General features: G+C 42.3%; 2 protein-coding genes and 1 pseudogene across 3 annotated transcripts; all 3 read left to right on the top strand.

Moving 5' to 3' along the window:
* Nucleotides 1-37,187: 37,187 nt before the first annotated feature.
* Nucleotides 37,188-70,227, top strand: LOC147458375 (serine/threonine-protein kinase CTR1-like). 2 transcript variants are annotated; one of them, XM_086513029.1, is made up of 16 exons: nt 37,188-38,102; nt 38,178-38,614; nt 38,777-39,078; nt 39,188-39,332; nt 39,566-39,669; nt 39,794-39,981; nt 40,150-40,647; nt 40,750-40,790; nt 40,887-40,955; nt 68,497-68,597; nt 68,716-68,800; nt 68,886-68,984; nt 69,070-69,138; nt 69,257-69,388; nt 69,464-69,558; nt 69,652-70,227. In XM_086513029.1, exons 1-16 carry the CDS (start codon nt 37,688-37,690, stop codon nt 69,755-69,757), a joined length of 2,886 nt encoding a protein of 961 aa, XP_086369155.1. In that variant the 5' UTR covers nt 37,188-37,687; the 3' UTR covers nt 69,758-70,227. The 2 variants fall into 2 exon arrangements, with proteins under 2 accessions (XP_086369155.1, XP_086369153.1); XM_086513027.1 differs by having other exon boundaries at nt 37,189-38,102; nt 40,141-40,647.
* LOC147458377 (uncharacterized) lies at nt 46,377-47,732 on the top strand. Its single transcript, XM_086513030.1, has one exon. It carries the CDS (start codon nt 46,989-46,991, stop codon nt 47,535-47,537), a length of 549 nt encoding a protein of 182 aa, XP_086369156.1. The 5' UTR covers nt 46,377-46,988; the 3' UTR covers nt 47,538-47,732.
* LOC147458376 (calmodulin-2/4-like) lies at nt 47,877-48,790 on the top strand (annotated as a pseudogene).
* Nucleotides 70,228-72,089: the final 1,862 nt, after the last annotated feature.

The raw sequence follows: 72,089 nt of genomic DNA, 5'->3' as shown, positions 1-72,089 counted from the left end.
CGGCTCAACAAAGGTCTGCGCAGGCCATTTTCGACTACGTGGTCTCGACGGGTGCAGATTCGACTCTGCAAATTTGGGGTTTTCGGCCTATGACTGTAGGTACTGAGGATATCGACACTCCCAGAGTGTTGATTTGTGGCTGTCTACACATCGAAGGACGGCTCATAGTTCTTGGAGGCGTGTCACATACGACACGGGCGCATCTACACACAGACTGTAGGCAACATCCACTAGTTCATCAGGTAGCTTGTGTTTGCTGCTTGATATTCCAGATTTCATCCTGACATTGCAGGTACTTCCACATGGGATGTATTGTCAGAGATGATGTATGTCTGTTGAGGGTTTGCTGGCTGTGAGTCACGCAGCAAACAACCGCCGCAACGGTTACAGCATACAGTGGGAAATTTGTGGATGTATGACTTTGTGGGAAGTCTATGTACTGTCAGATTTACTGCAGCCTTTGTTGAGGGTCGAGTGAGGTTTTATTGAGCTGGGGGATTCTCGAATGTTGAGATCCTTTCGGTGATACAGGTCTTGGAGCGATCCCTCGAGCACCCTTAGATAGGCAGCTAGGATGTATTGACTGTGAGTTAGACAGTTCGGATTGCATCTTTGCTTTACTGCCGTTGAGGCATTGTCGCAGTCTTTGCTTATAGGACAGTGATAGGACAGTGAGAGACAGTATAGGTGCAGGACAGGTTTACCCGCAGCTTACAGTGTCAGAGAGATAGTGTTTTTTGAGCTGTTTTTTGGTCTGTTTTTAGTACACCAGAGCCATTTTACAAAGGAGACCAGAGAGGGTTGAGGAGATTAGAAGAGTTTTCTTTAATGAATCCAAATATCATTCTAAACCAGAGAGGGTTGAGGAGATTAGAAGAGTTTTCTTCCAAGAAGATGGACCTGCACGTGCAAGACAAAATGTCAGGGCTCAAAAAGAGCAAGGACAGGATAGAGTGGAATCACAGGTTGTGGCTGAGCCTGAGCCACCTATTGTGCGTAGATCTGCATGTGTCACGCGACCACCTGATAGGTTTGTTCCATCTATGAATTATGTCATGTTGATTGATTGCAATGAGCCTTCATGTTACAAGGAAGCAGTGCAAATGAAGGACTCCGGGAATTGGCAATTGGCCATGCAGTCAGAGATGACAGCTCTGTATAAAAACCAGACATGGAAGCTAGTTAAATTACCGCGGGGCAAAAAGGCTCTACCCTGTAAATGGGTTTACAGGTATAAGATCACCGCTCATGATAGTCAGCCAAAGTACAAAGCAAGGCTTGTTGCCAAGGGCTTTAAGCAAGAACAAGGCATTGACTTTGATGAAGTCTTCTCTCCGGTGGTCAAGATGACTACATTGAGATGCTTTCTTGCATTGGTTGCCATATTAGATTTGGTGTTGCACCAAATGGATGTCAAGACAGCGTTCTTGCATGGTGATTTAGATGTGGAAATTTACATGCAGCAGCCAGAAGGGTTTGTTGAGAAAGGCAAGGAAGATTGGGTATGCCAGTTGTTAAAGAGTCTTTATGGCTTAAAACAATCACCGAGGGCATGGTACCATAAATTCCACAATTTTATGCTTTCTCAAGGCTACAAACGTAGTGAGTTCGATCACTGTCTATATACAAAGAAGGCTAAGGATGGCAGTTGGCTGATCCTTATTTTGTATGTGGATGACATGTTGATTGCTGGCAAGCACTTGGAAGAAATTTCAGCTTTGAAGCCAAAGATGGCAAAATCGTTTGACATGAAAGACATGGGTGAGGCAAGTCATATACTTGGTATGCGCATTGAGAGAGACAGATCAAAGAAGTTGATTTGGTTATCTCAAACAGAGTATATTGACAAGGTTTTGCAACGTTTCAATATGGAGAAGGGAAAGGCATTGAGTGTTCCATTGCCACCATATGTGAAACTTAGCAAACAAGATTGTCCTGTGTCTGAGGAAGAACAGGCTGAAATGGATAAGATTCCATATGCGTCTGCAGTGGGTAGTTTGATGTATGCAATGATTGCTACTCGCCCAGACATTGCATTTGTAGTGGGAGTAGTAAGTTGATACATGTCAAACCCAGGCAAGAAACATTGAGAGGCAGTGAAAGGAATATTGAGATACCTGAAAGCTACAAAGAGTATGCGTATATGCTATGGGAGTCAGGAGCTAAGTGTAAAGGGTTTTACAGACTCAGATTATGCACGTGACTTAGACAACTGAAGGTCTACGTAAGGGTATGTCTTTACATTGGCTGGTGGAGCAGTATCATGGCATTCTAGATTACAAGATTGTGTTACTCAGTCTACTACAGAGGCTGAATATGTTGCAGCATCAGAGGCATGTTAAGAATCAATTTGGCTTAATCGACTAGTAACAGATTTGGGAATCAAAGAAGAGATGCCTGTGTTATATTGTGATAGTCAAAGTGCTATACAATTGGCTCGCAATCCAGTTTATCACTCAAAGACAAAGCATGTGGATGTGAAGTATCACTTCATCAGGGAAATGCTCGAGGATAAGCAACTTCAGCTTGTCAAAGTTCACACCACAGAAAATCCTGCTGATCTACTTACAAAAGGACTTCCCTCAGAGAGCTTTGCGCATTTTCGCAAGCAGTTAGGTGTAGGGTAGTACATCACTTCTCTACATCTCTTGTATAGTAGCTTCTCTCACACTTAAAGTACCACATTGGACTTTAAGTGGGAGGTTGTTGGGGTATAAAGCCCAATGTGGTCGCCCAGGTAAGTGGGCGGGCCGCCAGGTATGTACACATATTCTTTTGTAAAAACCTAATAAGAACTCACTATGCTCTACACATTACAGTAGAGCGAGTTCACCATATCGTCGTGCTCTTCTTCTCGCACTCTCTCTCGTGTTGCACTTCCGCTCGTACTCCTTCAGACCTGACATGTGTCCTTGCTGCCTCTTCAAGTTGGGGCTTCCCTTGTGTGTGTGAGTGTGTGTTCTCTATCTAATCCCTAGGAAAAGGGCTCGCCCCCCCCTCTTGTAGGGATGCTTTTGACTTTAGGTGTTCAAGAACCTTACTCACCAAGCATGACAAAGCACTTGAACTAGGGGGTATTCCCACAAGCATCTCAGGCAAGCATGTCAGGGCACCTTAAGCACCTTAATCAAGCGGCAAGTCAAGCACCTCAAGCATGGAGTAAGTCAAGCACCTCAAGCACCTCAAGCAGGACAAGCACCTCGAGCTTGGGCCGGGTTCCCACCTCAAGCTCAGCCCTAACTTACCTAAGGTCAAAGGACTTTTACACACATTATTGGAGGTCTTCAATGAAGCTAACCCTAAGGTCTTATGCTTCATTGGTTAGCCTTGCTCTTTGATAGACCATCTCCCATTTGGGCCCCTTTACCATTGGCCCCGTGTTGAGATAAATCTATAAGCACATATCTATATCTTAACACTTGTTCCCGTTTATTCTCCCACATTAAGTGGTCAATTTAATATGAGAAAATCATTTGGGTTGGTTAGATATTAGATTTTATGACAGAAGGCAATTTGGGAGAACATTGGCATGCGGTTGCAGTTCTCGTGATCGTTCCACCCGCAGACTGATGGGCAATCTGAGATTGCAAATTCAGTGGTTCTAGATTTATTGAAGTCTTATATCTTGGATCAGAAGACGCAATGGGAAAAGTATCTACCTTTGGTGGAATTTGCCTACAATAACACGATACACTCTTCGACTAGGAAGGCGCCATTTGAGATTGTTGAAGGTGCTGCGAAGGTTCCACCCTTCCTAAGCACGAAAGATAAGATCTTTTAAGCGGATGAATATACGCGAGATTTGGATACGGCTTTTGCCAAGGTTCACGAGACTTTGCAGAAGTCTCAAGAACGACAGAAAAAGGCAGCGGATCACCATCGTCGTGATTTAAAATTGAAGGAGGTTGATTGGGTGCTCTTACGTTTTGAGAAGGCACGCCTGAGAAAGAAAAAGGGAAAGGAGAGGATTTTTCCAAATCTTAGTATGCGATACTACGGACCTTTCTAGCTCATTAAAAAGATAAATGATATCTCCTTCCGATTGAAACTACCAGATACTTGGAGGATTCACAGTGCATTCCATGTGAGTCTCTTGAAACCTTTTAAGGGTGATGTTGCTGATGATGGAGAGCCTGATGAGCAACCCGAAGTGGAAGAAAACGAGGAGATCCTTGTTCCTGAACAGATTTTGGCACATAAGGATACAAAGAATAAAGGTAAAGTCCGAAGGCGATTCTTGGTTAAGTTCAATAACTATCCTGCATTGGATGTGAAGTGGATGGAGGAGGAGGACCTAGCAGATACTCCTCAGATTGTGAAACTTTACCTCGATGCTTTTGGTTTAGCATAGTCTACTCCATACAGAACCCAGAATTTAGCTTGGCCGCAGATCTGGAGGGGAGTCACTCCGCTCCTTTGTCAACAGATGCCTTGATTTAGATACTAGAGTCATTGATGTCTCTTTGAGCTTCAGGGATACTGAAATCTGACAATATTTCGTTGTATGACTTTAATGAAAGGAATTTCTAATTATGATACTGATTTTTTCTTGACTTCTTTTAAGTGCAGGAACTGATAGAGAAATGACTGCAACATTTTGGTCTGATTGATCTCGAATAGACATGGTTGCAATAGGGGTTAGTCAATCGGACATCGATGAGGTCCCGATTGGATCTAGATGCGATTGCTAGCTACATTGCCCATAAATCATGGTCTAAGATCCGAATGAATGTTGAATGTCATGTGATGTCCTGTAATGTCTAGTGATGCCCTGTGATGTCGTGTGATGTGACTGTCGATTTGGTACATGTGCTAGATGTGTGTTCCTAGTACGTAGGTACTAACAGTCAGTGTCTGCTAAGACGGTTTATGGCTTTTGTCGGTTTTGTAGGCGTAATCGCGGTCGATTACAATGCTTTCAAGAGGGGGGTATGTCACAAAGTGATGACGTGGCTACCGATAGTTGAAACCCTAATTTCTGCCAAAAACCCTAATTTCTGGAAACCCTAACCTTAACTGCTGGCTGAAACCCTAAGTGGCTGGAAACCCTAAAAGCAGGCGGCCGTGGCACGTGGCAGCAATGTACGAATTTTTTGGGATTTGCGGAGGTGAAAAGCATCAGCATGGGCGATGCAATTTCTTGCTTTTTCTCTACACCTTGGCGAGAGAGAGAGAGAGAGAGAGAGAGAGAGAGAGAGAGAGAGAGAGAGAGAGAGAGAGAGAGAGAGAGAGAGAGAAAGATTAATTGCTTTATTTTTGAAAGCCATATAGGGGTTTGAGAGAGAGAGAATTTTGGCTTTTGTTATGAAGCTTTTGGGGCTCTGCTTTTGGGCATCCCTTGTAACCTTTAAATTAGTGGTTTAGGGCTTACTTCTCAGAGCATTTGGACGCAGAGTCTGAGAGTGAAACCCTAATCGCTCTTTGTACTTTGACATTGATTTAATACATAAAGAAATACCGAAAGGGGCGCCAGTCTTTGGGGCCAATATCTCTAGGCACAGAACTCCGTTGGGCCAGTGCAAATCTATTATGATCTGTGAATTGTTTTGAAGTGGTTATTTTGTGCTGTCGCAATTGATTCTTGACTTGGAGTGTCCAAGTCTATTACAGTAAAGCTTCCGCTTTCCTGCACTCATCTGTCCTTTCAACTTACGTCTCGTCCTAAGAGGGGAATCAATGGCCTCACGCCATCTCGAGTGAATCTCGTCAATGAGGTAATCTTCAGGTGTTTCGTAAATCTCGGGTCTCCGTAGTACTTGATCAATCTTTGCATACCCATGTCAACCTGTTGTAGATGCTCAAATTCTGCTATGGCAAACTTCTCCACCAAAAAAAAAAAATTTGCCCAAATCTTCATTATTTTCTTAAGTTCTTGTGCCGGATTTTCAACGTTTCTTTACCTTCTCGTTGAGAAGTGTTATCTCCATCAAATTTTTAATGAGAACCCATATAAAAATATGGGATTCTTAATGGCTTTATGCCCTGTAAGACAGAGCGATGAAGACGGGAGTGTGCCCGATGCACGATGTATGAAGGGTGAGAGTGGCTAATAAGTCCGGGTTGGGACACGAAGATTCTTTTATAGAAAACTGTGTGTGCTGCAAAAAGGATCGGATCTCCAAACTAGAGAGCGAACCCTCATTAGTTTTATCTCTTTCACGTGCGAAAATCAAGTAAGCAGACACACTTCTATATTTCCTTCTTAATGGAGATATGACTTACAATAGGGAATAGCCAATCCCCTGCATCAGCAAAAATTTTAATGTTCTTGCCCTCATGCTCAAAAGCAAGGGTCTTTTATACATAATCTGGGACCGGTTGCATATGGTAGTGCCATGGCATACCCAAGATGATATCAAATCCGTCGATGGGTGCCATCAAAAAGCATTCGCGGTCCTTGTATTCACCAATCCGAAGATTGAGTTTTCCTTGCACAGGAGTTGCTTTGGTGGTCAACCCCTCGAATGCCGATCCGAAGTGACCGGAGCTCCAAGCTGAGCCGATGTGAGGCCCAAGCGTTTGGCACTTCCAGTGAGATGAAGTTGTCCCGTCGATCCAAGGTCGTAGAGGATCAACACCCACTTTTTTTTCATAGATCCCCAACCTTCAAGAAACCGATGCTTTCCTTTCTCGGTTTTTGTATTCCCTTACACATCAGGAATGGAATTCAAGCTCAGTGGAGCGGGTTCCTTCTTCGATTGTTCCTTCTTCAAAGATGCTTGTTCCTGCCGTACTGCCGACCAGGGTAGTCGGGCTTCGTATGTCCTTTCTCACCACAATAGAAGCACCTTCCTTGTCCTTTGAAGATCTATACTTGGTTTGGCATGAGATACTTAAGCCGTTTTCCGGTACCCTTTGGCTTCTTAGACTGATCCGGGTCCTCTGGCGGACGCTTTTTGCCTTGATCATCATAAACCGCTCTTTGCCTTGCATGGTATGTGCTATGTTCCATCTGTCTGGGGGGTACCAATGGAATGTAAATTCTCGACAATGATTACCAACCCCATCATCCGTTGAAGAGTGTCATGTGGGTACACCTTCATGCTCTTCCGAAGCGGTGGTTGAAGACCTGCTTCAAACTTTCGCATCTTTTCCTCGTCGAAAATCTTCATAAAAGGTGTAACTTTCAGAAGAACGGACAAAAACTTGTCAACATAAGCCGTGACTTTCTCTTGTTCCTTCTAGGCGAGCTAGTTCCATTCCTTCCGAATGTCCTTCTCGAAATCAGGTGGAAAAATTTGTTCATAGAATTCAGCTTTGAATTGAGCCCACGTTCTGGCTTGAGTACCTTCCAAAATTTTGGCTAGCCACCAGTTGCTTGCAGTCTCCTTGAGATGCATCCCAACATGATGCAACTTGGATTTTTCAATGAAGTTTTCGTTGGCAAAAGCAACCTCAAATTGCTTGATGAAAGATAGTGCCTTGGAGATATCTCTCCGTCCTGTATAGTTATCAATTTTCACATCCTTGTCACTGGATTTGAAAATCTGCATCTTGCTGTGATGTATGCGGTTAACCCTCTTGAACTGGGGCTTCTCTTTAGCAGTATGTAGGGAAGTAGTAGGAGTTTTCTTCTTGGGAGATGATTTAGATATTGTATAAGAAGTAGATGTAGTAGTATAATCAGGACAGTATGATGGAGAAGAGAGGATTCCTCTCTTTCTCTGCAAAAGGAGGACAATTCCGGGAAGGAATGGGAAGAACCATGACAAGCCATGGAAGAACCGCTGAAGAAGAACTTCAGCAAGTGCGAGCCCATCGCGGAATTTCAACACATTATTTCGTTGCCGGCTATCCAAAAGGCTTTGGACAAAATCAAGAAGCCGTAAGGAACGGATGCCGATAGGCATCAGGAAAATTCTGCTAATGGAAGTAACCTGCAGGGGGATGGTGCGGAAAGAGGTGCCCAGATGCACAAGGGATCTCCGAATCAGCACAAACAACGTTCCAAAAGCAAGGGCCAAGAAAAAGAACTTTCTTTGCTTAACAAAAGCAAGGATGTCTCTCGAGCTGTGATACCACTGTCACAAACGGGAGCGCACAAGAACCGGAGAAAACCCCTCCGTTCTATTCTCAGACTTGATGGTCGTTCCTTCCCATAAGGGAATTTCCGAGAGACGAGCTCTCAATCCTTTTTCCATCTATACTCGAAGTCGAGACTCCGCAGACAATTTTTGAATTCTCTTCCCAAAATTCCCAAGCGTAGGCCGAGGCCTTCTTGCTTCTCCTTCGCGATGAAGTACCTGCAAACACACACAAACACGGGACAATAATTCGTATGGTGAATCCACAATTGATACCTGTTGCTCTTTGTATGGAAAAGCGACCTCCGTGCTCCGTAGTCTCGCGATCACTTGCGTCTTCTTCCCTGCAGAGTCCCCTTCTCCACTAGTGCTAGCAAGATTCTTTGTGCCAGAGAGGAGGTGAGTGTTGCTTTTATAGGTTCCGAGGACCGGCAAGAATAGCCGGTCCGAACCCGGCCAAAGATAACTGAGAAAGAGAGAGAGAGAGAGAGAAAGAGAGAGAGAAAAAAAAAATTGGCGCTGGCTATTTTTGCAGCTAGAGAGAGGAGAGAGAAACAGTGCTGGCTGATTTTGCAGCCAGAGAGAGGAGAGAGAAACAACGATGGTTGATTTTGGTTCCCGTGTAGAGCATTCGCTGAGTTTTTTTTATAAGTCCTTGCTTTATTTTAATGGGTTGTCCACTTATTGAGTGGGCAGCCGACCACTTTTTTTAAAAAACGTGTGAACCTGGACAAAACTCAGTAAAACTTAGTGCGCTGAAAATTGATGCTACACACGTACATTGCGGGACGTCCCCGGGTGCAGTTCTCAAGCACAGATGCAATGCAAACACAGATTCCTCGTGGGAAAGTATTTGCTTTTCCCAAAAAATACATTAAGATATTCTGCTTTTTAGAAAAAGCTTCTCAGAACCATTTTTATTATTGTGCTTGCCTCTTTACGCGTATTCCTCTTTCCAGTTCGGGTTTCCTGTCAGACCCACAAATTATTCCCTTTTCGGTGCCCCTCCGTCACCACCCATCACTTGACGCATCACGAATATCGGTTCCCCAGTCTCTCCTACCAAACTAACGGGACAACCCCTTCGCGATGCTTAATGTCACCCATCATATGACGCATCAGTGATTTCCATTTCTGATGGGTTTTAATAATTCCAGTAGATCTACAGTTTCTAAACTTACGGTTCAAGTGCACATATTTAAATATTCTAATTTCAATAAAATGAAATTACTCAGAAAATAAGAAAATAGTCCATTCAGCAAGAATTCTTTGCACATTTCAATCAAACAAACCATGCCCATGACTATCCTCACAAGACAATACATCCATAGCATGCAGTTCACAAATCACACACTTGGTTCACACTAAACACGCGTTTGATTTATTCAATCTAGTCATCTTATTCCGTTCAGAACTCTTGATGCACTCACACCAGTATCTAGTCATCTCATCCAGATAGACATCTTGTTGCACTAGAATCTCATTTAGTTCACATTCACTTAGATATCAAATCAAGATCTCACCGATCTCTAACAAATGTCTCGATGCACTAAGTTCAAATCATTCATAAGACAAAATGCTGCAGACATTTCATCTTTCTCTACATGTCTCTAACAATACACACATGAAAGAGCACATGTTTTTAGTTCAATGAAGGAAAATTCCAATTCAATGCACACAGTTTATAAAGTCAGTCCGCAAATACTATTAGCCCGTTAGTATCCTAAAATCTCAAAGAGAACTTAGTGACTTTATTCAATTTAGGCAATCTGTGACAAAGGAGTGGAGTGGCTCCCCTCTTGTGCAATCCACACCTATGGGTAGCCCCACTAGCTGCCCCTGTCTGTTGGCATGCCGGTCTCAATCGTCGGGATCCTGAAACGCACTATCATTTGATCTTTTCACTTTCTTGTGAGCCAGGACCTATTTTGGAATGAGAATTTCCTCTATATCTTCCACTTTGGGCTGCTCCTCTGGCTCCATGTCCATTGGCACCTCACCTTTGAAAGCTTTCGACAAACTCACATGAAATGCATCGTGAATCTTCCAAGTATTTGGCAACTTCAGTTTGAAGAATACATCATTTATCTTTTCTTGAATCTCGAAAGGGCCATAATATTGCGTACTCAAATTTTTGGAAAAGTCACTCCTTACCCTTTCATTTTCATAGGCGTGCCTACTCAAACTATAGAAGCACCCAATCATCTTCCTTCAACTGCAAGTCACATCGATGCTTGCCTATTGCCTTCTTATGCCTTGCTGGAGACTTCTCAAGAGCCTCGCGCACCTTGGCAAAAGCAGTCTCTAGATCCTGTACATACGGATCTACTTCAAAAATCTTATCCTTGGTGCTTAGAATAGGAGCAACATTCTCAGCACCCTCAATGATCTCAAATGGCACCTTCCCCGTAGACGTACTTGTGTTGTTGGAGGCAAACTCCACCAAAGGCAAATACTTCTCTCCCTATGAGCTTTCTGATCAAAGATATATGACTTCAACAAGGCCAGAACCACTCCATTCTCTATCTCCAATTGCCCATCTGTCTGTGGATGGAAAGAGGACGAGAATTGTAACCATGTACAAGTATTCTCCGAGATTGCCCTCCAAATAGACTAGTAAAACAGAGATCTCTATCTAAAACTATAGACTGAGGAATGCCATGTAGTTGAAATATCTGTGAGAAACAATTTAGCCAAATGATTGGGCTTAATTTCTTATTGACTGGAATAGAGTGAGCCTGTTTACCAATCCCATCGACTGTCCAAATGTCACCATACCCACTTTGAGTCTTGGGAAGATAAAAAATGAAATCCATTGTTTTACTTTCCCATGGTTGGCTAGGTACAGATAAGGTTGCAAAAGGCCTGGTGCCTTATGCTTAAACATTGATAACTTTGTTTTTGCACATCAAGGTGCTAATGATGATGCCCCCATGTTTATCAATTATCTTGTTACTAGGTTACATCAAGCTATGGGAAACCCTACTTTGCAAGCTGAAGTTACTCAACAACTTCGTGCTTATGGGATTTTCCTTCCTCTCCAAGAGGAGAGAGAGCTTAGGAGGCCTCTTGATGAGACCCCCAAAAGAATACTCTCTCCCATATGAGAGGAGGAATCCAAAGAACAAGAAAGTAATGAATCCCTAAGTTCCTCTGAAGATGTGGCTCCACGAAGACGTCTAGACGATCGCCAACTCCTCCCATGAGGAAACAGTCAACACACAGTCCTTCTCCTCGTCACTCCGAAAGGGAAGAGAGGAAACAAAGGAAGAAAAGGTCAATAAAGAGGTCACTCTCTTCTCCTTCTTCTTCACCTTCCTCCTCTCTCGACAAAATCTATGGCTATTCTCCTAGAAAATACAAGAGGGGAGGACATCACAAATCATACCCTGCATGGCGAAGATCACAAAAGCTCAAGAAGTTCAAAGAGGGAGGAAAGAGTATGAAGCCCGAAAGACATGGAAAACTCTATGAGTTTCCATCGTGAAGCAATTCCTTGCAAGCGATGCAAAGGACAAAGTACTTACCGAATGGTGCAGTTTGAAGCTTCTCTCACATGAGTCTATTCACAAATATGTGGACAAGTTTTGGGATTTACCTCTCAAGGCTACTGTCTTCCAAAAGATAGACTTTGTCGAGAAAAAGCAACAGCTTTGTGCGGGATTACTTGAAGAACTGGTCGAGTATGTCAACTCCCAACGGCCTGGTTCTATCATCGAAGTAATCCCGCACACCATGGTTGCTTCCCGCATCAATTGCCAACAAGGGGCTAGATGAAATGTCAAACCCATGGAAAACAAAGACAAAAAATGATGCAAAGGGGAAAACCAATGCCCAAAATTCTTCTCAAGGCACTTCCTACAACAACAACAATAGGTCCAAGGAGAAGGGAGTTTACAAAGGTAAAAACAAACTCTCTCATGAAGAGCTTGAAGCTTTTCGCAAGGACCATAAGTGTTTTAAGTGTGGGGAGCAAGGACATGGCTATCGTTCTTGCCCCAAGAAAAATGCTCGCAATGAGACTCCTAGGGCTTCCACCATCGAAGCTCCAAAAGAGGATGCTCATTGCAAAGGATCATCTCTCTCCTATGCTTGGGGAAAGGTAAGGGAGCATGACGCCTTCATCTTGTTTGACCCTGGCTCTACTCACAACTTCATATCAATGGAGCTGGCCACCAAGTTGGGCATTCAAGCTTTCGAGATGGGAGATATTGTAATGGCTGACACAGCTTCGAGGAATAGCAAGCCTCCGTTACTCCCTTGATTGGGAAGTTGATAAAGAAGACTTTTTCATCTCTCCTCTCCAACATGAGGATGATATCCTAGGGGCGCCATGGTTTGATCGCGTGGCTGCCAACATGAAGTTCCCTGAAAGGAGAATCTATTTCACCTACAAGGGAAAGAACATGTATATAGATGCTAATGAGTCTGGTCGTACTATGCCACTTGTAAATTCACTAGCTTTTGATAAGTCAGTGAAAAGCTCAGTTTTTGCGTACATGATTTTCAAAGAATTCACTAATAATGCTAATGGTTTATCAAATGAAAATGGTAGGAATCAAGAAGAGTTATATTTGTCTAACTTTCTAAAAGGATTCCAAGATGTGTTCATCAATGATATCCCTATGGACTTACCTCCAAGACGAGGGGATGAAGACCATCGAATTGAGCTCCTACCAGAAAGCTCACAGCCTAACAAACCTCCTTATCGAGTTTCCCAAGCTCAACAAGAGGAGATTATGAGGTAAGTACAATAATTGGTAGACAAAGGGATGGTGAGGCCTAGCTCGTCTCCCTTTTTTCCTCCAATCTTTTTAGTGCAAAAGAAAGATGGTACATACCACATGTGTGTGGACTATCGCGCACTAAACCATATCACTATCAAAAACAGATTTCCCGTACCAAGGGTAGAAGATATGTTTCATAACCTACAAGGCTCTACCTACTTCAGTAGGATTGACCTTAAAAGTGGCTATCGTCAAATAAGGATAGTGGAGGAAGATATCCTAAAGACCGCGTTTCGTATAAAGTTTGGTCTTTATGAATATCTAGTCATGCCTTTTGGCTTAACCAATGCACCTGCCCACATTCGATTATTTGATGGAGAAAATATTTAGACCCTACTGCAAGTTCACTGGAGTGCTCTTTGATGATATCATCATCTACTCCAAGCCCTTGGAGGAACACAAGCAACATCTCCAAGTGATTTTTCAAGCATTGAGGGAGAACAAGCTTTTTCTCAACCAAAAGAAAAGCGAATTTTTCCTTCAAGAGATCAATACTTAGGTCATATTATCTCTCAATATGGTATCTGTATGTATCCATCAAAGTTAGAGGTAATAAAAAAATGGCCTAATCCAAGGAATCTACATGAGCTAAGAAGCTTTATTGGTATGTGTGCATACTATAGACGCTTTATAGCAAAATTTTCTCAAATAGCAGGACCATTACATGACTTAACAAAGAAGAACATTAAGTATTCATGGACTACTAAGGAGAAAAAAGCTTTTGACAAGCTCAAAGAGAAGCTTATCTCTCAACCATTCCTCATACTTCCGGGTCTCTCAAAGCTATTTGAGGTCCAATGTGATTCTTGTGGTGATTGCCCTAGAGCAGTCTTGCTTCAAGAAGGATATGCCATAGCATATGAGAGCCGAAGGCTCAATACAGATGAGCAAGTCTTGGGCATTTATGAGAAAGAACTTTAGTTGTTCTACATGCCCTAGGCACATAGAAGCACTATTTATTGGGGACTCCATTCATTTTACGAACATACCATCAAAGTCTCAAGTACTTCAAGACGCAAATAAAGCTTTTCGACCAACAAATGAGGTGGGCAAATTTTCTTTTGCAATTTAATCGTCATATTGCTCACGTTGCTAGTAAGCACAATCAAGTGGCCGATGCACTATCACGATGACCAAAAGTTAATGCTGTGCAACTCGCAATGATCTATCTCCTATGATAGATGAGTATGCTATTGATCCTAACTTTAAAGACATAATGTCAGCCCTTACTTTGGGAAAGAAAGAGGAACCATTCACCTGGCAGGATGGTTATCTTATCCATGGCAATAGGCTATGTGTTACTCACTCTCTTCGTGAGAAAGTCATGTATGAATCCCATACTCCTCCCTATGCGGGGCATAGAGGCATTCAATCTACTCTTTGAGGAGTAGAGACGTATTTCTATTGGCCTACCATGAAAGTGGACATACAAGAGTATGTTTCAAAATGTGTGGTATGCCAAAAGACTAAATATGATAGAGGGAGGAAACCTGAATTACTCCATCCATTGTCCATCCCTAATTCACCATGGGAGAGTATATCCATGGATTTTATCTTATTGGATTACCCAAGTCTATCCATGGGAATACGGGAATATGGACAATAGTCGACAGGTTTAGCAAGCAAGCACACTTTATTCCTGTCAAAAAGACTATTAAGGCACACCAAATGGCAACCATCTTCATATCTCATATTTTCAAACACCATAAATTACCAACATCCATCGTGTCAGATAGAGATCCTAGAATGACCACTAATTTTTGGAAAGGTCTATTTGAAAATCTAGGTACAAGATTGAATTTCTCTTCGGTCTACCACCCACAAACGAATGGCTAAAGTGAGATAGCCAATCTTATGATGCTCGATCTACTAAAGACTTATGTTACAGAAGTAGATCAACGATCATAATGGGAGAAGTACTTACCCCTTGTAGAGTATGCGTACAATAATATTGTCCATACTACTACAGGAAAAACACCTTTTGAGATCATAGAGGAAAGACCTAAAAGTTCCTTGCTACTTAAAGTACATGGGAAGATCTTCGCTACTGATGAGTATAGCTATGACCTACAAGAATCTTTTCAAAAGGTTAAGGAGGCTATATCCATCTCTCAACAAAGGCAAAAAGCTGCTTTGCTGACAAGCACAGAAGGGCCTTAACATTCAAAGAAAATGATTGGGTCTTACTTAAGTTTCCCAAGGCTCGATTGAGGCTAACGATGGGCAAAAATCCTACGGGCCATCAAAAGTATTATGCTAAATTAGCAAAAAGATACTATGGTCCTTTTCAAATCTTGAAGCCAATCAATGACATGGTTTATCAACTCAAGTTGCCCAACCATTGGCTCATACACAATGCTTTTCATGTGAGCCTACTTAAGCCCTACAAAGGAGAGCCACCAATAGAACCAATTATTGAAGATCCTCCAGAAATCGAAGACCAAGAAGAGGTGTTACAACCCGAAGCTATCCTTCGAAGACAAGGTACTATGGCATGGTAAGATTATCCGGCGGTATCTTATTAAGTTCAAAAATTATCCATTTGAAGATGCTAGATGGATGCAAGGAATACAGCTTAAGGATAGTATGAACCTTGTCAATGCTTACAATGTTACACTAGAGTAAGCAAATGTAAATGCTTTCTTAATGAGCAATTTTTTTGTCTTATAAGACTAATCCTCTTTCGTGCACAAATTTAAATAGTATGCATGCTAAGAAGCATGTTTGTGATGACGACGTCACTCAAACACCAAGTAGAATTTGTCACTCTACGTTGGGAGTATGATATGGACTAAAGTGCAGACATGCTTGCGGCAGCTACATCTCCCAAGCACCAAATGGACTGGTCATCCATTCTGGAATGATTTTGTAGGGTAAAAAGGGATCCTCTACCCGCTAAGGAACGTAAACTAATGACAAAGACTTTATCTCTTCTACCTCATAGTCGAGGATGACTATGATTTCAAGAGACAGGTAATATCATAAACTCTAATATCTAACCAACCCAAATGATTATCTCATATTAAACTGATCATTTAATGTGGGAGAACAAACGGGAACAAGGGTTAGAATATAGACACGTGCTTATAGATCTATCTCAACACGGGACCAAGGTTAAAAGGGGTCCAAATGAGAGATGGTATGTTAAAGAGCAATGCTCCCTAGTGGAGCTTATAGACCGTAGGGTTAGCTTCATTAAAGACCTCCAAAAGTTAGTGTTCAAAAGTCCTTTGACCTTAGGCAAGCTAGGGCTGACCTTGAGGTGGGAATCCTACCCAAGCACGAGGTGTTTGTTGGCTTAATAAGTGTTAGTGGGAACCTTACCCAAAAAGCTTGAGGTGTTTCTCACATGCTTAAATGACTAAAGTTCTTGAAGTATTCAATCAAAGATAACTCTCAAGAGGCATGAACGTCCATGCTTGATTGACTAAGTCTTTGAAGTATTCCATTCAACCAAATGACTTAATAAGCATAAAAGACACATGTTCAAATGATCCTCCACATGTGGCCCTCATGATGTGTTTGAATGCTATTGGATAGGTTTTAAAGGGGTCCAATGAGAATTAAGATACATAAAAATAAATAACTAAGTTCTTTCTCTCAAAGAGGAAAAAGAGGACACGTGTCCAAATGAAATAATAAAATAATACGAGAGAGAGAGAGAGAGGGAGGTGTGGACCAAGCATGAGAGGGGGGGTATACTCTCTCTCTCACACACACACACACATTCTCTCATTGTGTGGAGTGCAAAATGCAAGAGCTCCATCTCCTTCTCCAAGCTTATTGAGAAGTGGAGAGCCTACACCAACACTCATGGCTATGGAATGCAAATCCAACCAAGAGCCATGCTTCAATGATTAAGCTTGCCATCTTCTTCATCTTCATTACTATGCTATTATACTATGCTAAAAGCGAGAAGAGTGATGATAAGTGAGGAACTATTTCTTTCTCCTATGAAATGTTTCTTCTTCCTCTTCCCTACCCTCATTCCCCACTAGCTCTCTCCACCTTCGAAGGTGTTTAAGGCCTTGGGACTGAGGCTTGGCATAGCTAATACTTTTTGCAAAGTTTATGTTAAGCTTGTGATGCATGAAGCTTTCCATCTTCATAGCACCGCCAAGGTCACAATGTATAAAGAATAATGAGATAAGCACGATGAGGCACACCGCCTTTACCTAACAACTTTCCATATTCATAGAATCACCAAGGTCACGAGGAACACAAAGATTGTATTATACCAAGTCTCTCTTTATGGGAGAATCTATAATACATAAGCCTATTGGAGGGGGGACCGGCTCCACATAAATCTGGTCCTCAACTATTGTCATGTTCTCTAAACTCTCTCTCTTGCAAAAGTATTTTTCATGCCAAGTTAACTAAGTATCATGTTTATGTTTCTACCATCAATTAAGTTCACCCGCTATGCTCACAAAGTTCTTTATCTAATTTCCTAATTCTGCTACTCTCAAAGTTCATAGGCCATTTCCATTACACTGGTATCAGAGCATTTGGTTTCTCTTTTCTTGCTTAAGAAGAGAGGTCCTTAAGTATTCTATTAATGATTGATTTTGTTAATTATATTAGGGTAAGTGGGACTGGGATCTATTATCGGTTTTGTTGAACCCACTTTAATAATAGAGTCTTTTTAGACTTGCCTACGGCTTTACCATTATTGAGCCATAAGAAGTCCAAAAGGAGCTATCCCTCGACAACTCTGCTATGTTAGACCCACTCCACTACTCTCTATAATTAACCAATTCGAGCCGTGGGTGTCGATGCTTAAGTATTGATTTTCAAAGGCTAAGAGGAGTAGCAACTAAGGTTTTGAATTGCCAAATAATACACTAAGTAAACACACAAATTTTGTTAACATGACTGACAATAACCAAGAGAGTAGAATGAACATTGATAACTTTGATTTTGCACATGAAGGTGCTAATGATGATGCCCCCATGTTTGCTAATTATCTTGTTACTAGGTTGCAACAAGCTATGGGCAACCCCTCTTTGCAAGCCGAATTTACTCAACAACTTCGTGCTTATGGAATTTCTTTTCCTCTCCAAGAGGAGAGAGAGCTTAGTAGGTCTCTCAATGAGACTCCCAAAAAGACTCTCTCCCATACGAGAGGAGGAATCCAAAGAATGGGAAAGTAATGAATCCCTAAGTTCCTTTGAAGATGTGGCTCCACCAAGAGGGCAGTTTAAACGATCATCAACTCCTCCCAAGAGGAAACGATCAACCCACATTCCTTCTCCTAGTCACTCCAAAACGGAAGAGAGGAAACAAAGGAAGAAAAGGGTAAGAAAGAGGTCACCCTCTTCTCCTTCTTCTTCACCTTCCTCCTCTTTCAATGAAAGATATGGCTATTCTCCTAGAGAATACAAGAGGGGAGGACATTGTAAATCTTACACTGCACGGCGAAGGTCACAAAAGCTCAAGAAGTTCAAAGAGGGAGGAAGAGTATCTCTTTTCTCACCTATGATGGCACCTTTGGTGCTACGGACCAAGTATTGGCCTTCAACCAACAATTTGATGCCGCCTTTGGAGACGAGGGCTTCACGGAGTCCTCCAAGCTACACCATGTAGCTATGCACTTCCAAAAATTGGTTCGTCAATGGTGGGCTAGCCTTCGTGGCAACGACAAAGCCTCAAAGACATGGAAAACTCATGAAGAAATTCCTTGTAAGCGATGCAAAGGACAAAGTGCTTACCGAATGGAGGAGTTTGAAGGTTCTCTCACATGAGTGTATCCACAAATACGTGGACAAGTTTTGGGATTTACATCTCAAGGCTACTATCTTTCAAAAGATAGACTTCGTCGAGCAAAAGCAACAATTTCGTGAGGGATTACATGAAGAGATGACCGAGTACATCAACTCCCAACGGCCCAGTTCTATCAGCGAAGTAATCCACCACACTGTGGTTGCTTTGCACATCAATTTCCAACAAGGGGCTAAAAGGAATGCCAACCCCATGGAAAACAAAGATCAAAATGAAGCAAAGGGGAAGAACAATGCTCAAAATTCTTCCCAAGGCAACTCTATCAACAATAATAAGCTAAGGAGAAAGGAGTCCACAAGGCAAGAATCGACTTTCTCCCGAGGAGCTAGAGAGTTATCACAAAGATAACCGGTGCTTCAAGTACGGGGAGCAAGGACATGCCTATCGTGCTTGCCCCAAAAGAAATGTGAGCAATGAGCCGCCTAGAGCCTCTATGGTTGACGCTCCAAAAGAGGATGCTGATTGCCAAGGATTTCTCATTTCCTGTGCTTGGGGAATGATGCAAGATCATGATGCCTTTGTTTTGTTTGACCCTGGTTCAACTGACACCTTCATATCCATGGAGTTGACCACCAAGCTAGGCATACAAGCCCACGAGATGGAAGATGCATTGAAAGCCGATGGAGCTATCAAGGGACAAGACATCTCAGTTACTTCCTTTATTGGAAAATTGAGGCTTCATGTCCAAATTTATATGGACAAAGAGAATTTCTTCATCTCCCCTCTCAAACATGAGGACGTTATCGTTGGGGCATCATGGTTTAACCGCATGGCTTCCAACATAAAGTTCCTTGAAAGGAGAATCTACTTCACCTACAAGGAAGAGAGCATGTATATAGATGCTAATGAGTCGGGGGGGTAAATACGCTTGCTTTTGATAAGTCAATAAAAATCTTTATTTTTGCGTATATGATTTTTGTCACAAAATCTGTAAATGATTCTAATGTTTTCACAAGTAGCAACAAAGGGAATCAAGAGGAATTAGAGTTGTCTAATTTCCTAAATGGATTCCAAGATGTTTTCATTGATGACATCCCTAGTGAGCTACCTCCAAAATGAGGGATGATGACCATGCAATCGAGCTCCTACCATGAAGCTCACCGCCAAACAAAGCCTCCTTATCAAGTTTCCCAAGCTCAACAAGAGGAGATCATGAGGCAAGTGCACAAATTGGTGGAAAAAGGGATGGTGAGGCCTAGCTCCTCTCCACTCTGCTCACCAGTACTTTTAGTGCAAAAGAAAGATGGCACCTATTACATGTGTGTCGACTATAGAGCACTAAATAGGATCACTATTAAAAAAAGAGATTTCCCGTGCGGCGGGTAGAAGGTCTATTTGATAAGTTACAAGTTTTGGCTTGACGAATGCTCTAGCCACATTGAAATTCATGATGGACAAAAATGTTCCGGCCACTCAAATTCTCTTGACGAATACAAGCGACACCTCCATGTAATCTTTCAAGTTGTAAGAGAGAATAAGCTTTTCCTTAATAATAAAAAAGTGATTTTTTCCTATAAGAGATTCAATATTTAGTCACATTATCTCTAAAGATGGCACCCGTATGGATCCAAGAAAGCTAGAGGTAAAAGGATGGCCTAATCCAAGGAATCTATAGGAGGTACGAAGCTTTATAGGTATGTGTGCATACTATAGATGCTTCATAGAAAAATTATCGCTTATAGCAGGCCATTACATGACTTAACGAAAAAGAATGTTACTTATTCATGGACTGCAAAATGTTAAGTATGGAGCTTGATTTACCCTTGTAATTTTCTGTGGTAAAATCGCACATTTGTAAGGCCCCCATTATGAGGAGAAGCCATCATACGTAAAGGAAAATCACTCGCCAAAAACCAAAATTTTCACAGCCAAAAATCAGGGGCAACTTAAGGGGCCTTGGGGGCGTAAGCCCTCGAGACTTTTTTTTCCCCTCGCCGGAATATTATGGCTGGTCGACGGCCGGAAAGTGGTCGGAAAACAACCGTCGGTAGTGGCTGGAAGTCAATGGCCGGTGGCTGGTGACCGAATTCAAAAGCGGATTTGTCTACACAAGGGCGGCCACACATGGGCGGATTGGAGGGTCCGATTTGGACTTATTCACACAAGGGCGACTACACATGGCTGCCTCTCATAAGAGAGGGCAGCCCTTTTGGCCTATAAAAGGAGGCCATTTCTACACACATTTCATAGTGTGAAGTTGATGCAACAAGGTGAGTGTGAGGTGGTGAGAGTGAAGCAAGGCGGGAGCTCTATTAAGGGTTTAATCCCTTTGTAAACTACTTCTTCTTTTGAAGTGCTAAAGCCATTGAGTGGCTGCTTTCCCGTGGATGTAGCCCACATTGGGTGAACCACATATATCGTGTGTACTCTCTCTCTCTCTCTCTCTCTCTCTCTCTCTCTCTCTCTCTCTCTCTCTACTCTATAATCTCTTGTGTGTGAAATCTATCTCTCTCCATTAAGTAATCTACTCAAAAATCTATTTAGCTACGTCTTATTTCCTAACAACTGGTATCAAAGCAAGGTTTGCTCGTAGCTAAATTATCTCAAGGAAAGGATTCCTTGAATTGAGTGGGAGTTATGGCGGAGGAATGGAAGCTCAAGATTGAGAAGTTCAACGGCAAAAACTACCAACATTGGAAGATGCAGATTGAAGACTATCTCTACCAGAAGGACCTCTATTTGCCACTAGGCGGTCTTGCGAAGAAGCCCGCAACAATGGCAGATGAAGCATGGATTGTCCTTGATCGAAAGGCACTGGGAACAATCCGGTTAAGCTTGGAGTCAACAGTGGCCTTCAATGTTCCGGACATGAAGACCACGAAGGACTTAATGAAGTCACTTGACGACTTCTACGAGAAACCATCGGCATCCAATAAGGTATTTCTTATGAAGCGCTTTATCAATCTAAAGATGGCAGAGAATGGTTCAGTTGCAGAACACCTAAATGACTTTAACACAAACATAAGTCAACTTCGATCGGTGAAAATCAATTTCGATGACGAAGTGCGAGCTCTCCTTATACTATCATCTCTACCGGATAGTTGGAACAGCCTTGTGATGGCTGTAAGTACTTCTATCTCTGGTACAAATACTCTTAAGTTTGATGATGTTGTGGGTGTTCTCCTAAGCAAGGAAATATGAAGGAGAAGCACAGGAGAATCATCAAGTGTTGCATTGTTAGTGGAAACAAGAGGAAGGCCTAAGGAGAGGTTCAAAAACCAAAAGGGTCGTGATCGCTCAAGACGGAGCAAGTCACGCACAAAGTCAGTTCTTGAATGTTGGAACTGCAGCAAGAAGGGCCACGTCAAGAAGGATTGCTAGTCCAAGAAGAAGAAGGAGACAGAGTCTCAAGACAACAAGCCAACATCGGAGGCCAATGTAGCAGGTAAAGTAGAGCAAGATGCTCTAATTCTCTCATTAGACAATGTGTCTAATTCCTGGATAGTAGATTCCGGGGCTTCATTCCATGCGACACCACACAAGCAACATTTCCAAGACTACACCAAAGGTAATTTTGGGTATGTATACTTGGGAGATGATGAAGCTTGTGAGATTGTCGGCAAAGGTACAGTTTCTGTCAAAATTGCTAACGGAAATGAATGGAAGCTTAAAGATGTTAGGCATGTTCCTTCTCTTCGTAAAAATTTAATCTCTACAGGACAATTGGACGATGAAGGTCACAACATTGTATTCGGAAACAAATGGTGGAAGATCTCAAAGGGATCTTTGGTGGTTGCCAAGGGAGAAAAGGTCGGTACACTTTACTTGTGTAATGTTAGCATGCAACCTTCAGCTTGTGCAGCAACTACAGAAGTTGATAGTGCAGTGTGGCACTACCGGCTTGGGCATATGAGTGCCAAAGGAATGCAAATCCTTCAAACAAAGAAGCTTCTACCAGGTTTGAAAGAAGTGGACTTAGAGTTCTGTGAAGATTGTGTTTATGGTAAACAAAAGAGGGTAAAATTTCAAAAATCAGAAAATGAAAGAAAAAATTAAAAACTTGAGTTGGTTCATTCTGATGTTTGGGGTCCTGCAAGTACACCATCACTTGGTGGCTCATTGTACTATGTAACATTCATAGACGATACGACTAGAAAAACATGGGTTTATGTCATGAAGAATAAATCCGATGTATTTTCCATATTTCAAAGGTGGAAAGCCTTTGTGGAGAATGAAACAGGTACCAAGGTTAAATGCCTCAGATCCGACAATGGAGGCGAATATTGCAGCCAAGCTTTTGAAAGCTTTTGTGCTAGCAATGGCATTCGGAGGCAAAGGACAACCCCAAGGACACCTCAACAAAATGGGATTTCGGAAAGGATGAACAGGACAATCATGGAGCGAGCACAAAGCATGCGGCTACATGCAGACCTACCGCTTGAGCTTTGGGCGGAAGCTGTAAGTACGTCTGTGTACTTAATCAACCGGTCACCCTCAACAGCATTGGATGGGAGAGTTCCAGAAGAGGCATGGACAGGTAAACCGGTGAATTATGCATTTTTCAAAGTGTTTGGGTGTGAGGCTTTCATGCACATAGATAGAAGCCTAAGATCAAAGCTAGATGCAAAGTCCAAAAAGTGTTTCTTCATTGGCTATGGAGAAGGTGACTTTGGGTATCGCCTATGGAATCCTGAAGATGGTAAAATCTTAAGGAGTAGGGATGTAATTTTTAACGAACAAAATATGTACAAAGATTACTTGGAAAGAAAACAAACAAAAGAAACAGGTGATGAGTACATGGAGCTTGAGGACGATGAAGACTCAAGGACTGCAAACGGTGACAATGTGCAACAACGTCAACCAAATGAGGAGCCTCAACCTATTCCCAGAAGATCTACAAGAGCAAGTAGACCTCCAGAAAGGTTTGTTCCTTCCTTCAACCATCTCTTGATCTCAGATTCTGGAGAGCCGGAATCATACGAAGAAGCTATGCAACATGAATCCAAAGAAGAATGGACGAAGAGCATGCAAGTGGAGATGGACTCACTACATCGCAACCAAACATTGGAGTTGGTTGAGTTGCCTAAAGGTAAGCGGACACTTCAAAACAAATGGGTGTACAAGCTAAAGGAAGAAGGTGGGAAGAAAAGGTACAAGTCTAGGCTTGTGGTAAAAGGATTTTCTCAAAAGAAAGGTATTGAATTCAATGAAATATTTTCTCCTGTTGTAAAAATGAACTCAATTAGGCTTGTCTTAAGCCTTGTGGCTGCTCATGATTTAAATCTCGAGCAAATGGATGTAAATACGGCATTCCCTCACGGTGACTTAGAGGAGGAAATCTACATGCTTCAACCAAAGGGGTATGAAGTAAAAGGTAAGGAGAAAATGGTTTGCAGATTAAAGAAAAGCTTGTATGGTTTAAAGCAAGCATCAAGACAATGGTACTTGAAGTTTGATCGATGGATGTTGGATCATGGATTCACAAGATGCAACTCGGATCACTGCATCTATATGAAGAATTTGGGAGATGGGAAGTTCATCATTCTAATGTTGTATGTTGATGACATGCTGATTGCAAGTGCTAACATGCAGGACATCAAAGACCTAAAAGAGGAGCTGTCTAAATCTTTTTCAATGAAAGATTTAGGTGCTGCAAAGAGGATACTTGGTATGAAAATATCAAGGGACAGGACGAAGAAGACAATAAAGCTATCTCAAGAAGATTACATCAAGAAGGTACTAGAAAGGTTTGCAATGCAAAATGCAAAACCAGTTTCTACACCTTTGGCTAGTCATTTTAAACTAACGAAGGATATGTGTCCAAAGACACAAGAGGAGATAGCCTATATGTCTAAAGTTCCATATGCTGCAGCGGTAGGTTCTTTAATGTATGCTATGGTCTGGACAAGGCCAGACATTGCACATGCAGTGGGAGTTGTGAGTAGATTCATGGACAACCCAGGTAAAGAGCATTGGCAAGCTGTGAAGTGGATACTTAGGTATCTAAAAGGGACAACAACAAATGCTTTGTGTTTTGGAGGAACTGATATTTTTCTAGAAGGGTATGCTGATGCAGATATGGCAGGTGACAAAGATACTCGAAGGAGCACTACTGGATATGTGTTCACGGTTGGAGGCACAGCAGTAAGCTGGGCTTCAAAGCTACAAAAAGTGGTTTCACTTTCTACCACGGAAGCAGAGTATGTAGCAATGACGGAGGCAAACAAAGAAATTATGTGGCTTCACAGATTCTTAGAAGAGCTTGGATTCAAACAAGACAATTGTGTCTTGTACAGTGATAGCCAAAGCGCTATCCATCTTGCAAAGAACTCAGCCTTTCATTCAAGGACAAAGCACATTGAGGTGAGATATCACTTCATACGCACTCTTTTGGAAGAGGGACAACTAAAGCTAGGAAAGGTGCATACAAGTGAAAATCCTGCAGACATGTTTACAAAGGTGGTCAACAAGGAGAAGTTGAGCTTTTGCTCATCTTCAATCGGCATTCAAGGATAAGAAGCAAGGATGGAAAGCAGTCACAGGTTTGGTTTGGAGATCAGTCTCCAAGTGGGAGATTGTTAAGTATGGAGCCTGATTTACCCTTGTAAATTTTTGTGGTAAAATCGCACATTTGTAAGGCCCCCATTATGAGGAGAAGCCATTGTGCGTAAAGGAAAATCACTCGCCAAAAACCAAATTTTTCACAGCCAAAAATCAGGGGCAACTTAAGGGGCCTTGGGGGCGGAAGCCCCCGAGACTTTTTTTTTTCCCTCGTCGGAATATTCCATTTTGCCAGAATATTATGGTCGGACGACGGCCGAAAAGTGGACGAAAAACAACCGTCGGTTGGCCGGTGGCCGGAAGTCAATGGCCGGTGGCCGAATTCAAAAGCGGATTTGTCTACACAAGGGCGGCCACACATGGGCGGATTGGAGGGTCCGATTTGGACTTATTCACACAAGGGCGGCTACACATGGCTACCTCTCATAAGAGAGGGCAGCCCTTTTGGCCTATAAAAGGAGGCCATTTCTACACACATTTCATAGTGTGAAGTTGATGCAACAAGGTGAGTGTGAGGTGGTGAGAGTGAAGAAAGGCGGGAGTTCTATTAAGGGTTTAATCCCTTTGTAAACTACTTCTTCTTTTGAAGTGCTAAAGCCATTGAGTGGCTGCTTTCCCGTGGACGTATCCCACATTGGGTGAACCACGTATATCGTGTGTACTCTCTCTCTCTCTCTCTCTCTCTCTCTCTCTCTCTCTACTCTATAATCTCTTGTGTGTGAAATCTATCTCTCTCCATTAAGTAATCTACTCAAAAATCTATTTAGCTACGTCTTATTTCCTAACACAAAAGTACAAGAAGCTTTTGAGAAGCTTATCTCTCAACTTGTGCTCACACTACTAGATCTTTAAAAGCCATTCGAGGTCCAATGTGATGCTTGTGGTTATTGCCTTGGAACTATTTTGCTTCAAGAAGGGCATGCCATAGCATATGAGAGTCAAAGAATCAACTCTGATAAGCGAGTATTGGGCAAATAAGAAAAAGAGCTACTACCTAATCTATATACCCTAGACACATGGAAACGCTATCTCTTGGGGACTCCATTCATCCTACGAATGGATCACAAAGCCTCAAGAACTTCATGATGCAAACCAAGCTCTCCGACAAACAAATGAGGTGGGAAAATTTTCTTTCGCAATTTAAATTTCATATTGCTCACATTGCTGGCAAGCACAATCAAGTGGCCGATGCACTTTTAGGACGGCCAAGGGTAAATGTGGTGTCTATAACAACTCATAATGATCTATCTTTTATGATAGATGAGTATGCTACTGATCAAAACTTTAAGTACCTAATTACAACCTTTGCATTAGGGATTTTTGAGCCCTTCTTATGGATCCTCTTCTTCTTCCCTTCTCGAAGAGAGGCCTCTTTTGGAAGTCTCACAAGGAGGCTTCCTAGGTACTCTCTCTTCTTGGTGGGGAGTTTGGAGAATCCCATGAGCACGTAGCTACTATTGCACTTTGTTTTGGAGGGATGGATTGCCCATGGCTTGTTGAAGCTTAGTAACAAGGTAATTAACAGGCATAGGGGCATCATTAGTAGCTTGTTCATTAGCAAAATCAAAGCTATCAACCTTCCCCTTTCCCTTTTTGTGAGAGCTTTAGGTATTTAAATAATTCAATTAATTTCTCATTGAACCCCTTAGTCTTCTGGCCAATAGGAATCAGGCAAGCCATTGGGCTGTTGAATGCTCATTGAACCCCTTGGGAGACTGTCCAATAGTCTTCTAGAGATCTTATTTCCTATTGGCTCTTTTATCAAGTGTTTTTAAATGAATTAAACTAAATTTACTCTAGCCTAATTCTCATTGGTCCACCTCTACGGCCATCCAATAGGATTTGAATGCACCTTGGGGCATCTTGGCTAGGAAGCTGACATGTGTCCACTATACCCTTTGTGTAAAGGGATCTTGCAAGAGTGTATGTGTGTGTGTTTCTCTCTCATCCCCTACATAAAAGGCTCGCCCCCTCCTAGATAGGGATGTGGGAAGACTTTTGAGTCTTCCCACAAGCATCCAAATTTACCTAGAGTTTGACCATTAAACATTTTATTTAATTTTGGAACCTTAGCATTTTGGAAGTCTTAATGGGTTGAACCTTAGGGTCTTTGAAGCCCATTGTTGCACATTGCTCTTTTGCAGATGGCCCCCCCTTTGGATCCTTGTTTTCCCTCCTGTGGATCCCTACTGTGATCGGTCTGCAAGCCTAACCAATATTCTAGCTTTTTCTCCCCTGGCACTTCCCCATATTAAATGATCAGTTTAACATGAGAAAATCATTTAGGAGAATTAGATTATTAGTTATTATGACAGTGCTTGAGGTGCTTGTCATGAGCAAAAAGGAGGGGTCGACCAAAGCAAGCAAGGGGGTTCTTGGGGGTGTTCACCCTCTCACACGCTCATTTTTCAAATATTATCACTTGGTGAAAGTAGAGGAACTCCATCTCCTTCTCCAAGCTTGTTGAGAAGTGAGAGCCTACACAAACACTCTTGGCTATGGAATGCAAATCCAACCAAGAGCCACGCTTCAATGCTTAAGCTTTCCATCTTCATTGCTATGCTATTATGTATGCTAGCAAGAAGAGTGATGATAAGTGAAGAACTATTTCTTTCTCCTATGGAATGTTTCTTCTTCCTCTTCCCTACCCTCATTCCCCGCTAGCTCTCGAAGGTGTTTGAGGCCTTGGGACTGAGTCTTAGATCATGAGGCAAGTGCAAGAATTGGTGGAAAAAGGGTTGGTGAGGCCCAACTCCTCTCCATTCTGTTCACCAGTATTTTCAATGAAAAAAGAAAGATGACACCTATCACATGTGTGTCGACTATAGAGCACTAAATAGGATCAATATTAAAAAAAGAGATTTCCAGTGCGATGGGTAGAAGATCTATTTGATAAGTTACAAGTTTTGGCCTGACAAATGCTCTAGCCACATTTAAACTCATGATGGACAAAAATCTTCCGACCACTTAAATTCTCTTGAGGAGTACAAGCGACACCTCCAGGTAATCTTTCAAGTTGTGAGAGAGAATAATTTTTTGAGTAATCAAAAGAAAAGTGAATTTCTCCTATAAGAGATTCAATATTTAGGTCACATTATCTCTAGAGATGGCACCAGTATGGATCCAATAAAGTTAGAGGTAATAAAAGGATGGCCTAATCCAAGAATCTATAGGAGGTACAAAGCTTTATAGGTATGTGTGCATACTATAGATGCTTCATAGAAAAATTCTCGCTACTAATAGTAGGCCCATTACATGACTTAACGAAAAAGAATGTTAAGTATTCATGGACTGCAAAAGTGCAAGAAGCTTATCTTTCAACTTGTGCTCACACTACTAGACCTCTCAAAGCCATTTGAGGTCCAATGTGATGTTTGCGGTTATTGCCTTGGAACTGTTTTGCTTCAAGAAGGGCATGCCATAGCATATGAGAGTCAAAGAATCAACTCTGATAAGCGAGTATTGGGCAAATAAGAAAAAGAGCTACTACCTGTTCTATATGGCCTAGACACGTGGAAACACTATCTCTTGGGGACTCCATTCATCCTACGAATGGATCACAAAGCCTCAAGAACTTCATGACGTGAACCAAGATCTCCGACAAACAAATGAGGTGGACAAATTTTCTTTCGCAATTTAAATTTCATATTGCTCACATTGTTGGCAAGCACAATCAAGTGGCAGGTGCACTTTCACGATGGCCAAGGGTAAACGTGGTGTCTATAGCAACTCACAATGATCTATCTTTTATGATAGATGAGTATGCTACTGACCAAGACTTTAAGTACCTAATTACAGCCTTTTCATTAGGAAAGAAAAAAGAACCATTCACCTTGGAGGATGGTTATCTTCCAAACGGCAATAGGCTATGTGTTACTCACCCATACAATAAGAAAGATGTATGAATCCCGTGCTTCTCCTTATGCGGTGCAAAAAGGGATTCCATAATCTACTCTTCAAGGAGTAGAAATGTATTTATGTTGGCCTACCATGAAAAGTAAACATACCATGAAGAGTATGTTTCGAAATGTGTGGTATGCCAGAAGTCAAAATTTGATTGAGGGAAGCAACTTGGATTGTTTCAGTCGACAAGCTTAACAAGAAAACACACTCTATGCCTGTCAAAAACACTAATAAAGCACATCAAATGGAAACCCTCTTCGGATCTCAAATTTTCAAGCATCATGGCTTGCCAACATCCATAGTGTTGGACATAGATCCTAGAATAACCAGTAATTTTTTGAAGGGTCTCTTTGAGAATCTAGAAAGTCGATTAAATTTCTCTTTTGGTCTATCATCCAAATGGATGACCAAAGTGAAATAACTAATCTAACGATTCTTGAATCTACTAAAAGCCTATGTCATGGAAGTAGATCAATGTTCTCAATGAAAGAAGTATCTACCTCTTATAGAGTATGCTTACAATGACATCGTGCATACTTCTATGGGGAAAGCACCTTTCGAGGTTAAAGAGGAAAGATTTAAAAGTCCTTACTACTTAAAGTACATGGGAAGATCTTCGCTACTGATGAATATAGCCGAGACTCACAACAATCTTTTCCAAAGATTAAAGAGGGTTATATCCATCTCAAAGTACATGCAAAAAGGGTTGCTGCTAATAAGTACATAAGAGCCTTAACCTTTAAGAAAAATGATTGGGTTTTGCTAACGTTTCTCAAGGCTCATCTAAGGTATACTACGGGCAAGAATCCTATGGGCCACCAAGAGTATTATGCTAAACTAGCTAAAAGATACTATGGTCATTTTTAAATTCTTAAGTCAATCAATGAGATGGCTTATCAATTAAAGTTGCTCAACCATTGGCTCATGCACAATGTTTTCCATGAGAAGCTATGTAAGCCTTAGAAAGGAGCGCCACCAAAAGAAGAATAGTTGCAGACCCTCCAAAAATTGAAGATCAAGAAGAAGTATTTCAATCTGAGTCCATCATATGACATGAAGACAAGGTATTAAGAAACGATAAGGTTATCTGACGACATCTTATTAAGTTAAAGAATTATCCTTTTAAAGATGCTAGATGGATGCAAGGAACCTAGCTTAAGGATAATATGAACCTTGTCAATGCTTACAATGCTACACTAGAGTAAGCAAATGAAAATGAATTTTTAATGAACAATGTTTTGTCTTATAAGACTAGTTCTCTTTTTATTGTGCAAAAATTTAAATAGTATGCATGCTTAGGATCATGTTTGTGGTGACGACGTCTCCCAAACACCAGTAGAACTTGTTACTTTAGAAGTATGATATAGACTAAAGAGAAGACATGCTTGCGATAGCTAAGCCTTCCGAGCACCAAATGGATTAGTCATCCATTCTGGAATGATGTTGTAGGGTAAAAAGGGATCTTCTACCCGCTAAAAAACATGGACTAATGATTAGGCTTTATCTTCTCTACCTCATAGTCGAGGACGACCATGACTTCAAGAGAGAGGTAATGTCAAAAAATATATATCTAGCTCCACCAAACGATTTTCTCATATTAAATTGATCATTGAATGTGGGAGAATAAACGGGAACAAGAGCTAGAATAGAGACATGTGCTTCTATACCTATCTCGGCACGGGACCAAAAGGAGAGGGTTGCATCTCAATAGGGATACAAAAGGAGATGGTTTACCAAAGAGCAATGTGCAATAAGTGCTTCTAGGCTTACCTCAACAGAGGACCAAGAAGAGAGATGGTTACATCTCAATAGGGGTCCAAAAGGAGGTAGTCTATTAAAGAGCAATGTGCATCTAATGGAGCTTAAAATACCTTAGGGTTCGCTTCATTAAAGACCTCCAAAGGTTAAGTGTTAAAATTCCTTAGACCTTAAGAAAGCTAGGGCTGTGCTTGAGGTGGGAGCCCAGCCCAAGCTTGAGGTGTTGTCATGCTTGGTGACTAAGGTGCTTGAGGTTCTTGTCATGTTTGATGAGTAAGGTGCTTGAGGTGCTTGCTGACTAAGGTGCTTGCTAACTAAGGTGCTTGAGGTGCTTGTCATGCTTGATGAGGAAGGTGCTTGAGAAGCTTCCCATGCATGGGGGGTAAGGTGCTTGAGTCAAAAAGAGACCCTAAAAAGGAGGGGGAAAGCCCCAAAGTTAGGGGAATCTTTCACTTAACCTCCCACTCACCCAAAGGGCACCTGTGCCCTTTCTCAAGGGGCACATAGGCACATGTCAAGCTCTCCCTATGCTTAGCCACATGGTGTGCTTGAATCCTATTGGCTTGGCTAAAGAGGGGTCTAATGAGCTTCTAGTTCAATTCAACAAATATCTATATATTTTTGAGCTCTCTCTCTCAAAGAGACAAGAAGGACACTTGTCCTAATGCTACCCATGTTGCTTGAAATGCATTGTGCATGTGATTGGATGGCTTAGAGGGGTCCACTGAACTTCAAGCTTCAACAAAAAGGAGGGATCGACCAAAGCAAGCAAGGGGGTATACACCCTCTCACACACTCATTTTTGGAAGATTCTCACTTGGTGAAAGTAGAAAAACTCCATCTCCTTCTCCAAGCTTGTTGAGAAGTGAGAGCCTACACCAACACTCTTGGCTATGGAATGCAAATCCAACCAAGAGCCATGCTTCAGTGCTTAAGCTTGCCATCTTCTCCATCTTCATTACTATGATGTTATGTATACTAGCAAGAAGAGTGATGATAAGTGAGGAACTATTTCTTTGTCCTACGGAATGTTTCTTCTTCCTCTTCTCGACCCTCATTCCCCGCTAGCTCTCGAAGGTGTTTGAGGCCTTGGGATAGTTAATGCTTTTACAAAGTGTAGGTTATGCTCGTGATGTATGAAGCTTTCCATATTCATAGCATCACCAACCTCACAAGGAACACAAAGATTGTATTATACAAAGTCTCTCTTTATGGGAGAATCTATAATACAAAAGCCTATTGGAGGGGGGACCAACTCCGCATAAATCTGGTCATTAATTGTTGTCATGTTCTCTAAACTCTCTCTCTTGCAAAAGCATTGTTCATGCCAAGTTAACTAAGTACCATGTTTATGTTGCTACCATCGATTAAGTTCACCCGCTATGCTCACAAAGTAATCTCACAAAAGTGCTTTATCTAATTTCCGAATTCCACTGCTTTTTAAGTTCATAGGCCATTTCCATTACAACGGTATTTGTAGATGATAGAAAATTAGGATATCTTAACACCTTGCATGTACAAAATCTTGGCAACATTGAAGAAAGCTTGGTGACATACGCTTGAGGCATAAGCACAGAAAGTCAGGGCTTATTGAACACATGTAATCGGGTACTCTCTCTCTCTCTCTCTCTCTCTCTCTCTCTCTCTCTGTGCTACTATCAATTTACTTATTTTGTACAATCGTAATCGGGTACTCTTGGAATTAAACACTCCCCCTCTTAGAGTTTCACATTGCTTGCGTGTCTTTTTAGGCTACAATCATGCTATGAAGACTCCATGAGCAAGACATTGATCCGGAAGCAACCTAAGCAAGTGACTTGAAGTTTTACTCCCCTTTCAAAGACAAAGGAGCCTCAAACACTCATTAGAGCAACGTCTCATAAGTTACACTTGTTGCCCCTTCCATTGCTCTCCACTTTGATCGATCTTCATCCATCCTCTCTCATTTTCTCTAGATTGCTCATTTATCTACATGTAATCTTAGTTCTTTCTATAATCTTAATTAATTTATCGTAATAAGAGGTGGGAGGCTAATACTCAATCGACTGATTGAGGGGAATGGTTTGTACTTAATCTTGTGTCGGGTTGCTTATTCTTATCGTAGAATGACTAATTCATTGAATTTATTGTAATTAATGAGGTTTAAATCTTGTCAAGCCTTGGAACACTCTGAAGGATTTGTAGAAGCAAAGAAAAATGCTCTCTCTTTAAATACATTTACTTGATTTTAACAAAGAGACATCCAAAAAATCCATTTTCAAAGCAGCTCTCTTTGCTAAAGATTCAAATATTATAAGCTTTGTCTTTCCAAAGGTTGTGAATTACAATGTTAGCACCGCTTTCACATGGAAAGTATTTAATGCTTTCCCTGTGAGCTGTGAACAGAACATTAGACATAAGCATTGGCAAGTACGGTCATGAATATGCAAGTTCGGATTGGTTTCTGCTAAATGCATGCACACTAGGTATTATGGGCCCTGGTGTCTAGCAAAGGCTGATTTGGAGTAGCATACTCATGACATTAGTAGCTTCTAAAGCATTTTGCACTCTATGAGATTTATTGTGGATCTACTAATCACCAACAAAGGTCATGGCTTGGTTTGGGTGCTTATAGATCAGCTCACTAAACTTTACCAAGATGGTTATTCCTAATATTGTGTATTACTCAGCAATGCTGCAAGGAATTGTGATCCATTTTTTCCAATCAGTTTAGAGGACTGTCTATAAACGGTGGGGAAAGACAGCTTAGTACTGCCAATCATCCAGAGAGGATGGACAAATTACAAGTGTTAATTTGGTGCTAAAGGATATGCTAGGAGTGTATGTTAGCACCAAGCAATCCAGTTGGAAAGGTTATCTCTCTACTTGGAAATTACTTATCATGAAGCAAAGCATGTTATGACTAAGTTTAGTCCCTTCGTGTTTCAGGTAGGTTCTCAACCTTGATCACCAGTTACAATGGGGTTTTTTACTGACAACATGTTACTTTCATGAAAAGTGAGAAGAGGTATTCTTTTGGACACCTCTTAGTTATGTAACTCATTTAGTATACTCAAGTGAGTTTTGAATGGAGTCCATATGATATGTTGGATATGGGCCAGTTACACAAGACGATTGCAAAGGGACAACAATGTGGAAACTCAAGACGTTCTTCTTGAGTTCATTGAACCTCCTACTGAACCGTGTTCCGATCAAATGGACAGTTGGATCCGGGAAGGATGCCACTGGGGAAAACATTGTTGTTCTTATAAAGCTACCATCACCTTTGTTTTTGAGGATGAAAACGCTTCTGCAAGGGAGGAGTAATGTCAGGCCGAAGGTAGGTTTGGGTAGGTCATGGGCTGGGATGCTCATGCGATTCAAGGGGGATATACTTAGTAGGCCAAGGGCTTATATATAGCATGGTTAGGTGGAGAGTTGCATGCATTAGTTCCTAGTCTCCTTAGAGTGCTTGGTGGTGCTTTGATCGATATGGATGCCAAATGTGATGCCCTTACATAATTACTAAAAGTTATGGATTGGGATGGTTTGCCTTCTAGATGCAATCACCTATGCTTGTACCTTGAAGGCTTGTGGCCTTACACAATATGTTGACAAGGGTGCAAGAATTCATGATGTGATTGCTAGTAAGGGGTTGTTGGAGAAAGTTGTCATTCTTGGTAGTGCTTTGATCGATGCATGCCAAATGTGTACCTTACAAAAGCACAAAGAGTTGTTTTTGCGCATCCTCGTTGAAATGCATGTCTCCTAGAGCACGTTGATTGAAGGATATCCCCAACATGGCTGTGGCAAGGAAGCTATGGGTGCAATAGACAACCTCCCAATGCCTTTCCTTTCACCTTGGAGTATGTGCATAGACAATCTCCCAATGCCTTTAACCTTGCCTAACCTCCTCCTATCGATACATCAACCGCTCTTGCCCACTATATTTTGCAAAATTTCTTATGATTCTAATTTTTTTGTGTGTATAAGCAAGCATTGAAGTCTATATAATGTAAGGTGTATCTAGTATTTTGTATTGTATGCAACCTTAGAGAGTGTCATAAACTTGTATCAGCTCACTACATTAGAAGGTTCACATTTACACCTTAGTCTTGGCCATGCACTCATACCTTAGACTTGTTCAAACTTGTTGTTACACATGTAGGTAAAGACAAATGGATATAATATGGACGGTTTCTCATTGCACCACATTAGTCATTAGACACAAAAGCTTTTATTTTACCATCATTGTGAGGAAGGTAATAGGGAGAAACTTTATACATACCCATGTATTTACAATTGCACATTGCACATTGCTGTACATTACACCCTCGAGGGGCAACCATGGGAACAATCTCTCCAATGTGAAAGGGGGGTACAACCTTTCAGACTGTATCCCCTAAGCCGTAAACCATCAACCTTGGGGTTACATCACTAAGGCTTCACTGCATGAGCTACACTTCTTGGGTGCAAAAGCTTCTTTTCTTTGCATTAGACCATAGCTATGAAAAGGTTTTTGCAATGCTTATGTTTGATAGCATCTATCTAACCTTCGAATCTAAGTAGCTGTGTTTTTCTTATTGATAAAGTGGAAGTTCTCATTGACCTAACTATTACCAAATTCTTTGCATTAAAAATGTGTACCAAAAGAGGGCCATGCTATTTAGTTTTTTTGGTCAGTGTCTACAAACAAAAGGCAACAAAAGAGAAACATGGATGTTCTATGCAAAGTACTCCGCAATATTTACATACTCTTATTTGCAAGTACCTCTCATCCAATCTCCGCTCTTTTCTCAAAGCTTTTGTCAATGAGGTGGTCTATGTAAAAGTTAACATCATGGCTTCTCAACAAGATGGAATTACATACTCTCTCTCTCTCTCTCTCTCTCTCTCTCTCTCTCTCTCACCAAAGTATGTATATAACTAGCAGTGCACGAAAAGTGTTATAGAGTTGGGCGAGATGAGACTGCTAGTTATATGCATACTTTGGGGGGAGAGAGAGAGAGAGAGAGAGAGAGAGAGAGGCTGAATTTCTCAAAGTACCACAAGTCCCTGGAAAAATATGCAAGCTATATGTCTCATCATGATAATGATAGTTTAAGATGCTAGAGTGAACTCCCTTGGCCGCTTGCATCACATTTCGCTCTTGTAGATAAAAGACCTTTCTCTCTTGTCTCATCCCCTACTTTGTACCCCGGTCAATTCTTCTATATCAATTTTCACTATGTGCTTTTTCCCCTTTTTCTCTTGTAAAGCTGCCTTTTTCCCTCTGTCCCTTATTGGCCTTGCATGTATTTGGTCCTCATTCTGTGCCATCAAGTAAAAACATCACTTTTCCAATTCGAATGCCATCCCTTTCTCTCTTTGAAGAGCACACACAACCCACATGTGCCACACATGTAGGCAAGATTGAGAGCATATATGTTTGGTCAAATGGGCCATCCCCCTTGCTCTTGGAGTTCTTTGTCGAGCAAGTCTTTGTTTTTTGCCAAAATTATAACAAAAGTCCAACTTTTAGATAAGTTGGCTTTTACCCTCCATTTTGTCCGGATATCTCTAGTTGCACACTCTCCTTGTAACTTCATTGTTAATCAATTCTACTGGTCATGATACTTGAGTGGCTCTTTAAATGTGAAAAGGTCGTTGTCAAAGGACCAACCTCTCTTGAGATTATAGTGTGCAAAGTGATCGTGTAGCAGTCAAAAACTTTGTCAAAGGATGAAGGCTTGTCATGGTGAAGGTTCCCTTAATGAGGCACGATGGCTTCCACTATAAAAAAAATATTTCACTCACACAAAAGGTGGCGTTAGATATTATATCACACAAAATGCCACACAAAATGCCAATGACGTGGCATTTTGAATTGACATGACGAGGAGGTTCGCAGGCTTGCCAGGCGACAATTGACGATGTTCTGGAGCGGCATCAAAGGGGTCGTGCCCTGCACGTTGAACCCCGTGTATGTGTGTGTGTGTGTGAGAGAGAGAGAGAGAGAGAGAGAGAGAGAGAGAGAGAGAGAGAGAGAGAGAGAGTCCATGCTTCGACCTCGACCTAGGCGCATGCACGTGAGAGAGAGAGAGAGAGAGAGAGAGAGAGAGAGAGAGAGAGAGAGAGAGAGAGAGAGAGAGAGCCTTCGGCACTCAATGACACAGAGAGTGGGGGAGGAAGGTAAGAGAGAATGAGAGTGCTACGGAGATATCAGACTGATGTCGATTAATTTTTTTTTGAAATAGAAAGTTTTCCTTTAGTTTAGAATAAGCAGCTTCTATTTCAGTAGAAATAGAAATTAATCTCCTTTTCCCTTTTCAATTTCCAAGTGAAAGATCTTCATCAGCATCTAATAAAAAAATCCACACTCAGCATGTGGGTGCTCTACTTTGAGGCAATTGCTCCTGGGCATTTCTTCGCGAGACAAATACAACGTACATGGCCATCCTATGGCCCATGGGACGGAAATGGTGCCTAATAAAATGTCATGAGAGAATTTGGGAGCACCCAAGGGACATGGCCGCCCTGCTGAAGTCTTCATCTTGGTCACTTGCAAAACAACAAAACAAGCATCCCAACGTGTAGCTCTCTCTTTCGCTGTCTCCCAGCCTCTCGCCATCGCCTGAAAGGTTCATCGTATCGGAAAATGGGGCTGTCAGCTTGCAGCTCGCTGTAGCTCAAGTTTTCCAACTGAAGCCCTCGCATTTTGACAACTCTGGAGAAGCTTCATTGCCATACCCAGGTTTTTGAATACTCATCAGATCGCTTGCCATTACGGACTTCGTTCTTCCTAGGTAATCATTTTGCATCCTGTCCCCTGTTTGTGTGCACGCTTGCTTGCGTGCAGTCAACGGTAGCAAGATCTGGGGAAATTTACTGAGACGTTGCGCGCCATGAGCAACGCTGCTCTTAAGCTCAAAGTGGAGAAAGCCGTTACAGTATCATCAGGATTGAGCTGGTGCGATGCGCTCCCGCAGGTCCGACTATGTGATGCTAAGCAGTCAGGCAAACGATATGCCTTATCATCCTTTGGAGCCCTACACAGAGACCGCTGCAGACATCAAGCCCCTGCCCGGCAATGTCCATGCCTCAGCAAACTCAACACACTCCTGCATTCATGATAATGGTCCTCGTCTTGACAGGGTTCCCTCTTCCAATTCCAAACTTTCCAGTATTGACAAAGGTCTTGATTTAGACAGAAACCATCCACTTGTCTCAGAAAGTATTTTTGGGGCGCAGTATGGGAAGGCTCGCACCAGCCATTTTGAGTGGAATTCTTGCGTTGCAGCAGATCGATTCTCTTTATCCATTGCAGGTGCACGTACCTTAACAGGGTCTGGATTAGGGCTCGTCGATCGCGTGCCTGTATTTGCAGCAGGTAGGTGGGCCCAATTTGCAGGATATTTCATGGGTTGATGTTATTCTGAGGACTAGTTTATTATTTTGCCTGCAGGAGAGTACTCAAGGAATCAAGTGAATGATCACAATTTCTGGTCCAAGGATGGCAGCTTTCCAGCTTCATGCTCTCTTTTGCAGCGTCAATCTAGTGGTGGCAGTTGTACTGACAGCCTGTTTTCCAGTGATGTCCCCTTGTCAAGTATCTCGCCAACTGTTTCTTTCAGTGCTAGTGACTCGGCACTTTTTGGTACTCAGGCTGAGGGTCCAGATGGTGGCAAAGGAATTAAGCAGATGAGTGCAAGCTCACAACAAAGCTGGGCTCAGCTAACTGAGCAAAGCTATAACTTGCAACTTACTCTAGCTCTGCGTGTTGTTGCAGAAGCCGAAATCACTGAAGAACCTATTATGCTTCCAAATTATAATGCAGAAGTTCAACCCTTTTTCTTATCTGCAGGAAGTAGCTCCATGCAGGCAACCACTTTGCGTTTTTGGGTAGGGGGTTTTATACATTGGACAGTATTTCCAATTCACCCTTACGTGTGATAGATTTTTTTGGAATGGGTTGATATGTAGGCAGTAGTAGTGAACTTTGAACTTCATAAGAACACCGAGTATTTTTCACTTAAGACATTTGTCTCTTCATATTGCTTACAGGTGAATGGGAGTCTTGGCTATGCTGATCGAGTACGTGACGGTTTCTTTCATATTTGGGGAATGAATCCCTACATTTGGAAACTGTGCAGTCATACTGACGAAGCTGGAGGCCGCCTACCAACGTTAGAATTGTTAAGAGCAGTAAACCCATCAGATTCGATGATGGAGGTTATTGTGATTGACAAGCACGGTGATGCTCATCTGTGTGAGATGGAGAATCAGGCTTTCAATTTTGCTTATACAGCTGCAGATTCAAGGGAGCTGGCCAAACTTTTAGGGAAGCTCGTGGCTGAGAGCATGGGGTAAGTAAAGTTCAATTGCTAAGGGTACTTTACATGAGGAAAAGTTTATTTTTGTATAGCTGCTTTCCTGCTCTGCTTATTGGCTTCTGTTGTCTTCAATATCAACAAGGGGGAAAGTTGCAAGTGAAGTGGGAGATCTTATGCCTAGGTGGAAAGCCAGCAGCAAGGCTCTGAAAGAGTGCCTGAGTTGCGTGGTGTTCCCTATCGGGAGCGTCTCTGTAGGAGTTTGCAGACATCGGGCTCTACTATTTAAGGTGATGCATATACACTCTTATTTGGTGCCTCTTATAAGTTTTGATCATGCTTACATCTTGAAGAGCAAACCCTCTTGCCTTAATGCTTCAATGAAGAGCAAATTGCTAGAGTAGTCCCATGCATACCAATAGAGTTGGGAAGCAAAGCTGCTGCTTGGATATCTCTAATCAGGATGGTGGCGTTTACATTAGGTGTAATGGTAGTTTCATTGCTGTGGTCTATGCTTGTGCAGGCGCTGGCTGACAGTGTGAATTTGCCTTGTCGGATTGCTCGTGGATGCAAATATTGTGGGCATGACGATGGTGTCTCTTGTCTTGTTTTGTGTGGGAGCCAAAGGTCAACTTTTCCTATTTTCTACAGAGAGCTAGTTCATTCTAGTTGTCAATTGATCTGCTGTACTTCATGGAGCATTCGTTCTAAAAATATTGCATTTTTAAAAGTATTGTCCTGTTTTATGCAGGGAGTTCATGGTAGATTTAATCTCTAGTCCAGGAGAGCTGTCCTGTCCTGAAAGTTTCTTAAAACACCGACCTGCACCAAGTATTGTATCACCCCTTCGGCTTCCAGAGCTCAAGGAGTCAGAAGTGTCGGGAAGTGGTGGGCTGGAAGGGCAGAGCAGTACTGACCGTGGCAAAAGTTTCTATACAGGTACACTATTGCCAAAAGTTCTTGCTTCGAGTGCTTGATTTTCAGGCAAACATAACGTATAATTTATTTAAAAACCTTTTAGATTTGTAGTAATTTGTTCTTCATGTATGCTGTTCCTTTGTCACCAAGGCACTTTATATTAGTTGTAACTTTTTGTAGTGCAATCAGATCAAAGGGAAGGCTGTCATGTTCTCTGCGGAAGCTCTTTAAACGATGTTTCATTTGCAAGAACGGTTTGTTGCGAGACTGTCAAGCCAGGTGCTAACGCTGTAAGCATTGCTTCTCTAGCCAATAGGGCTTCTGGGACTCATCAAGCCACCTTCTTGAATGGCCATGTCAACTCTTTACACAAGCAGTTATCTGGAAAAATGAAGGAGAGTGTCTCAAAAAAACTCCTTGTAGCTGAGGGGCAGAAAACTGCTGTACATAACTTCGAAAGCTGTACGGAAGATAAGAGCAGGATGCCGAAACAGACCTTATTTGAAGCTGGTCAACTCGCTTCTATGCATACCTCATTTGCAGAAGTGGATGCGGATGAAGCACGAAATCCTCCTGAGACATCTCAAGGAGCTGTTTCCAAAGCCAAGAGTTTGGAGTTGTCGCTGGCTTTAGATGGCCTGGAAATAGGCTGGGAAGATCTGAGTGTGAAAGAGCGCATTGGAGCAGGTAGGGATGCCCATTACTGTGTTTAGACTTTACATTTTTGTGCGGGAGCAAATTACTTGAGCAAATTTTTAGGTGCTTTTGTGGTTGCTTGAAATTCTTTAGGCTCTTTCGGGACTGTACATCGAGCTGACTGGCATGGATCGGTCAGTAAAATGCTTTCTTGTTAATTAGGAGTGTTTAAAATCTGCCTATTAACACGGCAAGAGCTTGTCCTGACTTGTATGTGGCAACTAGTACAGGATGTGGCTGTTAAAGTTTTCATCGAGCAAGATTTCCTTGAAGAGCGCTTGGATGAATTCATGCGAGAGGTGAGTTGCACAAAGTTTATTGAGCAAGACTAATTCAGAAGACTAGCACTTTGGAAGACTTATTTGATTGAGGACAAAATACAGACAAAATTATTGGTTTGCTCTTGAGTAGGAAAGGGCCATTTGCCACGTTATGCATGGTGGGTGAATGAAAACGCATGTGGTTAAGTATACGAGATGCTGAGTTCTAAAGATTATGTTTAAATTGTTGTTGGGTTGTAAAGACTCATTCTAAATGGTTACTTTGTGAATAACGATCTAATGTATAGCCTATTAGGAATATAGAATTTTGCGCTTTTGTCTTGTGTCTTTGTTACTGAAAGTGTTCAATATATAGGACTCATGACTTCAAGGTGGAATTTCTGTAAAAGTAGATGAACTCCATTTCTTCACTCAACTCATTTGTTCGACTTATTTTAAAGAAGTTGTTGGCTGTTTTAGAGTAAATTATAATCTGAATTTGTCCTTTGCTAAATATAATTTTCAATTTTCTTTCTTTCATAGGTTCCCGTGTGTCTCTCTTGATACGCTGTCTCCCTACCTCGATGGAAGCTGTTACATCGGATTGCCGTTGACAGTTTCTTCACATGCACTCTTGCCCGCCCCCCCCCCCCCCCCCCCCCCTTTTTCCCTCTCTTCCTTGTTTGCTTGCTTCCTGTATGTTGTTCTTCTCGTCTTGTGTACTCTCGTCTGCAGGATGTGATCTTGTGTGAGAGTTGTGTTCCTTCCTTGTTTTTCATTTTTCTCTCCTGCTTTTTCCTATTTTGTGCTTGTTTATTCTCTTGTATCTGGGTTGGGCGTGTATGTGTGCGTGTGTGTGTGAGTTGCTTGTTTTGTGTTACGTTTTTGTTTGCTATTTCTTTCCCGCGAAGGTGGCTACTGTGGGCTCTCCAATGTGGTGGTTTCCTTTCAATGACGACAGCTTGATGGTTTTTCTGGGTCAAGAGTCTCCACTCTTGCCTTTGGACGGTGGTGTTACTGTTGCTCGTTTGGTCATCCTTGTCCCCTTTTTTCCCTGCTGGATTTCTACGCTGACATTGTTGGATCCCTCGTTCGATGGTGCTTTTTAGTGGCTACTTGGTGGTTGACCCTTGGTCTCCTCACTTGGAAGTTTAACAAGAACTTCTCCAAGGGGAACTACAAACGAAAATTAACCAAACTAGACTTTCAAAGTTAGTGAAGAACATAGAAAGTAGTGGAGCAAAGAGGGAAGGTGCCTCAAATGTGGTGATCAGGGACATATGGCAGCAAATTGCCTGGACAAAATTGATAACAAAACAAATGACGACAAAAAGTCAAAGAAAAGAGAGACAACTGTTGGTTTGCTAGGAGATGTGAGGGGAGTGCAGGTAGAAGATGAGTCCTCCGAGCTTTGCAGAGCTTGGGGAAAAGTAATAGATCAGGAGGTCCCTATCTTTTTCGACAGCGAAGCCAAGGCTAACTTCATTCTGATGGAGTTGGCAGCTAGATTTGGGGTGAAGCCTAAGGAGATGGGTCCCCAGATGGGTGCTTCGTCGCGCGCGCACACACACACACACACACACACACACTGAAACTCTAGCATGGAAAATTGTTGACATGGCATCTGCTGTACGGATTTTGCAATCTACGTTGACTCGTTGACGTGGCAGCCTGTACGGATTTCCGTGATTTACGTTGGTTGATTTTCAGCGTCAGCTTTTGGACCAGATGCTTTTGAGTTTCAAGCTTTTCATGTAACTGCTTTTCAAGGCCAAGGCCCTTTAAATATGTTTAGAGGGCTCATTCTCTGGCACTTTTTCGGGGTGAAGGTGCAGAGCGTGAGTATACTCGCCTTGTACCCAGTTCGAGTAATATAAAGAAATACCGAAAGGGGCGCCAAGGTTTGGGGCTAGTGCTCTCTCAGGGTGGAACTCCGCCACTCCATGTCTCGAGTCGTGCATCTCCGCTATTTGAAGTGCTTAAAGTTGTTCAGTCTGGTCTTTTCCGTTGGCACGTGGTGGCCGTCCCGGTTACAGTGGTATCAGAGCTTCAGGCGTGTGATTTTCTGAATGTTAGGTGCAGCGGAATGATTGTTTGCGCTTTGCTCAAGATGAGTGCTCCGAACTGTGCTCAAGGTTCCTTTTGTTCTTATGGAAGGTAGAGCCTTCCGTTCTTAATGAGAGAATGCTATGATCACAAACAAAGTGAATGGACACTATGCGTGCAAGTGTATGAGACTGAGAGATAGAGAGAGAAGAGAGATACGACACTAGAGACGTTGTAAAACCCTCCTCCGAAGGTCTACTTATTGATTGCACAAAGTGGTACAATGACGATGCAATGGACTGATGCAATCTGGGACTATGCCGGTGACGATGACGGTGATGACGACGATGACTTTAGGGCTGAAATCTGTGATCTTCTAACTGCTGAATTTCAGGGCTGTTTCGGTGGCTGAAAATGACTGTTTCGGCTGCGTTTTAATGGGCTGAAAATGGCTATCTTCTGCAACCAACTAGGGCTGAATCTGCTAACGTCTTCAAAGCTGAAAACGCTGCTGCATCTGATGCGATTGAGGCTGAAAACCAAAAACGCTGGGGCTGCCTGCTGGCGTTAGTGAAAACGCTGAAATTCTGGTATTGCTGGCGATGATCTGGAAAACGCTAGGGCTAAGTGCTGATGAAATCCAAAAACGCTGGGGTATCTGTGGCGAGAGTCTTACCATACGCCGAGCGAACTTTACCGAGCGACTGGTAAAACCGAGCGAGACCCACCATAAAGACATGACACTTGAAGCAATTGAATACTAATTTTAGATGAGATATCCTCCCTTCTATCCATGTTGAGGGTGTGGACCCATGGTTGTAACACATTACATGCCTTACAAGTGCCTGATAGGTGCATTATTATAATTGGATGACTTTTGTTCAAACTCTACCATATGAGCTGACAATAGGTCACTCTAAATGGAGCATGTAAATCCTGCTAGCCCAAGTGTAGGCACACCCTTGATCACCACTCTCTCTTCTTGATTTTGTGTGGAGCTATGATGGTCAGAATAGTGAGAAACATCACACACATTCCCTATGACTCTCCTACAAGGTTCAACTGCCTAATGAGACAGTCCCATATCTATACAAAGGCTCAAAATGCACTCTATACCACATGAAGACTATCATGTAACTTGTTTAGATGTATCTACCACTATTGGGTACTAGAAATTTTTGAAAAAATAATCTTTTAAGATATTATCACTAGCTTAAAACTAAAAAACCAAACTAGATTGAAGAAGAAAATCCGCTTAAAAAATGGATGAAATTAAAATTACAGTCTTTTTCTCGGTAACTAAAAAGTAGTCACACTACATGGTTGTGTACCAACCCAATGAGGCTTCCCCCTCTCTCTTCAAGGTATCACAAAAATGTCTACCTTTGGTGAATTTTTGAGGAATCTATGTCATATTTCAAACTTGTCTTGACAAAAGAACTTGATAGAATTTTACGCAGTAATGAAAATTAAAGATTCCTTTAAAATTTTGATACAAGATGGATAAAATCTTGTTTTGGCTGCTGCCTACCAAAGTTTGTACATTTTTTGCGGGGCACTAATTGCCCTAGTAGATGTCTCCAATTTTGTTTTATTCCTTATTAGGAGGAATAAACATGTATTCCACTGCCCACAAAATCTTTTAAAAATCTTTAACTTTTACTTTGTTGGAGACTAACAATTAGGATAGTTTTTACCATCTTCAGTCTAGGCCTGTCAGACTGCAAGAAAGCAACCGAGAGGCGTCATCTCTCTCTCTCTCTCTCTCTCTCTCTCTCTCTCTCTCTCTCTCTCAGTCTTCATGCAACTTCATGAGTTGTTGGGCACAAGCGCAAGTAGTGAAAGCTGACGATTGAAATCCCATGCGACACAAGTCTAAGAAATCCAATTAGATTCATTATAAGGAATCTTGTGGAATTCCAAAGTTTGGCTATTAACCTAGCAACTTCCATAGAAAGGAATCTCATCATTAATATAGACTTTTAGTAGAGAAAAATAGGATTATGTGCCTACAATTCTTGAATATAAATCATTGAAGAGAATTCGTAGAAATATCTCGTGATAACTTAAGGGAATATCGTAGATGGTGGGTGACGAGACGATGAGCGAACAGAGGAAGGTGAGAGTTGGCGGGGCAGGCAACTGGTCAAGGCGAAACACAATTCACGAGAGCGAATAGGCTAGTGCAAAACACGACGCCTAAGAGGGAGCAATAGTGTTGCTTGGAGCTGGGGGGGGGGAACAAGTTTTTTTAAGAGATGAAGTTTTCTCTTCAAGCACGAATTGCTTGTGTGCAAGTTGGCTAGAGCAGAGTCTTTAAATCTCTCATGCCGGCTGAGGAGTTCAAAACTTGCGAGACATTCGAAGTTTTACTCAAGCAAGCAAGTAGAGGAATCTCCACTATAGCTATTAGCAATCTATGGAGATTATGGGCAATACAAGTTGAGAGTTATGTATGGGGTGCTTTATAGAAGATTTGCACGTCGACCATGGTAGCCTAGTAAGAACATTGCACGCAAGAGTTCCAACTCTACCAAGTTTGGCAGAGTTGGCAAAACTATGCCCCTCTCCTCTCCCTACCTTCTCTCATCTTCCACGATGGAGTGAAGAAGAATAAGACAATGCAAAGACAAAGTTCGCAACGAAATCAATGGGAACACAACAAAACTGCCTGCATCAACAAAGCTATGTTGCCTTAGCATGGGAATACACTCCTATTCAGCGGTATCTACATTTGAAGTGAAAGGGTAATCAAAAACATAAAAATAAAAGGGAAATTACCCGAATACCCTTTTAATTTGTGAAAATTTCCAAAATACCCCTCACATTTTAAAAATTCCCAAACTACCTCTGGTTGTGAGACTAAATTTGTCCAAAAATAAAAAAATTCGTAGTTTTTCATAAGAAGATTGATTGTCTATCATACAATATGCTAAAACTAGAATTCGAGTTGGTTATGTAGGCTTTGGAGTTAAATTCTTTCATTATTTTTAGACATAATTGCCTTTTTTGCTAGGTAATTTGTGACAAATTACATGCCAAGCACTAAAAAACGCATCTCAATTGTCGAAAAGAAATAAAGATGATAAAATCTTCAAAATCCAACAAAAATAGATAAAGGGTATTTTGGAAATTTTTGAAATTTGCAGCGTGTTTTGGGAATTTCCATGAATTAGAGCCTTTAGAGGGGTATTTGCGAAGCGAGAGCCGATAGTGGGCAGCTGGTGAATAGCAAGCGATGAGAGAAGCAAGAAAGGTTGGCGCTAGGCAAAGGGTGGAGCCGCGCAGCATGCAAGGAGGAGGTGGGCCAAATGGAGACCAACGACACGGCACAGGGAGCAGCATGCTATTTTAGATACGGCAAGGGCTTGGAGAGGGGACAGCCAGCAGCATGTGATGAACAGGTTAGCCGAGTACAATCTTGGGAGAGAGCAATATCCGATGCTATAGCCAAACAATCTCTCTCTCTCTCTCTCTCTCTCTCTCTCTCTCTCTCTCTCTCTCGGTATTGCAGAGGGTCTCTCTCTGTCAGTCTCTCGCAAAGCTCTGTGTGCGTGCGTGCGCGCAGGTGCACGTGCGTCTGGGCTTGAGAGACTGATCTGTCCGCACACAGGCTTGCTTTCGAACTTTCTCAGGCTAAGGTCTGGTTAGCAGGAGGAGGGATGAAGTCGATGTTTTGCTTTTACAGTGAGTATATAAGCATTTCAAAACTTCTCAAAACAGTCCGCGGTGCCGCGGACTGTTTTCACGAGTTTTTAGACCTCGAGTATGTCTGTTTGCTTATAAGTTATAAGCATTTCAAAACTCCTCAAAAACAGTCCGCAGTGCCGCGGGATGTTTTTAGGAGTTTTTGGATCTCTCACAGAGAGAGAGAGAGAGAGAGAGAGAGAGAGAGAGAATATGCCCGTGTGGCAGCTCGGAACACGATGTAGCTGTTGCCATGCTCCGCTTGAAATTCGCTGAGAGTTGCATTAGGCACAGTCAGCTAGCCGTCATGGCGACTTTGAACCGCCTCCGTGTTTCTTCATGTTCTTGCTCATCCTATTTTCATCGTCTTCACTGGTTGAACCTCGTTTCTTTTCACGTAGAAGGCTCATTTCGCTGACATCCCAGTTACCACTTGTCAACTTGAATAGTACGAGGGCGTGTCACACCACCCCATCGCCAACAGCTGTCACTAATGACGAAGAGTGGGACCTTCGAGATATCTTCTCAGACTCATCGTTTCAATCAGGTTCAGAGAACTTTGGGACTGCTGCTTTGGAGAAAGATGAAGGCGTAAGTCCATTGCCCAATCCTGATGAAGAGTGGTATAAGACTCAGGCTGAAGATGAGGAGTGGTTTCGGAGAGAGGAGGAGTTTTATGAAGCAAGGATCTCAGAGCAAGAAGACTGGAGCAAGCGACGTGGTGCTCGCCCAACTGAGGCCCATGCTGATTACCTTGCACTTTCGGAGATCTCTCTTTTCTCGCGTGTCGCATGGACACGTTTCGAGCTTCTGGCCTTGGTGGTCAGCACCGAAACAAAACTGACAGTGGAGTCCCCTTACCCATCTTCCAACGGGCGTAGTAGCTGATCAGGCTGTGGATGATCGCATGGGTTCTCCTTGTTTGTGACCGATTGTATTTTTTTCTTAAACAGGTATTAATATCACATGCTGTGAACAATCAATCAACCAACTTGTTATCTAGAGTGAGAGAGAGAGAGAGAGAGAGAGAGAGAGAGAGAGAGAGAGAGAGAGAGAGAGAGAGAGAGAGTCAAAGACCCCCACGGTCCACCTTCATAAGCTCAAAGGGAGATAGAATCGTGCTCCTCACAACTCGTCATTCCTCCTCGCCCTCACAACTCACCACTCTTCATCATCTTTCTTCTTACATCTCGCCATGTTTTCTTTTGTTTTCTTCTACATCCTCTTATGTGTGTGCTTTCCTTAGGACGATGGTTGAGCAATTGAGCGAAGACTAGATCTCGGACTTCAAGGAAGCATTCAATCTCCTACCGACAAAAGTTGGCAATGTCAATGAGGGCAATATCACCACCAAAGAGCTTGGTACTGTGATGTGCGCACTTGGACAAAACCTGATAGAATCAATGCTACAAGAGATGATCAATGAAGTGGATTCAGACGGGAATGGGATGATCCATTTTCCTTAGTTCTTGAATTTGATGGATCACAAGATGAAAGATACCGACTTTGAGGAGGGGTTGAAAGAAGCATTGAAGGTTTTCGATAAGGACCAGAATGGGCATATTTATGCTGTAGAGCTTCACCATGTGATGAGTCATGAGACAAATCTAGGAGAGAAGTTGATAGATGAAGAGGTTGACGAAATGGCTCAAGAGGAAGATGTTCATGGTGATGGATAGGTGAATTATGACGAATCTATGAGGATGATGCTCTCAAAGTAGTGCTTTTGGCAGGTGTAAACGTTAAACGGTGCTAAATTCAAATCACCAATCTTCTGGTTGTTATAATCCACCATCATATAGAGCAATAGTGGTCTGAATTTTTATACACTTTAAAAATGAAATTTATTCATTGTTGCCTCGTTTTATGTGTGTGTGTGTGTGTGTGTGAGAGAGAGAGAGAGAGAGAGAGAGAGAGAGGGGGGGGGGGGGGGGGGGGGGGGGGGGCAAGTCGGTGCAAGATTAAGAAGAGCTTTCCCACCGACAGAGTGTCTCTAGCTTCGTAAGAAGACCTAGGAGGGGTATGTTGAAGCTCGCAGTACAGCTTGTTCCAAGGGAAAGAAAGAACGCCCCAAAATTTGAACATATTAAAGGAGAGTCGAGGTAAGAACTTGATGTATTGGATGAGAGTCTAGGGAAGAACTTGACACACACACACACACACACATATATATATATATATATATATATATATATATATATATATATATATATATATATATATATATATATATATATATATATATATAGAGAGAGAGAGAGAGAGAGAGAGAGAGAGAGAGAGAGAGAGAGAGAGAGAGCCTACATCTAGAGCCTAGCAAGCCGTGAGCGTGTTGAATTTAGCCACCCTTGGCCACCTTCTGTCCAAGCCACCATTGGTTCCAGTCAGATAGCTTTCAGCCTCGGTTTGTTGATTTGCCTCTAGTGGCTTCAAAGCTATAAAACTAGGCTCTCTCTCTCTCTCTCTCTCTCTCTCTCTCTCTCTCTCTCTCTCTCTCTCTGCCCTAAGTTCTTCAAAGAATATATCTTGCTAAACTACAAAAAACATAGAGGGGCAACATCTACAGTGAGGACAAGGACTATAGCCAGTGCAAATCCAGGAGATTGGTGGAGACAAAGGCTAAGCAGTACGGGCAACCACCAATGCATAAAGAGGTGCCGAGACGATGTGTGCAAAAAGTATGAAATTAAGAAGAGTAAGCCCTAGCGCCTCTCTCTCTCTCTCTCTACCCCAAGTTCTTCTCAAAATCTTGCTTAACCACCATGCTCTTGGCTATCGATGTTTATCCATGTCATCATTGGGCTACAAAGGGTATTGTAGTATGGAGAGTTTTAGTCCACAATCTCTAGAATATAGAAGTTAATCAACAAAATACTACATAGTGTGGACCATGTTTGTAGAATTGCGTGAGATTTTAACAATGGAAATTTCTTTCGTTGTGCTAACATGTTGATTTGTGCATTCTTTCTTACTTAAACGTCATTTTAGATGGCTTCTATATATATGGGTGTGCTTAGGATGAGTTCTTGAAGAGACAATGATGTTTAATCGAGTCCAAAATGCGATTAGAGATGGTAGGGAAACATAAGCTCCTTGGGATTTTATTGGATTAGTTTGCTCGATTTTTTATTTGCTCGAAAAGTCTCGCTCGCTCTTTGAAATTCCCTTGTGGCAAGGATGGAGACCAAAAACGCCAAGGGTGCTGATGGGGGTTTCTGTTGAGAGGTGCCTGTTGAGCGGGAAGCTCTTGCTGCCTCTTCTGCCAGAAAGTGCTAACTTGGGTTTGCTTATATATTAACTTAGCAAAATTGCCCTACCTACTTTTGTTGGGAAGTCACTTAAAAATAATAAGTGAAAAATACCAAAAATAGGAAAAATAGGCTAAATGCACTGGAAAATTTCGCTGACTGAATCTGATGGATTCTGAAGGGAATACTGATGATCATATTGTGTGCAACGAGAGGATATGCATCTACACTAAGTGTCTGGACATGCACGGTCTACGAATAGACTCACAAAAGTGCCATATCACTTCTAAATCTAGACTGACTGGATTGATTGAACCCTGATCATGCTGTAGCTTGTCCACGGACACATAGGGTTGGATGTGTCACGTGACATCTCCTTTTTAAAGTGAGGTACTGGTACCGAACTGTATGGCGTCGAGGGAGATCGCCAATAGCATTCAGAATCCTGGAAGGGACTCTTCGCCGACCCACTCTGATGTGTGGGTCGTGCGGTACTAGAACTTCAGAAAGGTCTGCAACGCTTGCTTCTTTGGGCCGCGTCGAAAGCGACACAAAGTCTTGTGTGGCTCCTTCAATGCTTCAACTTCATCAAGAGTCATGCTTCTTTCTTCTTCAAGAATCTCCATGGCTGAAAATTCTTGAAACCATGTCCAATAAAAAACAATGACATACCTGTTCGATGTAAAGTGAGTGGAAAAAATCTTGTCTTCTTCAATGAACAAAGAGACGGAGTGCCAAACCGTTCACCACACACACGCAAACAATGAGATCGAATCTTTCTCTTTTGATCTAAAGCAATCAACTGTGGCAATTCACAACGGAAATGCGCACGCTTGGTGCTCATACTTTCGTGTGCTTGTTCGGAAACTGTGTCATGCCAAGGAAGAGACATGGAATGTGACTTCCTTACATACATCCTTTTCAGCTTTTCATGAAAAATCCGCATACATTCGTGCTCATCCATGAGTGAAACGTGCTCAACATACAATATGTCATGCCTAGGAAAAGGGATCACATAACGATGTTGACTAAAATACAGGAAACGATCACAAATGAAACATTAAACAATGCGTGCGTATCAATAATGCGAACACATAATACTTCCTGTGAGGGTTCTTTGGACCTAGGCTCGAGAGCCAAGATCGGTTCTTCCTGAATGATTGAATCGTCCTGTGGGGGTTCTTTGGACCTCGACTCGATGTCCAAGATCGGTTCTTCGTGATTCATCGAATCTACAACGAGGTTAGCTTGGCTAGAAAAAACATCCTCTAACACATCATCCTTTTGAACAATCACATCATCTTCATGCAACTCATCATGCTTGTGAGAAATCACATCTTGATCATGCAAATCATCATGCTTGTCATAATTATGCAAATCCTGTGTGTCATGCTTTGGAGAAGAAGAGACTGAGAGAGTCTTCTTTTCCCGAATCTCTTGCATCTGTGCCTGAGCTTGAGAAAAGAGTCGCAAGAACTCTTCCCTTCTTGCTTTGATCTCGCGACCAAATTTTACTTGTCTTGCTTTGTTCTCTGCTTCGTCTGCGATCCATTTCTGCTTTTCTTTCTTTGCATTCACGATGAAATTTGGCTTGTCGTTCTTTGGCTTCTAAGCGTGCTTGCTCGCTCTCACGCACTATGGCTGCCGTTCTTTCTTGGTATTTGCGCTCTATGGTTGCTATTCTTGCGGCATTTCTTGCTTCGTGTTGTAAATTCTGTTCCATAAACAATAGCTCCAACTCCTCCATTGGAGTTAGTGCAATCGGTGTCGTAGATGGGGAAGGGTCGGAAAAACCTCATGGTGGGGAAAATTCTTCTTCGCCTCTCTCATGCTCATCACCTCCAAGCGAAGTATCCATTCTGCTTGGAGTGATGATCATTTTGAAGTTGTGGGTTCTTGTGACTTCTTGTGGTCTTGGGTTCTTAAGTTCACGTTCTTGGGGATCTTGAGGGTCTTGAGGTTCTTGAGGTTTTCTTTCGCTTGCAAATCGCGTTTGAGAAGGATCTTCTCTTCACCCGAGTTCTACTCTTTTCCGCGAGCGCACCCCTTGGCGGCCTTGCGCTCACACCAAGGTTGCTTTTTCCCACCTCATGTCGATTGGCCGGCCGCTAAGTGCACGGTCCGCTCTCAATGAGCGAAAAGAGACACAAGGGGAGGTTGGACAAGCCCTTCTTTCTTAGGATTCTTGTAACTAAGTCGGACTTTTTAAATAATTAATTTATTTACGAGAAAAGAATTATCTAATTAGTTGTGTGCACATTAGAATAGATTTAGCAATTTGGGGCCTCAGGTGTGCCCAAGTTTGGGCCAGTGCACCTCAGGGAGACCCTAACAGAAAATACCCTGAAGCTCTAGCTATTGGGAAATCGAGTCTTCAATGAAGGGGTAGATAGTAGCCTCAGATTTCAGGTTTAGAAAATTACGCGCGCTAGTGCAAGCACAGGAATGAGATGGGGTCCTTAGAATAATAACCCTAAGGCCTGATTATTTTACGGCATTAGGATAAGTTAATTAAAAGTATTCTTAAATGATTTGCGTTGGACCAAATGGCCGGACAAGTGCGAACAGGTAATGCCAGAGCATTGCTGGAACGGCAATGCGCTAGGGAGCAGATAAAGTTTTCATTTGTTGCATCTATTTGCACATTTCATTAACTAGCATAGGATTTTTGAAGTCAAAAGTTGAATGGTTTAAAAGTTTTAAAGTAAGTGCAATCTCTCTCTCTCTCTCTCTCTCCCCCTCACTCACTCTCTTCATGCTAGCGCCCCCTCATCTGGGAGGCTATAAGAGAGCAGCCCCTCCTCTTGCCAGGTTGGCAGTGCACTACCCTCCCTCCCAAGTTGACCATCCTCTACGCAGTGAAGCTCTCCATTGAAGCTTGAGAGCAACACCTTGTGGTGTATGCGGAGCCTCCGAGCACCCATCACCGAGAACAAGGCCTCTCATGGTTGCTTGCAGCTTTGGGAGAAGTTTCATCGCGTAAAGTAGTAGAAAACTCACTTTCTCCCTTGTCTAGCTGTTGCAAATTCCCTGTTTTCAGCCCCTAATCACTTGTATTAAGGTGAAGTTCAACAAAGTCTTAATAGAATCTCATTCCCCACTACCTACTCTACACATACACCAAGTTTGGAGCATTTCCATCGCGAAAAGGACCTCCAATTTGTCATTGGAACACGCTCAGGTAACAATTTCTGGTTATGTGCAGAAAATTACAGCAAGTGTGTGTGTGTGTGTGTGTGTGTGTTTTGCATGTTTCTGTGGTTGGTTAATTGAAGGAATGATTACGTCCAAAGTGGCACAGTTAGCGGAAGATAGACCCTCATTCGTGAGAGCTTCCAATGAGTTTTGTGGAAGGTAGACTCTCCCCTACGAGAGCTTCCCACAATCTCGCAGAAAAGGATAGATCCTCTCAGTAGTTAGAGAGCAGTTCTTCTACTCTCTCAGTCAAAAGCAAAAAAAGGCCAAGAAAGAATAGAGGACGGGCTTTCGCCCCGTTCCTGTGCTTGTAAAGATTCTCCCTTAGTAATAAAGATATTCTCTTTATGGGGGGGGACCAACCCATCTTTTGGTCCCCAATGAAGTGTCAAGCTTTCTCTCTCTCTCTCTAATTCTCTTGAGTATTAGACGACAGTTTACGCTTCCGTATTGTTATGACAGTGGTATTAGAGCAAGGTCATCTCTCTCTTCCTTAAGGGATTGACGACTCTTGGCAGACTGCAGAAATGGGAGGACGCGAGATAGAGTTCTCTCTCCTTCAACAGCGGGTGGAAGAGTTGCAAAAAGCTCTCTCCCATCCACAAGTCCAAAAGATTCTCCATACTCTTGAGAAAGGGAAGGAGAAAATGCCGATGGGGTCGGGAGAAATCCCGCAGAACCCAAAGGCGCCAGAACAAAGGAAAGATCCTTTGATTGGAACCTCCCACATACACGAGAGGCAGAGGAAACCTCCAGAACGTCATGTGCAGTTTAACCCAAAGGTTCAAGAGCAGGATCCCCCTGATTCCCCTCAGTTCTCTTTCGTGAAGGATCTGGATGACATCGTTGCTCCGGAAGACATGTTTCTTGACGATCTGTCGTAGTAAGAAGTGTATTCAAGGGAAAAGACTCCTGTCCATAAGGAGTCTAAGCATAGAAAGAAGGAGCACCATAAGAAGAAGCACCACAGGCAGAAAACATTCAAGTCGGGAGACAAAGATGTGAAATTCGACACCTACAATGGACGGCGTGATAATGACAAAGCTTTGGCTTTCATCCGCCAATTCGAAGTTGCATTTGTTGAAGGGAATTTTAAAGAAAGATCCAAGCTTCGCCATGTTAGTATGTACCTAAAAGGCACCGCCAGGAGTTGGTGGTTAACCCTTATCTTGGAAGATCGTAAACCCCAAGATTGGACTGCTTTCAAGAAGGAGTTCTACGCACAGTTCCTTCCTCCAGACTATGAGGAAGAGGTAAAGAAAGAATGGGATCGACTTTCACAGTCGGAGAACGAGACCGTTCCACGCTATGTGGATAGGTTTTGGGACGTTCTCTTGAAAGTCACTCCATTCAAGAAGATTGACGATTTGGAAAAGATGCGTAAGTTTGAAGCAGGGTTGCATGAAGCCTTGCAAAAGGCTATGAAGCTTTACCCTCGAGGTAACTTGCAGATACTTATGAAATCAGCCCGCATACCTGATGGAATACATGACAAGGGTACTTCCAGGAAGATGGAGCAAAGCACTTACCATGCCAAGGCTCTCCATGAGTAGCCTACCTCTACTTCTTCTTCGCAAAAGAAGAAAAGAACCGCCTCCGAAGCAGAAGCAAAGCCAAATCAGCCCAAGAAAGGGAGATCTCTCTTTCTTGCTGAGTTGCGAACCTACATTAGTGAAGGAAGATGCTTCAAGTGCGGACAAGTTGGTCATATGAAGGGTGATTGTCCTACCAAACCTCCGCAACCACCCTCTTCCAATGCAGTCCCGGATGTACAGGGAAATACAACCAAGGATGGAAAAGAAAGAGTTCTTCTTAAAGCATGGGGTAGCATCAACAACCAACGGGCTCTTATTTTATTTGACCCTGGCAGTACAGACAACTTTATCTCTACCAAGCTAGCTGATGACCTGAATTTGCAGCCCAATCGTTTTGGAGTTTCTATTCAAGCACAATTTGCTTTCAAAGGGCAGAACTCAAACTCTACTCCAATCATAGGGAAGTTGAATCTGAAGGTCGACGACTACAAAGATCAAGAGTCTTTCTTACTAGCTTCACTTGAAGGATGCGATGTTATCTTGGGAATGCCTTGGCACTACAAGATGCATCCCATTCCTGACTATGTTCAGAAAACCTTATCCTTTGCTCATAAAGGAAAGGAGTATCTTGTACTTGCAGATGCAGGTGATTGGCGTATCCCTATCGCCAATCACATCGCCATCAAGAAAGAAATGAAAAAGTGTGTTTCCGCGTACTTGATTTTTGCAAAAGAGAGAGATGTGTTTGTTTCACAACTTTCTTCCTCTTTAGAGCGAAACAGACTTAAGTTATTAGAAAATTATAAAGATTGTTTTGCAAATAAACTTCCAAATGAACTCCCACCTTCGCGACCTGAGGATCATACAATTGATTTGATCCCAGGAAGTTCTCCTCCAAAAGCAGCCCCCTTATCGAGTTAGTCTAATGCAGCAAGAGGAAATTCTCAAGCAGGTTAACGAACTTTTGGAGAAGGGCTTAATAAGGCCTAGTACTTCTCCATATTGTTCACTTGTCTTGCTAGTACAGAAAAAGGATGGCACATTCCGCATGTGCATAGACTATATCTCTAAACAAGATCACAATCAAGAATCGATTTTCAATCCCTTGGATTGACGACATTCTTGACAAGTTACAAGGAGCAAGTGTCTTTAGTCGTATAGACTTGAAGAGCGGTTATCATCAAATCCGCATAGCTCCTCAAGATGTGCATAAGACTTCATTTAGAACAACCTTCGGGTTGTATGAATTTCTAGTGATGCCTTTTGGACTCACTAATGCACCAACTACATTCAACAGAATGATGGATAGAATCTTTCACTCATATAGAAGTTTTACAGGCGTTTTCGTTGATGACGTCTTAATCTTCTCAGAGTCGAAAGACGAACACTATAAGCATCTCGTCTTAGTGTTTGAAGAATTACGCAAACACAAATTATTTGTGAATGCTAAGAAGAGTGAGTTCTTTTTAAAAGAAATCCACTATTTGGGCCATATAGTGTCTCACAATCAGGTGAGGATGGACCCTGATAAGATTCAAGCAGTTGTAGAATGGCCTACGCTAACTACAGTACATGATGTACGAAGTTTCCTTGGCCTCTGTTCCTATTATCGGCGTTTCATTCGAGCTTTTGCCGCGATAGCAAGTCCCCTCCATGACCTGACAAAGAAGCGGATTCCATTCCATTGGGGGTCTGGACAAAAATAAGCTTTTGAAAAGCTTAAGTATCTACTTAATCACGGACCTGTTCTCACCGCCCCTGATCTTCGCAAACCTTTCGAGGTATACTACGATGCATCTAGAGATTGTGTAGGAGCGGTTTTGAACCAAGAGGGTCACGCGATAGCCTATGAAAGTCGGCGCCTTAAAGATGCAGAGTTGCATGTCTCCATATACGAGAAAGAGCTAATGGCAGTAATTCATGCTCTTTCCATTTGGAAACACTATCTATTAGGAGCTGATTTTATTATCAAGACAGATCATCAAAGTCTTCGCTACTTTCTTACACAGAGAAAGTTATCAGAAAAGCAGATGAGATGGGCCAACTTTCTTTCAATGTTCCATTTTCAGATTTTACATACTTCTGGAACGAAGAATGCAGTTGCAGATGCTCTCTCCAGGCGTCCAAAGATCAATGCACTAACAACAATTTATCATGAGGAACTAGAATCTCTCAGCGAGATGTATCCTCAAGATCCAGACTTTGCCACAATTTGGGCAGATCTTCAAGCTGGTCACTCAAGGCCACCTTATTCCATTAGGGATAATACACTCTATCGTCAACAAGCAATATGCATAGCTCAGCCCTTATGACAAAAGGTGATGGATGAAGCACATAATTCTCCTTATGTCGGGCATCAGGGAATTGCTTCCACCACTAGTGCCCTCGAAAGGTATTTCTTTTGGCCAACACTCTGTGCGGACATTGAAAAACATGTACGTGAGTGTTTAGTCTGTCAAAAAGTAAAATATGACAGACATAAAGTTTATGGCAAGCTTCAGCCGCTCCCTGTGCCTAACACGCCATGGGAAAGTATTGCCATGGATTTTATTACGGATCTTCCTAGATCCAAGAATGGAAATGATGCAATCTGGACTATAGTAGATAGATTCAGTAAGCAAGCACATTTTCTTCATGTAAAGAAGACGATCACAGCTGATCACATGGCTAGAATATTGCTAGCTCAGATTTTTAAACACCATGGATTGCCAAAGACTATTGTCAGCGATAGAGATCCCCGCATGACTAGTCTATTTTGGCAGGCATTGTTTGAAAACTTGGGAACTAAGCTTGACTTTTCATCAGCTTATCATCCTTAAACAGATGGTCAAAGCAAAATCGCTAATGCCACTATTTTAGATATCCTCAAGTGCTATGTTTCAGAACGACAATCCGAATGGGAACAATACTTACCAATAGTTGAGTTTGCGTATAATAATACCATACATTCCTCAACTGGTAAAGCTCCCTTCGAAATTATTTATGGGAAGCCACTCTTACTTCCTATTATGGTTACCAAAGAAAACATCTTCGCCGCAGATGAATTTGTGTGCAATATTGATATTGCCCATCAACAAGTAAAGCAAGCGATTCTTCTTACTCAAGAGCAACAGAAGAGAAAAGCAGACAAGCACAAAAGGAATCTCAATCTAGAAAAAGGACAATATGTCCAGCTTCGGTTTGAGAAAGCTAGATTGAAAAAGCGGGTCGGAAAATGGAAAGTTGTCAAACTTTCCCATAGATTTTACGGCCCTTTCAAAATTACAGATAAAATCAATGATGTGACTTTCAGATTGGATTTGCCTTCTCACTGGCGCATCCATAATGCTTTTCATGTCAGTCTCCTCCGACCATATGTTGGACCTCCTCCAGTGGCGCCTGTACAAGAAGATCCTCCAGAAGTCGAAGAGACTGAGAAAATCCTTCAACCTGAACAGATAATACACCACTCAGAGAGACAACTCAAGTTGGGGAGTCTACATCGAAAGTATTTAGTCAAGTTCAAGAATTACACTCCTTTAGATGCAAAGTGGATGACCGAGTCCGATCTTAAGGACTACCCAGACATCTTGCACAGTTATGTTGACGCTCTACAGTTGAGGTCAACTGTTTAGAACCAAGAGGGATGTAACTAAGTGAGACTTTGTAAATAATTAATTTATTTACGAGAAAAGAATTATCTAATTAGTTGTGTGCACATTAGAATAGATTTAGCAGTTCTCGGGCCTCAGGTGCGCCCAAGTTTGGGCCAGTGCACCTGAGGGAGACCCTAGCAAAAAATACCCTGAAGCCCTGGCGATTGGGAAATCGGGTCTTCAATGAAGGGGTAGATAGTAGCCTCAGATTTCAGGCTCAGAAAATTACGTGCGCTAGTGCAAGCACAGGAATGAGATGGAGTCCTTAGAATAATAACCCTAAGGCCTGATTATTTTACGGCCTTAGGACAAGTTAGTTAAAAGTATTCTTAAATGATTTGCGTTGGACCAAATGGCCGGACAAGTGCGAACAGGTAATGCCAGAGCATTGCTGGTACGGCAATGCGCTAGGGAGCAGATAAAGTTTTCATTTGTTGCATCTATTTGCACATTTCATTAACTAGCATAGGATTTTTAAAGTCAAAACTTGAATGGTTTAAAAGTTTTAAAGTAAATGTGCCACTTGGCACACTTTCCCATGCAATCTCTCTCTCTCTCTCCCCCACTCCCTCTCTTCATGCTAGCGTCCCCTCTTCTGGGAGGCTATAAGAGAGCAGCCCCTCCCCCTCTTGCCAGGTTGGCAGTGCACTACCCCCCCCCCCCCCCAAGTTGACCATCCTCTACGCAGTGAAGCTCTCCATTGAAGCTTGAGAGCAGCACCTTGTGGTGTATGTGGAGCCTCCGAGCACCCATCACCTAGAACAAGGCCTCTCATGGTTGCTTGCAGCTTTGGGAGAAGTTTCATCGCGTAAAGTAGTAGAAAACTCTCTTTCTCCCTTGTCTAGCTGCTGCAAATTCCGTGTTTTCAGCCCTAATCACTTGTATTAAGGTGAATTTCAGCAAAGTCTTAATAGAATCTCATTCCTCACTACCTACTCTACACATACACCAAGTTTGGAGCATTTCCATCGCGAAAAGGACCTCCAATTTGGCATTGGACCACGCAAGCGTGTGTGTGTGTGTGTGTGTGTGTGTTTTGCATGTTTCTGTGGTTGGTTAATTGAAGGAATGATTACGTCCAAAGTGGCACAGTTAGCGGAAGATAGACCCTCATTCGTGAGAGCTTCCGATGAGTTTTGTGGAAGGTAGACTCTCCTCTACGAGAGCTTCCCAAAATCTCGCAGAAGAGGATAGATCCTCTCAGTAGTCAGAGAGCAGTTCTTCTACTCTCTTAGTCAGAAGCAGAAAAAGGCCAAGAAAGAATAGAGGACGGGCTTTCGCTCCGTTCCTGTGCTTGTAAAGATTCTCCCTTAGTAATAAAGATATCCTCTTTATGGGGGGGGACCAACCCATCTTTTGGTCCCCAATGAAGTGTCAAGCTTTCTCTCTCTCTCTCTCTCTCTCTCTCTCTCTCTCTAATTCTCTTGAGTATTTGAAGTGCAATTAAACGACAATTTACGCTTCCGTATTGTTGTGACAATTCTTGTCACTCTTCAACAAAACACGATTAGGAATCGACACGCCTAAGCGAACTTGGGTTCGTGCGACCTCAACAAGCAAAAAAATTCTTGTGGTTCTTTCCTTGAGTGATACAGAACACTGCCAAAGCTCTGATACCAATGTTAGGTGCAACAGAATGATTGTTTGCGCTTTGCTCAAGATGAGTGCTCCGAACTGTGCTCAAGGTTCCTTTTGTTCTTATGGAAGGTAGAGCCTTCCGTTTTTAATGAGAGAATGCTATGATCACAAACAAAGTGAATGGACACTATGCGTGCAAGTGTATGAGACTGAGAGATAGAGAGAGAAGAGAGATACGACACCAGAGACGTTGTAAAACCCTTCTCCGAAGGCCCCACTCTCGTCGGCGAGTGGTCTACTTATTGATTGCACAAAGTGGTACAATGGCGATGCAATGGATTGATGCAATCTAGGACTATGCCGGTGACGACGACGGTGATGACGACGACGACTTTAGGGCTGAAATCTGTGATCTTCTAATTGCTGAATTTCGGGGCTGTTTCGGTGGCTGAAAATGACTGTTTTGGCTGCGTTTTTATGGGCTGAAAATGCCTATCTTCTGCAACCAACTAGGGCTGAATCTGCTAACGTCTTCAAAGCTGAAAACGCTGCTGCATCTGATGCGATTGAGGCTGAAAACCAAAAACGCTAGGGCTGCCTGTTGGCGTTAGTGAAAACGCTGAAATTCTGGTACTGCAGGCGACGATCTGGAAAACGCTAGGGCTAAGTGCTGATGAAATCCAAAATTGCTGGGGTATCTGTGGCGAGGATGGAGACCAAAAACGCCAAGGGTGCTGATGGGGGTTTTTGCGGAGAAGGTGCCTGTTGAGCGGGAAGCTCCTGCTGCCTCTTCTGCCAGAAAGTGCTAACTTGGGTTTGCTTATATATTAACTTAGCAAAATTGCCCTACCTACTTTTGTTGGAAAGTCACTTAAAAATAATAAGTGAAAAATACCAAAAATAGGGAAAATAGGCTAAATGCACTGGAAAATTCCCTTGACTGAATCTGATTGATTCTGAAGGGAATACTGATGATCATACTGTGGGCAACCAGAGGATATGCATCTACACTAAGTGTCTGGACATGCATGGTCTACGAATAGACTCACAAAAGTGCCAGATCACTTCTAAATCTAGACTGACTGGACTGACTGAACCCTGATCATGCTGTAGCTTGTCCACGGACACATAGGGTTGGATGTGTCATGTGACACTGAAAGCATACCGGTCCTACCAAAGAGTAGACGGAGCTAGATGGCTTTTCTAAAAGCATACCGTTCCTACCAAAGAGCAGACAAAGCTAGATGGCGCTTCCAAGTTTTATAGGGATTTTATTAAAATATCTCCGTGTCCCAAACCCGAACTTATTAGTCACTCCCCCCCTTACTTCATCGCGCATCGCGCGTGCTCCCGTCTTCATTGCTCATGTCTTACAGGGCATAAGCCATAAAGAGCACCTGCAAGAGAAGAATCAAAAATTTTTCAAGCCGCTGTTTTTCTCAAAGGCAGTGCCATGCAGTGGTAGATGTCTATAGTTACCAAGTCGCACACTCCAAGGACTTGGCAAGCTTTCAAGAAAATTTTCGCTCGAAGCTACATGCCTTTAGACATCTTCCTTAGGAGTGCATCTTCTTGCAGAGTGGGGTATCCTGAAATGCTTGCCACAGATGCCCTAGCAGATTAAAACTTGAAATTTCTCGACATCTCTCACCAAGTGTTTCTGCTCGAGTTGATAATCTTGGAGGTCTAGTGTGATTGCTATGTCTTGTGACTACCATCACCACCACAGGAACACTGTTTGTGGAGGTTTGTTTCAACTGTTCAAGAGCTTATGAACCATGCTGCGGTCGGCTACAACCAACGGAAGAAATCTAATTCTAATCTTGGTGCAGGTTTTAGGATGGAATGCTATTCGTCTTTTCGAGTTTGACTGATGTCGAGATTGCTTTTCAAGTTTGAGTTTTGTTTATTTGGTGATCCTGTTTGGAATTTGTTGGAAATGGATGGTATCTGTTTTGAACTTGTCTTGATGGGTTACTCTAACCTTTTCTTGTGCCTGATCAACCTTGGGAGAGTATTGCCATGGATTTTATTATGGATCTCCCAAAGGCTCAGACTGGAAATAATGCGATCTGGACCATTGTGGATAGATTTAGCAAGCAAGCTCATTGTATTCCAGTTAGGAAAATGATCAAAGCGGATCATATGGCTAGGATTTTTCTAGCGCAGATCTTTAGCCATCATGGGATGCCCAAGTTCATTGTGAGTGATTGAGATCTTTGCATGACAGGAAATTTTTGCGTGCTTTGTTTGATAATCTTGGCACAAAGTTGAATTTTTCTTCTGCGTATCATCCTCAAATGGATGCGTAGAGTGAGATTGCCAATTCCACAATATTGGATATGTTAAATTCTTATGTGTCAGAAAGACAGTATGAGTATGCGTATAACAATACCGTACACTCGTCTATGGGGAATGCACCCTTTGAGATTCTTTATGGTAAGTCTTTGATTCCTCCTATCCTTGTAACTAAGGATAAGATTTTTCAGCAGATGAATTTGTCTGTGATTTAGACATGGCCTACGGGGAATTTAAGAGAGCAATTTTGCGCTCTCAGGAAAAACATAAGAAAGTTGCGGACAACAGAGAAGGAATTTAAACTTAACAGTCGGTCAATTGTTCTTACTCAAGTTTAAGAAGGTAAGACTAAAGAAACAAGCGACTCATAAAGGAAAAGTTGTACAACTTTGCAATCATTATTATGGGCCGTTTAAGATAATTGACCAAGTGAACGACGTGACGTTTCGATTAGAATTACCATCTAATCGGAAGATCCACAATGCTTTCCATGTAAGTTTACTCCGGCCACATGTGGAACCGCCGCCAAGTCAGCCTATTGCTGAGGAACCTCTAGGAGACGGAAGAAATTCTCCAACCGAAGCAGATCATTCATCATCAGGAGCAGCCACTCTAGTCTGGCAAGATTACACAGAAGTATTTGGTAAAGTTCAAGAATTATTCTACTCTATGGATGACCGAGCAGGAATTAGCATCTTATCCCGAGATTCTGGAAGGATATATACAAGCACTACAGTTGAGGACAACTGTTTAGAAGCCAGAGGGATGTTGCTAAATGGACTCATTTCTTATTTTTTTGAGTAATTTCCTTTTATTGAAATTAGAATATTTAAATGTGTGCACTTGTTTCTTTGTTTGTTTTTGTTTTTCTTTTCTTTTCTTGTGTCCCTTGCTTTTATAGTTTTAGGAGTGCTTTATTCCCTCTTATAATTCGTGAGTTCAGACTATTCTGAACTTATGAAGGTATATTTAAATGTGTGCACTTGAATCGTAAGGTGGAACTGTAGATCTATTGGAATTATTAAAAAGCCATAAAAAACGGACAACTTTGATGTGTCATATGATGGGTGACATTAAGCATCGGGAAGGGGTTGTACCGTTAGTTCGGTAGGAGAGACCGGGCAACGGATATTCCTGATGTTTCCCGTGATGGGTGACGGGAGTATCGGAAAGGGAATACTCGGTTGGTATGGCAGGAAACCTGAAGTGGAAAAAGGAATACGCGTAAAGACACAAGCACAAAAATATAGATGGGTTTTGAGAAGCTTTTTCTAAAAAGCGGAATATTTTTAAGTGTTTTCCGAGGCAAGGGAATGCTTTCTCGCGAGAAATCTGTGTTTGCATTGCATGTGTGCCTGAGAACTGCATCCCAGGACTCCTGGAATGTGAATAGCATCAATTTTCAGCTCACTCAATTTTATTGAGTTTTGTCCAAGTTCATATTTTGTTAACAAGTGACCGGCGGCCCACTTAAATTGGGGCAAGGCTTAATAAAAAAAAGCAGCGCTGGCTGGTTGGCTAAGGATCGTGCAATCTCTCTCTCTCTCTCGGCTGCCGCCAACCCTCTCTCTCTTCCCCGTGTTTTTTTGGCGTCCCCTCCACTCATCGCTATTGTTGCCATATGACATATGACCACCGGCTATTCCTGCCGGTCCCCAGCACCAATAAAAGAGTTAGTGACTATTCCTTTCACCCCCAGATTGGCCAACACTAAGAGGAAGGGACTCGAGAGTCCGTCGCCGAGGAATTGCAAGTGCCCCTGACTACCTTGTGGAGGGAGGTCGTTTTTCCGCACTCGGAGCGACAAGTAGCAATTGTGAATTTGCGATAGTTGTTCGTGTTTGTGCGTTTGCAGGTACTCCATCACGGAGGAGCAACGAGGACTCGGAGATTTCGGGAACGGAATCGAGAATGGTCTTTAGAGCTCCACTCTCTAGGAACAGATGGAAATAGAATTGAGAGCTCATCTCTTGGTAATTTCCCGCACGGGAAGGAGTTGACCATCGAGTTTGAGAATTAGAACGGAGGGGTCACTCCGGTTCTTGTGCTTGTAAAAAGATTCTCCCTAATAAAGAATCTCTTTAAGGGGGGGGGGGGACTAACTAATCTTTTGGTGCCTGTTATTGTATCGATCTTCTTCCTCATCTCTTTTGAGTTGAAAGATTATTTATTTTCGGCTTGTTGATTATTCGTGTGTGCTCTCGTTTGTGACACTTGTCACAGATCAACACGAATGATTGATAGTGGTTTTTATTGATTGGTTTTTATCCTTTCAGGGTAAGATGATGGCACTCTGCCAGCACTGTGATTAGTATGGATAAATCTAGTGCATCAAGGGTTCCAATTTGGATGAGATAAATTGGGTTTATGGTTTTAGTTCATCAAGACATCTGTTAGAGATCGATATGTGATTGATGGGAATGGGATCGTGCTAGCTAGGGTGGGTGAAAGACAAACATGGTGCACACAATGAGTGTGTAGGTTAGTTTATCACTTAAGCAAATTAGGTTCCAAGCTCAATTAACTTGGACTCATAAACACGATCTCGAGTAGTTGCTAACCCATCACAAGCTCACCATAAACAAGGGAGATGTAATGCAAAATGGAATGGATTTGCTTATTCATGAAATGAGCTTTAAGTAGCTCTACAGCCTTGCACCACTGCATGTGGGATAATTCCTCCTCTTCTCTCCTTGACTCATACTCTAGGTCAAAGCTCATACCTTACTGTGATTGCTACTCTAGGATATCAAAAGTTTTGATGGGGATGAGATGGCTGGATAGAAATCTGATTGATTCTAGTGCATACTGAGCATCTGAGAGTTCGATATTTAACTGGATAATTATGCCTTGACTTGTTCAAGACAAGTACATGTGATGTATGCGTACATGTGATGTATGCCATGTGGTGTGTACCATTGATATAGGTACATGATTCATTGTTTAATTGATTAATCAATAAATATTGTTGTGTTAACCTTGTTCTGTTTTGCAGATGTAATTGAGGATGATTACTGTTTTATTTGTGTGTGTGTGTGTGTGTGGGGGGGGGGGGGTCAAAAATCAGCCCTAAAAGTGAGACACATAACACAAAAGGGATTGGATAATTGAAAAGACAAAGGTTGAATGAAGGAAAAGCCATAGGTTGGATGAATGGAAAGCCAAAGGTTGGACAATTGAAAAGCCAAAGGTTAGGCAATTGAAAAGCCAAGGGTCAGGTGGCTAAGCTAGTACCTATATGTAATGTGGAGCGGAAGTGATTGTGAATGCTCAGGATGAGTGCTCAATGCATACTCAAGGTTCCTTTTTAATGAATGAGAGAGTTCCTTTTACTTCATGAGAGTTCTGCGATAGACTAGAGAGAAAAGAGAATGACATTGTGAGTGAAGAGAGAGAGAGAGAGAGAGAGAGAGAGAGAGAGAGAGAGAGAGAGAGAGAGAGAGAGAAGAACCCAAGTAAATGGTGATTTACCAAGCACTTTAGAGCACTTTTATTAACTTGGCGAGAATTGTAAGCACATGGAATTCTCTGTTTTTGGCCTCTAAGTTTACCAAAACACCTGTTTGATGATTCCCGAGCTTCCCTTAAGCTGTGGGGACATTTAGGCATCAAAATTGACCAAACCCCTAAACCTGAGTAAAATTACAGCAAGCTGAAAATCCCTGTTTTGTGCTCTGATTCGCGAGCTGCTCCTGTGGGTGGCCCTCAAGCTCCCCCTTCTGTAGGGTTACTTGCCCCTTGATTTAAACGAGATTTCTTGCAAGAAATCTCTCTAAATTAACCTGTTACCACGTGTATTTGCTTTGAATCAACAATTTTCTGTGCAAGAGGACCTTGCCTCGGCAATTGAGCATAGAATCCCCACAACCATACATAATAGATGAGAAGCCCTTGAGTTGGGTATTACGATATGTATTCAAAAGGGAAGAGGTGCACGAGCAGAATCATCGTGTTACATAAGACAAGGGAGAAGGCAAGCTTACCATGGAAGCTTGAGCACCTGCACGCAACACCCACTACTAGCCACTTCTCTACTAGTCAGATTTCAGTGCTGATCGGCCCAACCATCTCGTGGTTGCCTGGCCTTGACTCTTGCGGGGGGGAACTCTTGACCAACGGTCCTTTCACACTAGCCATGCAATGTTTGGCATAGTTATAGGGAATGGCCATTTTCAGGTCCCCGTTCCTCGTTCCCCTCCTAATTTTCCGTTCTGGATCCTTGTTCCGTGTTTTAGACGTGAGTATCCAAAACAGGCAATGGCATTTCATGCCTGTTCCCCGTTCCTCGTTCCAATTTCCCGTTTCAGGTAACTATGATGTCTGTGCATTTGTGATTTCCAAAAGAGGGTCCCAAAAATTAAATAAAATTCAAAAGAACGAAACCAACAAATAAAGTTAGTGTTTGTCATAGTCTCGTGACATCACGCCCAAGATTCTTCTAGACAATGAACTTTGGAACACATCTTGTAGGATACGTACAACTATAACGTACTGATTGATCCGTATGTTTTGTTGTACGATATATTTTTCAGTATGTACTAAACGTTTTGTACAAGACAATTTTTAACAAGCAGTTTTCCAATTGGGCTACAATTTACCTATCTCTAGCCTATACCGCTGGTTATCATATATAGTTCGTTGCTGTAAATTTGAAAAAAGAAAATCATTATATTGCTTGCAAGTGGATTATGTCACACACAACCACTTTTACTCAATATGTGTATGATAAACTTTACTTCATCGAATCTTCGTTCCGAAACATAGAATTTAGTCTCTAGGTCTCCTAAGGTCTCATTGAAGTCCACACAAGGGTGTTGAGTATAGTCTTTTAGCCACAAGTCTCGCCTTGTGCTTCTCCATGGGACTGTTTGATTTTTACCTCGACTTGAAGATCCATCGAGTCCCAATAATGTTCTGCTTCATAGGCCGAGGAACCAATTTCAACTGCCATACCGCTCGATAATGTTTAGCTGTGTATGCATTTCAATTTCCAACAGTCAGGCCATCTTGCATCAAAGAAGGCTCAACAGGTGCAGATTGAGCCTGCTACACAAGGACAAGATGAAGAAGGTAGAAGGAAAATGACACAAGAATGGTCTTTGAGGGTGCCCCCTCCGAAGTTGCTCGTCAAATACCACATCACGACTCACCGTAGTGGATTTTATTCCTGGATTATTAAGTTGAAATCCATTGGACTTCTGTAAGAAGCCGGCAAAGATCGTCCTTGTCGACTTAGGATCCAACTTTGTCCGCTTCTCGTTTGGAACATGTACAAAGGCCGGACACCCAAACACTTTGACATGTGCCACTCAAGGCTTGTGCCGATAGTGAGCCTACAAAGGTCATTTTCTCCAAAGTAGTGGTATGCGATCTATTTTGGATGTAGATTGTTGTAGAGCAAGTCTCTGTTTTAAGAAAACAAGGTAATGATGCATGTTCAAGCATCTCTGGAGCCATTTTCACGATTGGCTGGTTCCTCCGTTCTCCATTCTGCGATGGAGTGGGGGGTATGGGCAGGTCGTGATTTATGCCCTGTGACTTGCACCATTGTGCAAAGTTCAAACTCCTTGGAGGTGAACTCATCCCGTCAGTCCATGCAAAGATAATAACCTTCTGATCCTTCTCTTTCTGGACTGTTGTTCTCCAATCTTCGAAGTAAGCAAATGTTTTGGACTTGAGCTTTGGGAAATAAATGCATATGTACCTGCTATAGGCGTCCACAAGTAGGAGGCACTGAAAGAAGGAACAATCATAGGTCCACACAAATCGGCAGGAATGATTGTAAGTGGTGTCGAAGCACGATTCTGGGCCTGCTTTGGAAAGGCCTCCCTGCGTTGCTTGCCTACTTGACAAGCCTTGCAAATGCCCGAGCGAAAGCAAATGCTGGCAATCCCTCCATGAGATACTCCCTAGCTGCCTTCTGCAATTGTCCATAGTTACAAGTGGCCAGATCTAGCATGGCACAATGAAAAAGATACCAAGTCATGGGAAAGAAGAGCATTAAGCTTGAAGAGTGAACCCTCTCGCTCAATGCATGCAAGTCTCAAGAACAGACCCAGTTGCTGCATCGAAGATAGTAACCTTATCCCGCCAAAGAGTACTTGTGCTGTCAAAGAATCCAAGCTAGCAATAGAGAGTATGTTGAAGGCCATGTCCAGAACATATAATCCCTCATGTTGTGGATTGGATTGTTTGAGAATGGAACTGGTGGTTATATTGCCTTATGGGTGACTACCATGAGCCTAAATCTTGCACTTTCCATCAAAGGTATGTTTTGGGTATATTGGGCATCCAACCATGATTCATTGAAAAAATATTGTTGCCTTCTGCATTTAACATGCCAGTATTCTGCTTGAAGGTTGCTATCATGAAAAGGACACGGCATCCAAATGTTGTACTTTTTATGGGGGTGGTGACAAAACGGCCGAATTTCTCGATTGTTACAGAGTATCTGCCCAGGTACGATGATTTCTTAGCAGATTGTAAATGTTATCAAAGCTGGTTTTCAAAGACTCTGCAAAAATGGTTTTTTTGGCCCATTCAAGGAGATCAAGTGTTACCTTGGACTTTTTTACAGAGGTAGTTTATTTAGACTCTTACACAGACCTGGCATGCGGGAACTGCTGGATGAGCGTCGCCGTGTCCGCATGGCATTAGATGTGGTATGTGCTAAGGGGTCTGTTAGTGATACTGATTTGGCATTTCAAGATTGTGTTTCCTCTCACCTGAATCATTATTTTGTGGCAGGCAAGGGGAATGAATTACCTGCATCGTTTAAATCCTCCAATAGTACACAGGGATTTGAAGTCTCCTAATCTTTTAGTAGACAAAACATGGACAGTAAAGGTAAGCTTGTCAATGATGGATAATATCGCACAGACATGTATTCAGCTTAATCCATAGCACACTCAGCGACCATGATGCCTTCTAGGTTTGCGACTTTGGGCTCTCCCGTCTGAAAATGAAGACTTTTCTCTCCTCTCGTTCTGCTGCTGGCACGGTATCCCAGTGGTTTATTTTTGGTCAAACTTTTGATACTGACAGGCCTCTCAATCTATCCTTTCAGCTCGTATGAAAAATCTTGACCGTTGCAAGTGTCTGGTTGTCTGCTTTTGCAGGCGGAGTGGATGGCACCGGAGGTCTTACGAGATGAACCTTCGAATGAGAAGTCTGATGTTTACAGTTTTGGAGTTATTTTGTGGGAACTTTTCACTCTACAGCAGCCTTGGAGTGGATTAAGCCCTGCACAGGTGAAAGGGGCTGTAGGAATAAATGTTTAGTACGTGTGCTTTTTAGTTGCTCATCTGATGTTATCAACAATGCAGGTTGTAGGGGCTGTGGGATTTCAGCATAGGAGGCTTTTAGTCCCGAAGGACATGAATCCAGATATTGCAGCACTCATTGAATCTTGCTGGGCTAAGTAAGTCTCTTTCAATGAGCTGCATTCTTGGAATAATCTTGTGTTTCGATGGGGTGGATTTGGATTTGGACTGAACACGTCTTTGATTTTCAGTGATCCGAGGCAGCGGCCATCTTTTGCAAGCATTATGGAGTCTTTGAAGCCATTGCAGAGGCCTGTAGCTCCCACTCAAGTGGAAGCACCACCCCTGACTTCCTGATATGATTGTTTCTCTAACCATATTTCCTTTTGCTCTCAGAGCGTGCAAGGTGCAGGTGCTACTGCTATGAAATGCTTGCCAAGTTCAGGTTGCCCCTGCCTACTCCCGTCTGGTTCCTTGTGTGATGATTTTGTGAAAGGAGCATAGGCAGATGTTGCGATGTTGTCCCAAACATTGGGTTGGCCTGGCTTCTTTACCCTTGATGACTAATGTGTGGACCATATTTTGGGGAGTGTACACACACAAATAGTAAGAGTCTTAGGATTGGGTAAAGCAGATGAGCAGGCCCGGGCCTGAAAATGATCAGTGAGCCTGTGGAAGTTAGGCTGCAACCCAAAGCGACCCTGGGGTGGCAGACCTCTCTGTAAAGCATTGATACAGATTGTGAGATTAGTTAGGGTAGGTCAAATAACACAACAAATCTCTTGTTTGATACTTCTACTATATTCATTATTTTCTGGTTGGGTACCCATTTTTTTCTCCATCATTCTCAAAACATGTATTATAAAAGAGAAACGACCTGTGGAATTTTGGTGACGGGCTGTCTTGCTTGTTACTGTATGGGTCTTTATTTTGTCTGGACAATGCTACGGTAATTTTGCGGAGTGTTCTAGAAGATCAACACAAGATCATTGTTATTTTTTCTTTGTAATTTTAGTTTCTCTCAAGCCGTGCTTGGGCAAGAACACTATTTAGGTGGGCAACCTCCTAGGAAGTTTTGACTTCAAGCTAGCAGGTTCTTATTTTAGTTCATGCATGATACGACATGGACATCATTGCATACTGTTTGTTTCAGAGGCCAGCATGGCCTTTCGCAGACGTTAATACAAAATTTCTATTTCTGTTGGGATTATTTTGAATGCTGTTTGAGAGCGAGTCTATATGCACCTACCCAAACATGTCATCAGTTTCAGTGTATGACCCCATTGGCAACACGGTTGTGATTAACAGCACTACTATCTTTGGAAATCTTTTTATAGTTAGTTTTCCTCTGATTATGATGTGCATGCTTGGCCACTCACGTTTTCAATCTCTGGATGAAAGGCAGTCATGCTTTGCTCTCTGCACACAACCATATATATGCAGCTGCACCCACTAAGCACAGCCGAAAGTCGCACCAATGCCAGTGATTTGGTCATGACAGAACCTCGTGATATTATTTTGTGTTGGTGCCATAATTTTGTGGTTTTATTTTTCTGTTTGATACTTATATATTCAGTATTTTCTTATTGGTTACCCATTTTTTCTCCATTCTCAAAACATGTAGTACAAAAGAGATTTGTCCTGTAGTGTTTTTGCAATCAGGTGTAATGATTTTCACTGTATGGGTCTTTAATTTGTCTGGACGATGCCACTGCACTTTGCAGAAGATCAACACAAGTTTAGTTTCTTGTTCTTTTTGTTTGTAATTTTAGTTTCTCTGTTGGGATTTTTGGGAATGTCATTGGGAAGTGTGAATGAGTCTATACGCACCCACACAACCATGTCATCTTGAGCGTATGACCCCATTGGCAACACGGTCGTGACTGACAGCATTACCATCATTGGAAATCTTTTTACAGCTAATCAGCTGATTATGGTGTATATGCCTGCTTGTGTGGTCGCTCTAATGTTAAAAGTTTATGCATCTCAATTGAATGCCCAATGTGATCCCATTATTTGTTATGACGTTTAGGTGATTAGTTTACTTATGTGAACACATGAGCCTTGGTGGGTGAAGGGGGGAGAGGGCGCACTTACGGATCCCAAGAACACTCTGTCCCTATTGTATAATTGTCAAATTTGTTTGCCAAATTGGTTGGTTCAAAGCTCTCTCTCTCTCTCTCTCTCTCTCTCTCTCGCATTCTCCTTAATTGTACGCCTTCACATTGTCAGCTTTGACATGGTATCAGAGCCTCTTGCTTTCTAATTGCGCGAAGAGGGTGGCACTGTAAAGAGGAGAAGGTGGTGGTATGCAGCGTTTTATGCTCCCCATTGCGGCGCTCAGCCTTGGGCATTTCTAGCAGCGTTTCGAAATGCTACATATAAAGCCCATCGTTTTTGTGACTCTGCTCCTGCGCTTTGAAATGTGCCCCTTGTCGACTGGTGTTCATCTTGGGCGTTTGGAACATAATCGTTAGGCCGCTGCCGTAGAACGCCTTGAAATGTGGGCAATGTGTTTTGAGATGCTCCACCAGCCAAGTGCGTTTTAAAACACTAATAGAGCTTATTCCGATTTTGCCTGCTCTTGCCTACAACGTTTCAAGACGCTCAATCAGTGGTGGTTTTGTGCTGGAGAAGGGTGCTCTCAAGAGGCAAAGGTGGTCCAAGGTTAACTCACAACTATGGATAG

Source organism: Adiantum capillus-veneris, chromosome 5 (assembly GCF_014529385.1).
Source record: "Adiantum capillus-veneris isolate H3 chromosome 5, ASM1452938v2, whole genome shotgun sequence".
Classification (NCBI taxonomy): domain Eukaryota; kingdom Viridiplantae; phylum Streptophyta; class Polypodiopsida; order Polypodiales; family Pteridaceae; genus Adiantum; species Adiantum capillus-veneris.
This window is presented reverse-complemented; position numbering and strand designations above follow the sequence as displayed.

Excerpts from the sequence above, each read along its gene's own strand:
- LOC147458375 (XM_086513027.1), top strand. The coding sequence starts at position 37,688 with ATGCGCTCCCGCAGGTCCGACTATGTGATGCTAAGCAGTCAGGCAAAC. Across the intron at positions 40,956-68,496 it reads TGGATGAATTCATGCGAGAG|GTTGCTATCATGAAAAGGAC; the intron begins GTGAGTTGCACA and ends TTCTGCTTGAAG. Across the intron at positions 68,598-68,715 it reads GTTACAGAGTATCTGCCCAG|AGGTAGTTTATTTAGACTCT; the intron begins GTACGATGATTT and ends ACTTTTTTACAG.
- LOC147458377 (XM_086513030.1), top strand. The coding sequence starts at position 46,989 with ATGTTCTTGCTCATCCTATTTTCATCGTCTTCACTGGTTGAACCTCGT.